Raw genomic sequence first — 72,089 nt, 5'->3', positions numbered from 1 at the left:
TTTTCTTTCTTTCTTCTCCAAAAGAACAGAGCAATGCTCTGTTTCTTTTTTTCTTTCTCTCCCAAGCCGATGGCCTCCCTCCTCCCTGGTTCTTAGCCTCCACCGAGCACACCGCTCTCCTCTTCCTCCTTCTCCTTTTATAGCTGCGGACGGGCGCTTGATTTGGAAGGGAGATGGCAGACGCGGTGAGGACGCGGGTAGGAGTCAATCACGGGATGCTTGCAGTCGGACGCGGGCGTTGCTGGCATGTGGTGGAGACGCGGTGGCGACACGGTGCAGACGCGGTGCGGGATCGCCGGATGAACGCGGATGGGTGCTTGAATTACGGAGGGGGCGCGGACGGTGTTGCTGGCTTCACGGGCTGAGGCGTTGAAGACGGGAGGAGGCATTCACGGGATCACGGGCGGCTGGGACGCGGAAGAGGCGGACTTGGACGGGCGCGAGCTTCGTGGGATGCGGAGGAGACGGATGCGGCTGCTCGCTGGCACGGTGGCTGGCACGACGCGGATGGAAGGTGGGATTTGCTGATGGGCGTTATCCGTGGACGATGGGATTCCGGGAGGTGGGGACGCGCGGGATGATGCCGTTGAAGATGCGGATGCGCTGCTGGCACGCGGTGCTGAGGATCCGACGGAGGAGGTGCTGGCGTTGAAGATGCGCCGTGGAAGATGGATACGGACGGGAGATGGGATGCTAAAAATGGACGCCAGGGGACTCTTGGGCTGCTGGGATTTGGATCACGGGTCACCTGTTCTGACTGGAGGTCAATTGCAAGTTTCAAGTCATGGGTCACCCGACCTCATAGTTATGATATGACCGAATTAGATTTGCCCAAAAATTCTTTTCCAAAAGCACAAATAAAATGGACCCGATTCGGACCCGAACCTGACTCGGACCCGACTCGATCTTCAACCGGGTCGAATCTGGGAAGGGATCCTTCTTTAGTCAAATTTGAACTCAATGTGCATTTTATTTCTAATTTATGAAAATATGTGCGAAACCCAAATATAATATTAATCCAGTGAATTTATCATTATCGGTTAGCAATAATACTAATTTAGGTGACATGTGGGTCGCACTTTTGTGCTCTCATCACACCCCCCAACTAGCTTATTGCTAGTCTCTAGCAATTCAGTGCGAAAATGATAAAATGAGAGAGCAAAAGTGTTATTTATTATATAAATATCCTAAGATAAATACTCACTTTCGTAGAGCATTACGATTGCACTTAGCATGTGCAACAAGCCGTTAAACCCCTAGGTTACCCTAGTGGACGAGTGTTGTCTCGTGAGGGTTTGCAGTGAAGTTACCCACAAACTTCATCAGTTAGGGAATTCCAAATTTTAACTCGAAATTTGAACAAGTATTACTGTATGAAACTAGAATTGCAAGGACAATAGAGACTTGTTGTTATTATATTTAAACAGACTCTAACTCAAGTTTCATTACACCCCATCTATCTGCTAACAAGTCAAGACTGTAGTGAGGTGCAAGATAGTATCATATAAATGAGTGGCTTTCACTTACTTCCAACATGATCACTCCAATTTTCAAGACTTTCTAGAGTTAAATGGTAATGAACACCCCGGATTTATTTATTCATTTTTTCAGACTGAGTGCTAAGAAGAATGACTTGTGCAATATCTAGCCTTATTAAGCTTTCTAGCTAACCCATGTAGCGAGTGTTAGGCCAATGACTCCCGATCCAGATGGCTCAGGGCACTAGGTGTAGAGACACCCTAACAGGCTTAATAACTCAGGTTAACTAGGCTTCAAGGCCAAATTAGTCACTCAGAGTTTAATCTCAATCATCCTCACCTTTTTACGCGAACACTCGCTGCTTGCCAGGCAAGAGGCCCGGTTACTCAGTGAGAAGACTTAAATTAAACTCATTATTTTATTTTATTTTATCTCTTTTTTTTTTTTTTTTGGTTAGGCTAGGGTGTTCATCACACATATAACTCTAAATTATTCCAAAAATTAAAAGTATTCATATTAGTCGTAAGTTTACATACCCCACTATTCATGTGCTTACGTGTAGGTGCTAACTCATCTTGTATCATGTTAGCAGAAGATAGGTGGGATGAAAACTTAAGCTAGAACTGCTATCATATTTCTTAACTCAAAGCTATTGTCAGAGCAATTCCTAGTTTGTACAGCCAAAAAGATTAGAGTTTGAGTTAAAAATTTGAAATCCCCCTTTTTTTTATTATTTTTTTTTTGAAATTTTAATATTTTTTTTCTTTTTTAATAAATTTTTTTTTAAAAAAAAAATCAAAAATATTCTCTCCCTTTTTTTTTTAGAAAAATCAAAAATATTCTCACCCCCATACCTAAATCTAACATTGTCCTCAATGTTAAAGAAAATTTAAAGCAGTAAGAGGACAGAGGAGAAGGTACCTGATATGGGCGGGTAAATTGGGGTAAAATACCCCCAAACCTGCATTTTTTTTTTTTTTTTGAGAATATTTACATGTTGGGTTGCCTCCCAAGAGCGCTAAGTTTTATGTCTTCAGCCAGACAATTCTAATTCATTCATGATAAACAGGGTCGGTCAGAAGTGTCTCCTCAACTTCTGGACTCAGATACTCAAGGTATGGTTTTAAACGATGTCCATTGACTTGAAAGGACCTACCATCCTTGGTATTGCATATTACTACTGCACCATGCGGGTGCACTTTCTCTACTGTGTATGGGCCAGTCCAGCGAGATTTAAGTTTTTCAGGAAATAGATGTAATCGAGAATCATATAGAAGGACTTTTTGTCCTTGGTGAAATTCCTTACGAATGATCATTTTGTCATGCATGATCTTCATGCGATCTTTGTACTTCTTGGCACACTCGTAAGCATCGTTTCTAATTTCTTCAAGCTCATCGAGTTGAAGCTTCCTATGTTCTCCTGCTTTGTCAAGATCGAAATTTAAATGTTTAATAGCCCAATAGGCCTTGTGCTCTAACTCAACAGGTAAATGGCAGGCCTTGCCATAGACAGTTCTATATGGAGACATTCCAATTGGTGTTTTGTAAGCCGTCCGATATGCCCACAGTGCATCTGTTAGCCTAAGAGACCAATCCTTTCGAGATGTATGAACAGTTTTTTCAAGGATGGTCTTGATCTCCCGATTGGAAATTTCGACTTGTCCACTTGTTTGTGGATGATATGGTGTACTGACCTTATGATTAATGTTGTACTTTCTCATAAGGGCTTTAAAGATTTTATTACAAAAATGTTTCCCCCCATCACTAATGATAGCACGAGGGGTGCCAAAACGAGCAAAGATAGATTCTTTAAGGAACTTGATCACCACTTTGTGATCATTGGTCTTACACGCGATAGCCTCAATCCAATTTGATACATAGTCAACTGCCACAAGAATGTACTGATGCCCAAACGACATAGGAAAAGGACCCATAAAATCAATACCCCAAACATCGAAAATTTCTATAATTAAGATAGGGTTCAGGGGCATCTCATTCTTTCTCGAAAGTTTTCCTAATCGTTGACATCGATCGCAAGATTTACAATAGTCATGCGCATCTCGAAAAAGTGTGGGCCAATAAAATCCGCACTGCAAAACTTTTGCAGCAGTTTTCTTCCCACTAAAATGACCACCACAAGCATGGTCATGACAAAAGAAAAGGACATTCCTTTGATCATGTTCAGGGATGCATCGTCTAATGATTTGATCAGGACAGTATTTGAACAAGTATGGTTCATTCCAAAAATACCACTTCACACGAGCTAGGAAGCGAAATTGTTCCTGTTTGGTCCAAGAGCTGGGCATTTGTTCAGTAACAAGGTAGTTGACTATGTCAGCATACCATGGAACATTGGTGTGGGAAATCATCATTAGTTGTTCATCCAGAAAAGTTTCGGATACAGGTAAGGATTCCGCAGATGACTCAACAATCAGTCTGGACAAGTGGTCAGCTACTATATTTTCAGATCCCTTTTTATCTCGAATTTCGAGATCAAATTCCTGGAGCAATAGGATCCAACGAATGAGCCTCGCCTTAGCATCCTTCTTTGTGAGAAGGTACTTAAGGGCGGCATGATCAGAATAAATAAGGACCTTGGATCCTATTAGATAGGGACGAAATTTGTCTAGAGCAAAGACAACAGCCAACAATTCTTTTTCAGTGGTAGAATAGTTAAGTTGGGCATCATTCAGAGTTTTGCTCGCATAGTGAATCACATGGGGAAGCTTCCCCACTCGCTGACCTAGGACGGCACCTATTGCATAATCGGATGCGTCACACATGATTTCAAATGGCAGACTCCAATCAGGGGACCTTATGATGGGTGCTGAGGTTAGTTCAGACTTTAGTCTTTCAAAAGCAGTTATACAAATTGGCGAAAATTAAAAGTAGCGTCTTTCGCCAACAAATCGCATAAGGGTTTCGACAATTTACTGAAATCCTTGATAAAGCGGCGGTAAAAACCCGCATGCCCTAAAAAGGATCTGACTTCCCTAACAGTCTTAGGAGGTGGCAATTTAGCAATTAATTCTACTTTGGCCTTATCCACCTCAATTCCTCTTTGTGACACAATGTGTCCCAAAACAATACCTGATTGGACCATAAAATGACATTTTTCCCAGTTAAGAACTAAATTTTTCTCTTTACATCGTTCTACAACAAGGGTCAAGTGATGCAAACATTCATTAAAGTTAGATCCGAATACAGAAAAGTCATCCATAAAAACTTCTAAAAATTTCTCCACCATGTCGGAGAAAATACTCATCATACACCGCTGGAATGTAGCCGGTGCATTACATAACCCAAAAGGCATGCGACGATAGGCAAAAGTACCATAAGGACGGGTGAATGTGGTTTTCTCTTGATCCTCACGTGCAATTGGTACTTGGTTATATCCAGAATAACCATCAAGAAAACAGTAATGAGAGTGGCCAGCTAGACGTTCTAACATTTGATCAATGAAGGGTAGTGGGAAGTGGTCTTTCCTAGTCATGGCGTTAAGCTTCCTATAGTCGATGCATACTCGCCATCCCATTTGGACTCGAGTAGGGACTAACTCATTGTGATCATTTTTCACCACAGTGATGCCAGACTTTTTAGGTACGACTTGAACTGGGCTTACCCACTGACTATCAGAAATAGGATATATAATCCCTGCATCTAACAGCTTGATGACCTCGGCTCGAACTACGTCCTTCATGATTGGATTAAGTCGCCTTTGTGGTTCTCTAGAAATTTTTGCATCTTCTTCTAGATGGATTTTATGTTGGACCACAGAAGGACTAATCCCCTTAATATCAGCTATAGACCAACCGATAGCTTCCTGATTCTTCCGAAGGATACTTAATAACTTCTCTTCCTGTTCTTTAGTTAGATTCGATGCAACTATAACAGGTAAGGTCTTGTTTTCCCCAAGAAATGCATACTTCAAGTTTTCGGGAAGGTCTTTGAGTTCTAGTTGTGGAGGTTTGACATTGGATGACACTAGCTGAGATTCCGAAATAGGCAATGATTCAAACTTGGTGGCCCATCTGCTAGTATCCATCACAGGAATGGAATCTAACAATGCATTAACCTCTTGACTTGACTCACAATCTTGACCAAAATTAGCCAAACATCTTTCTAATGGGTCAGAATAACTCGACTCTTCAAAAGAACTGCTAATTATATTCTCAATCATGTGAATTTCTTCCAAATCGTCCATCTCAGTTGACTGACTACTACTATGAAAAACATTGAGCTGGACAGTCATGTTCCCAAAGGCTAGAGTCATTATTCCATTTCGGCAACTAATCACAGCATTTGAAGTGGCCAAAAATGGTCTACCTAGGATCACCGGGATGTGACTTTCTGGATTTTTTACTGGTTCAGTTTCAAGGACTACAAAATCCACAGGGTAGTAGAATTCATTAACTTTTACAATCACATCCTCTACAATTCCTTTGGGATACTTCACAGTCCTATCTGCTAATGACAAGGTAATATTTGTGGACTTTAATTCCCCCAAACCTAGTTCGGTGTAGACAGAATAGGGTAATAGGTTCACACTTGCTCCTAAGTCTAATAGGGCTCTCCGAATGATGGTTTCTCCTATTTTAATTTCAACAGTGGGGCAACCAGGGTCCTTGTATTTTGGGGCAATCTGTTGTTGAATAAGAGATGAGGCTTGTGCCGCCATCACAGCTTGCCTAGGAATACTGGTTTTCCTTTTCACCGTGGTTAAGTCTTTTAAGAATTTTGTATAGGAGGGAATCTGTCTGATGGCATCTAGGAAGGGTAAATTTATTTGAACATTTTTAAAGACTTCCATGATTTCATCGTACTGAGATTTTTTCTTTGAGTCTTGTAGTCTACTAGGAAAGGGAGCCTTAGGTGTGTAAGTTTCTATTGGTTTCTCCTCTATTCCTTGTGTTCCCTGTTCTTGTGCCTTTTTCTGGGTGGGATTTGGTTCATGCTTTTCTTCTTTTTCTTGCACAGGGAGTTGGACTTTGTTGTCCACTTGCTTGCCAGACCGTAAAGTGGTAATTGCCTGGACTTCATGGGTAGGGTTTCCATTAGAATCAATCTGAAACTGGCCTCTCGGCCCTTGATTCTGTTGTCTACTAGGGTTAGGTACTGGCTGACTGGGCAATTCACCTCTCTTCCTATTCCCTAGAGAGTTAGCTATTTGGCTCAGACTAACCTCAAGTTTTGCAATCGCTTGCGCATGGAATTGATTAGTCTGGGTTTGAGCTATGTTGGTCTGTTGTTGCTGTTGGATGAAGTCTTGTTGCTGCTTCATCATGTTAGCCATCATGGCTTCTAATGATGTAGTTTGCTGAGGGATAGGGGCACTATAAGTAGGAATAGGTGGAGCCAATGATTGGTTTATTTGTGATGGACCTATCCTAGGAAAATTCTTCTGAAAACCTGGTGGACCACCTTGATGCTGAATAGGTTCATTTTGCTTGTATGAAAAATTTGGGTGGAACCTATTATCAGGGTGGTAGACTGGGCTGAATGAATTGGGAGTGGGCTTCTTGAAGGCACTATATGAGTTAAGAGCATTTGCCTGCTCAGCCTTAATGTTGGGTAAACTAGGACAACACTCCACTAGATGCTCAGAACTATTACACAAGATACATAAACTATGTGACTCGTGATCCACTTTCATGATTGGATTTAACTCTTTATATGAACTCGGACTAGTGGAAACAGTGAAAGCATCAAACTTTTTGCTTAAGTTGTTCATTCCAGTCACCAGATTGGACATGACATTTTTGAGTTCTGGGTCTGCTTTCATTTCATAATTACCCGATTTTCTAGACCCGGACTCATCTCTATTTACTTCCTCACCATAGCTACTCCAATTTTGGGCGTTCTCGGCTAAGTCAACAAGAAATTCATAGGCTTGATCCGGGGTTTGGTTCATGAACCTACCCTTGTGCATGGACTCAATCATGTTTCTATGTGCTGGAGGTAGTCCTTTATAAAAGAAATGGACCAGATCAGCCTTATCAAGCCCATGGTGTGGGCATTTGACCAACAAGTCATGGAATCTTTCCCAAAGTTGGGAAAATTCCTCCTCAGATTTTTCTCTAAAAGTTCTGATTGCATCCTTAATTTTTTCAGTTTTTACCATGGGATAGAACTTAGCCATGAACTTCCTAGATAGTTGTTCCCATGATGTGATGGAATTCGAAGCTAGGGAATACAACCATGCAGCAGCACGATCCTCTAAAGTCATGGGAAACAGCCTTAATTTAATACCCTCTTCATCTAAGTTTTGATTTCTAAACGTTTGACAGATTGTCAAAAATTTGTTTAGATGAATGTAGGGTTGTTCACTCTCGAACCCATGAAACTTGGGTAACATGTTTATTGTTGCAGCCCGAATCTCGAATTGGGCTGCATTATTAATTGGTAATACTATGCAAGTAGGGGGACTAGCGGATGCGGGTGCAAACAATTCATTTAGGGTTCTAATGTGTTCACCCATTGTAGAGATCGACGGTTGGTTTACAGTTCGCAGGTTGTGATAAAAAGTTCTTTCAATCTCAGGATCAAATGGGATTAACTTATCCCTTAATGACCTTCTACCATGCATACATTTTCCACAACTTAATTAGATTCGACTTCTACAATGAACGAAATCCTAAAAGAAGAGAAGGGCTAGACACAGATGACCACAACCAACACCACACAACAATTTGACCCTATTAGTCTTAAAACTAAGTGAGGTTTAGTAGCTTCTTAAATCTAGTTGCACAGAGATGTATCAGGTTAAAAAGTTCCTGAAATTCTCTCCTAGATTAGACAGCTCCTAATCTCCCTTTCTGATTAAGCTTGAGCTTACCAGTTAAGCAATCCAGTAATCAGTGACCAGGAAAGTCCCGGGGTGTGTGGTGGTGCCAGAAGGGATACACCGATACCACAATACCCGTAACAGTTCTCACTGTTGTAAAACTTTCCTAGACATCACCAATTACTAAATTCTCACTGGAGTGGCTTTCAGCCGCTTCTTTCCAAGAGCCTAATTGAGCTCGAAAACCCTAAGGCCAACGTCTAATTTGATTTTAATTTGATTTGGCTTAGGATAAGTATGCAATATGGTGATTTTTGGGCTAAGGACAGGTAATGACTTCCTGACCTTATCTTTTTAGTGGGTTTTGCCCTTAAATTATTTTATGCAATGCTTGATGCAACAAATAATCAATAATTTTTTTTTTTAAAGTTTATGCAATGTCATTAGGTTGTGTTGATTAAATGAGCAATCAATAAATTTTTTTCTTTTTATTTATTTTTTTTTAATTTTTTTTTATATTATTTTTTTTTGTTTTAATTAAATTGTTTTCTTTTTAAACTTCAAATTTCGAATCTCAGAATTCAAATTTTGAATTTAGAAAATTTTTGAATTTTTTGAAAATTTTTTTTTATTAAAATTTTTTTTTAAATTTTTTTTTAAATTTTTTTTTAAATTTTTTTTAAATTTTGAATTTCAAATTTCAGAATTTAATAACTACGAAATTATTAACTAGAAATTATCAAAATAAAAAAAAAATAATAAAAATAAAAACTAAAAACTTACTACCGGAGTGCGTTCACTCCGGGCATCCAAAATCCAATTTGATCTTCGTGACCGTTCTTGCTTCTCGATTTGCCTCCCCGGCAACGGCGCCAAAATTCTGTTCGTCCTTTCCTGTTTAACTAAAAATACGCTAAACAGATCGTTGTTAGAACCGACGAACAAAAGTTAAATTTAATTCTTTACTCTTACCTTTCCTACTCGAAGAATAGCGGTTGTAAGAGGTCGATCCACAGGGAGGCGATTGGAGTTGCATAAAAATGAGAACGTTCACTCGGATTTGAACTCGATTTTTGAATGATAAAAGGAAAACATTATTTTGAGGATGTTGAATGTTCTCTAATTGAAATTAACTAAAAGACAAGTACTTAGATTCGAAAAGCATTTATTTAATTAATCAAAATAAAGAGCTTTGGCATAAATTAAAATAGACGACACTAAGAAGATTGAAGCCTGAAACATAAATTTCATAAAAGAAAATTAAATATATTGCATCAAAGAAAAATTAAAAGATTTCATAAAAAAATAGAAATTAATTTGAATCTAGAACAGGGATTGCATGAAAGAAAATTGATGGATTTCATAAAAATAAATTGATTACAAAGGTAGAAATGAAGATTGGTGCTTGGTGCTGCCTTTCTTCTGCAAATAAAATAAAGAAAAGAAATAACAAAAAAAATCAAAAAGAACACTTCTCCCTTTCTCTCCCACGGTAGAACAACATAAAATATTATTTTTTTCTTTCTTTCTTCTCCAAAAGAACAGAGCAATGCTCTGTTTCTTTTTTTCTTTCTCTCCCAAGCCGATGGCCTCCCTCCTCCCTGGTTCTTAGCCTCCACCGAGCACACCGCTCTCCTCTTCCTCCTTCTCCTTTTATAGCTGCGGACGGGCGCTTGATGCGGAAGGGAGATGGCAGACGCGGTGAGGACGCGGGTAGGAGTCAATCACGGGATGCTTGCAGTCGGACGCGGGCGTTGCTGGCATGTGGTGGAGACGCGGTGGCGACACGGTGCAGACGCGGTGCGGGATCGCCGGATGAACGCGGATGGGTGCTTGAATTACGGAGGGGGCGCGGACGGTGTTGCTGGCTTCACGGGCTGAGGCGTTGAAGACGGGAGGAGGCATTCACGGGATCACGGGCGGCTGGGACGCGGAAGAGGCGGACTTGGACGGGCGCGAGCTTCGTGGGATGCGGAGGAGACGGATGCGGCTGCTCGCTGGCACGGTGGCTGGCACGACGCGGATGGAAGGTGGGATTTGCTGATGGGCGTTATCCGTGGACGATGGGATTCCGGGAGGTGGGGACGCGCGGGATGATGCCGTTGAAGATGCGGATGCGCTGCTGGCACGCGGTGCTGAGGATCCGACGGAGGAGGTGCTGGCGTTGAAGATGCGCCGTGGAAGATGGATACGGACGGGAGATGGGATGCTAAAAATGGACGCCAGGGGACTCTTGGGCTGCTGGGATTTGGATCACGGGTCACCTGTTCTGACTGGAGGTCAATTGCAAGTTTCAAGTCATGGGTCACCCGACCTCATAGTTATGATATGACCGAATTAGATTTGCCCAAAAATTCTTTTCCAAAAGCACAAATAAAATGGACACGATTCGGACCCGAACCTGACTCGGACCCGACTCGATCTTCAACCGGGTCGAATCTGGGAAGGGATCCTTCTTTAGTCAAATTTGAACTCAATGTGCATTTTATTTCTAATTTATGAAAATATGTGCGAAACCCAAATATAATATTAATCCAGTGAATTTATCATTATCGGTTAGCAATAATACTAATTTAGGTGACATGTGGGTCGCACTTTTGTGCTCTCATCACTGCATCTACATCTGCACCTGCTGCTGCATCTGCATCTGCACCTGCTGCTGCATCTGCATCTGCTGTTGCATCTGCTGCTGCATCTGTTGCTGCATTTGCTGCTGCATCTGAAGGAGCTGAGTCATCACCTGACTTGCTCCTGCAAAATTGGCCTGGGTGGCAGCTGGGTTAGGAGTTTGCTCGGCTGGCTGCCTGGCAACTCCTCTCCCTCTTGCTCCTCTCCTTCGAGCTGCAATATTTGCCAAGACTTCATTCTCTCTATTCCTCATTTTCACCTATAAAAAAAAATATTAGCATAATTCAATTAACTAGTTTTCTTTATTTTGAATATGCCGAATTTAATTTAACGGGACTTAACTACCCATTTTCCTTACTAAAACTTTTTTTTTTACCCTTTATTAAACCTATTGCTCTGATACCACTAAATGTCACGCCCCAAATTCGGATCATGACACGGCCGTGCTATTGCAATCTTATGCACACAATAACACGAAGCCACTTAAAATTTCGTAATAAAAATAAATAATTTCATTTACTAATGTCATAACATTGTTCATGAAGTTGGAACAGTATAGAGCTTCTAAAATTTAATTATTACATAATATTTTCAATTACCCCAACCCTGAATAACACCAAGCTCTCTGCTCCTAGTAGTCTTATTCATCTGTAGAAAAAAAAATAGATGAAAAGATATGAGCTACACAGCTCAGTAAGTAATCAGGTACTATCTTATTGGATCAAGTACAATTATACCAATGCAGTGATTAAAAAGCCAACGGTTGTAGTAAAATAAAACATTTTATTGATGATATACACAAATCAGGTCATAAAGCAATGCATGTTCTATCCATAAAAGTTCATAATCATGATAATGCAAGTCATATAAAAATATTGCCATTTATCCATACTTTAGAAAACATACTCTCAGACGGATGTGCTGCTATGGTCACTATAATCCCATGACAGGGCCTGTTAATCTTAGTCGACTAATTCTGTTATTCATTACCAACTTTAACCCGTTGGCAGAGGGCCTATTATTCTTTGGATGCTAGCTCCAGGGTGTCGACTGGCCTCTATTTCTAGAGGTGGTCATTAGTGTTGGGCAACGGGCCGTGCCGGGCCGGCCCGGCCCAGGCCCACCGGGCCAAAGGACTAAACGGGCCGTGCCAGGCACGGCCCGTCCAGCACGGAACGCCAGCCCGGCCCGGCCCCAGGCCCGTCTATTGGCGGGCCGGGCCGGGCACGGCACGCCACGGGCCGTGCCAGGCACGGCCCGTAACGGGCGCAAACGGGCCGTGCCAGGCACGGCCCGCAACGGCTTCAAACGGGCCGTGCCTGGCACGGCCCGCAACGGCTCCAGATGGGCCGTGCCGGCACGGCCCGTCTGGAGAGGGGGAGGAAAATAGCCGTTTCCAACGGCTATTTTCGGGAAAAAGTCCATTTTACCCCTCCCAACAGTCCAATAACGGCTGAATTGAGGGGTATTTTGGGGAAAAAAAATTTGGGCTTCTATAAATAGCCCATTCCTCCCTCATTCTCACCACACCAAACCTCTCATTCTCTCCTTCTTTACTGCTATTATTTCTCTCTTCTAAAGTGCTCTTCTAACAATTTAATTTTTAGTTTGTTCAAGTGCTACACAAGAGGAGGTTCCTGTTGAGAAGAGAAGGTCGCTTCTGTTGAGAGCACAAGAGGAAGCTCGGAATCTCGGCTCTGCCTCTGCCCTCCGACCCTCTACTCAATTCCTCCTTACGGTTAGTTTTTATTTTTTGAATTAATCATAGATATGTCATCTTTTGAGGAAAGTCAGTTTGGCATTCCTGTTTCTGAGGGAGAAGAAACTAATCCCCAACCCCATGTTCCTAGTTCCTCTAGAACTGGTGAACCGAGTGAAGATCAAACCTCTTCTCGTAAGAGGACTAGTGCTGTATGGAATGAATTTGATAGAGTTATGGTTGATGGAGTCTGGAAAGCTAGATGTAAAAAATGTGCCAAACTTTATAGTTGTAGTAGTAGTGGGGGAACAGGGCATTTAAAAAGACATCAAGAGAGTCATAGGATGCATGATTCTCATGCTCAAACTCAAAGTACCCTTAATATACAAGAGGGATTACTTGTAGGTAATTTTGCATATAATCATGAAAATCAAAGAAAAGCACTTGTAAAATGGATAGTTAAGGATGAATTACCTTTTAGTTTATGTGAATCTTTTAATTTTGAAGAATATGTTCAATTAAACCTACAACCTGCTTACAAAAGAACTAGTAGGCGTACATTTAGAAGAGTAGCTATGACCAACTTTTTAGCAATGAAACAAAATTTAATTGAAACACTTTCTACTTTAAATGTAAAAATTTCATTAACTTCTGATATTTGGTCAGCATCTGTAGGTAGTAATTGTTTTATTGCCATTACTGCTCATTATATTGATAATGATTGGCAATTAAATAAACGTATTCTTGCTTTTCGTGCTTTTGATTTTCCACATTCTGGGCAATAAATTTCAAATATTATTTATCAAACTGCATGTTCATATAATATTAATGATAAAATTATGTCTATTACTTTTGATAATGCATCTAATAATAATTCTGCTGTTGCATTATTAAAAGACTCATTGCATCCCATATTAGATGGAAATTTACTGCATATTAGATGTGCATGTCATATCTTAAATCTTTCTGTTCAAGCTGGCATGGGCATGATTCAAGATGTGATTTCAAAAATTAGAAATGCAGTTTCTTTTATTCATGCTTCAAGATCAAGACTTCAAGAATTTAAGGAATTATGCATAAATCATGGTAAACGTTTTAAAAAATTTAAACTTGATGTAATTACTCGTTGGAACTCCACATATAGCATGATACATGATGCATACCCATATAAAAACTTATTAAGTGCATATATTAATGATCGTGGATTAGGCTTTACATTGTCTGAAACTGATTGGAATAAAGAAAAAATTTTGGAAGATTTTTTGCTTAGTTTTTATAATGCTACCAATATTCTTTCTGGTATTTATTACCCTACTTCATGTTCATTTTTACAACAAGCATATATAATTAGTCAAAAATTTGCAGAACATAGATATGATGATGTTTTAATGCCTATTATTGACCTAATGGAATCTAAATGGAATGAGTATTGGGACAAGATATGTCCTATGCATAACTTAGCTGCTGTGTTTGATCCTAGAGTTAAATTAAATGGCGTGCTAATTTTACTTGATGCATATTCTGAAAATATGAATCAAGATTCTGAATCTGCTAAAGATGAGGTAAAACAACTTCTTTATGATATTTATGCTATATATGATGAAAAAATTCGTGGATCTAGAACACAAATACAAACCTCTATTTCTTCTTCTAGTAGTTCTCGTTCGTCATCTATTTTTTCATTCATTGCACAGAGAAGACACACACATGCTTCAAGTTCCTCTTCATTTTCTTCATCTTTAAGTAGTGAACTAGAATTTTATTTACGAAATGATCTTCAGTCTGCATATGATGAAAATCAAATAGAGAATCTAGATGTATTATCTTGGTGGAAGAGTGTTAGAAATCAATATCCTGTTATGTCTGCAATTGCACGCGATATTTTAGCTGTGCCGATGTCCACGGTAGCATCGGAATCCGCTTTTAGTGCAGGTCGGCGTGTTCTTGACGAAAAGAGAAGTAGGATGACGGGCGAAACGGTGGAGATGCTTCTCTGCTTCAAGGATTGGTTGGATGCTGAGGCAAGACTTCAAGATAAAGGTGGACATAATACAACATCCTCTGATGATGATGATACAAACACTACTGAAGACTGAAGACTGAAGACTGAACACTGAAGACTGAAGAGTGAATACTGATTCACTGAATCACTGATGATTAGTAAGATTTCTTAATTTTTTATAATTGTACATTTTTATTGTATTCTGGAGGTCAGACCAAGGTCCAAACCTCGGCCCTTTCTTAGTTTCTTATTGTATTCTAGAGGTCAGACCAAGGTCCAAACCTCCCTTCATGTACCATTTTGATTTAAATTAATAAACTGGTAGGGGTCTATGCCAAACCCCCCACCATTAAGGTGGCTTTATATTCATAAATCCTTAGTTTTCAATATTTATTAATTTTTTTAGAAAATTTATGAAGCATTAATTTTTATCGGGCCGGGCCGGGCCCAGGCCCTTATGGGCCGTGCCGGGCTGGCCCGCGGGCCGTGCCATGCTTGGCCCGCGGGCCTAGACCGGGCCGTGCCGGGCTCGGCCCGCGGGCCAGTACCCTGTGACCCAGCACGGCCCTCTCAAATGGGCCGTGCCAGGCACGGCCCGGCACTGTAGCAAGCGGGCCGTGCCAGGCACAGCCCGCTTCGTGCCGGGCCGTGGGCGGCCCGGCCCAGTGCCCAACTCTAGTGGTCATAGCTATCTGAGAGTTCATAAATCATATTCTTTTTCTTTCATAAATCATAATCATCATAAATAGGTTTGAAAATGATAAATGGCATTATATAATTTAAAATGCATAAACATGCCTCAAATATCATTTTTCATGCAGTCTAACATAATCATAATTTCATAACTCATACATCATCAAATATTCATGAAGGATGCTCTTTAATCAAATTCATGTATCACATGCAATCATATACTTGATCCTAATTTTGAGGAAAATATATCGTAAGCAATACATTTTCATAATGATGAATAAATAGTAATTTAAAAACTTTAAGATCAGTGCCAAGGTTACTTACAGCAATATTGTTTCCAATTTCTTACGTCCGGGTGACAAATCCTTGATCACCTAAATAAATCACATAGGGGTCACATTATTCTCTATTTATTTCATAATTTTCTAATTTATCATAACATGAATTTACTTGCTTGGATCTCAAGTCCAATTTATTTAATTTAGAGCCCTTGGCCTCGATTTAGAACCAGATTGGGTTCACGTAGGTCAATTGGATCTTTAATTAAAGAATTGGGCTCGGTTCCTGATTGGGTCTAGCCCTATCGGGTCAATTTGGTCTTCTAATTATTTTATTGGGCTCAATTTCAAGTCCAATGAGGTTTAATTTTGGTCCAGGGTCAATGTGGCTCATCTAGGCTTGAGTCAGGGTCAGCCCAAGTCAATTCGGTCTCAATTTAGTTAAACTGGTTTTGAATTGGGCTTGATTCATATTCAATTTGGGTCTGCTGAGACTAACCCAGCTTAATTAGGTTCAGACCCAACTCAATTGGACTTAATTTGGTTCGGATTTAACCCAATTTATAGTTTGGGTTCGTCCGGACTTAGCCTAATCTGACTGGCTCGGTTTTAGTCAAATTTGGCTAAACTCATTTTTCTTTTATTTTATTTGGGCCTAACAGGTTCGGACCCGTACTTGGATCAGACCCGTTAGGTCGGACCCGTTAAGGATCTCTCTCTTTTTTTTTCTTTCCTTTTCTTTTCTTTTTCTTTTCTTTTTATTCTTTTCTTCTTTTCTTTTCTTCCTTCTTCCTTCCCGAACCTTCTTCTCCTTTTTTTTTTTTCTTTCTTTTTCTTCTCCTCTTCTTCTCTTCTCCCGATTTCTCCTTCCCCCTTTCTTCCCATTTCTTCTCCCGTGGAGGGAGGAGGGCGAGCTCGGGAGGCTTGGGAGGAACGGGCTGCGGCCGATGGCGCCCGGCGGCCGGCCTGCGGCGCCCACGGCCACACCTGCGGCCGTGCCCGTGGTCGCGCTCGGGGGCACATCGGCGGCCCGCGGCCGCGTCTGCATCCTGCTGCCGGCGACCCGCGTCCCACGGCCGGCGCCCGCGGTTGCGGCTGCGGATCAACCACCGGTATGTGTTTTTTTTTCCTCCCGCGGATGGAAGATCTGGCTCGGGGAGGGCCCGAGCCGGAGCCGGCAGCGCTCCTCGGCCTGTCAGCGGCACCGGCCGCCCCTTGAGACCGCCGCGGCTTGCGGCTTCCTTTGCCGCCCCGGCTTGCGGCCGACGCAGCTCACGGCCACCGCAGCCGGCGCCCGCTACCCTTTTCCTTTCTTTTTTTTTTTTAACTAGATCTACAAAATAAATTATGAAGAAGGGCTTCACCTGCTCTGAAGGGGATCGTTAGTCTCCTATTCCGACGACGTAGCCCTCTGCTCCAGCGGCGTGGATCTAACACCAGGTCCTGCCAATCGGAGAGGATTGTGTGAGAGAGAGACAGTGGAGGAGGAGGGAAGAGGATGATGAAATTCTCCACCGATCGGGGCTTCATGTAGCCTCCGATTGCTGGGGAAGGCGGACGGTTGTAACCGCCCACTATCAGGCGTTACGAAGGCCTGCACGACTGTGTAATCGCCCCCCCTCCATTTCTCTTGGGAGTGAGGCGGTTATCACATTCTCCCCTCCTTATTAAAATTTCGTCCTCGAAATTTACATACCTGCATTGTCAAAGAGTTGCGGATGTCTCGCTCGCATATCCTCCTCAAGTTCCCATGTGGCCTCTCTCTCCGAATGATTGCTCCACTGAACTTTCACATAATGAATGATACGTCGCCTCAGGACCTGCTCCTTATGATCAATGATGCGTAAAGGATACTCTTCATAAGCCAGGTCTCTATCAATCTGCAGGGGCTCGTGCTGTACTATATGGCTGGGATCAGGAATGTATCTCCGTAGAAGAGAAACGTGAAAGACATTATGCACACTAGATAACTCTAGTGGCAAAGCCAGTCTGTAAGCAACCTCCCCTACTCTAGAAAGAATCTCAAAGGGTCCAATGTAGCGAGGATTCAATTTACTATGTCTTCCAAATCTTGTAACACCTTTCGAGGGTGAAACTTTTAAGAATATAAAGTCCCCCTCCTGAAATTTTACTTCTCTTCTTTTCTTATCTGCCCAGCTTTTCTGTCTATCTTGAGCTGCCTTAAGCCTTTTCCTGATCAGTAGAATCTTCTTCCTAGCACTCTGAACTAATTCAGGGCCCAACAACTTCTTCTCTCCAACATCATCCCAATGTAAAGGAGACCGACATTTTCTTCCATCCAAGGCTTCATAAGGTGCCATCTGGATGCTAAAATGATAACTATTATTGTAAGCAAACTCCACTAGTAATATATGATCATCCCAGCAACCTTCCAGATCAACAGTACTAGTCCGCAGCATATCCTCCAGGGTCTGGATCGTCCTCTCTGACTGACCATCAGTCTGAGGGTGATAAGCAGTGCTGAGTCTCAGATTAGTGCCCATAGCAGTCTGGAAGCTTCTCCAAAATCCAGATACAAAGCGAGGGTCCCGATCAGATACATTGCTTACTGGTACCCCATGTAAGCGCACAATATCATCAATATACCTCTGAGCCAGCCTGTCAAGTGAAGTGCCAACCCTAAAGGGTAAAAAGTGAGCTGACTTCGTGAGGCGATCAACAATCACCCACACTGCATCATTCCTCCTTACTGTCCTTGGAAGCCCAGTAACAAAGTCCATAGTAATGTGCTCCCATTTCCACTCTGGAATCTCTAGTGGTTCTAGCAAACTAGCCGGCCTCTGATGCTCAGCTTTTACTTGCTGACATACCAAGCACCGAGCTACAAATCCTGCTATCTCTCTCTTCATGCCGTTCCACCAGAAATGTTTCCGTAAATCTCTATACATTTTAGTGCTGCCGGGATGAATAGAGAAACGAGACTGATGAGCTTCCTCCAGAATCTCTCTTTTTAGATCAGCATCCTTAGGCACACATAATCTACTGCCAAAACGCAGAGTACCATCCGGGTGGATTTGGAGTTCGGGTCGTAACCCTCTCTCCACATCATTTCTAAGCTGACATAAATGTGCATCTGTCTGTTGAGCAGCTTTTATTCTTTCTATCAAGGTAGGTTGCACCAACAAACTAGCCAACATACTTCCAGCACCTTTGGTAATCACCTCGATCTGCATCATATCAAAATCTTTTAAAATCTGCTTCTGAGTGGTAAGCAAAGATATAGAGCCCACTGCTGACTTCCTACTGAGAGCATCTGCCACAACATTAGCCTTTTCCGGATGATATTTGATGCTTAGATCATAATCTTTTAGTAGCTCAAGCCATCTTATTTGCCTCATGTTTAATTCCTTCTGAGTAAATATATACTTTAGGCTTTTATGATCAGTAAAAACCTCACAAGGCTCACCATATAGATAATGTCGCCAAATCTTCAGAGCAAAAACCACTGCTGCCAACTCCAAATCATGTGTCGGATAGTTCTGCTCATATGGCTTCAGCTGTCTAGAGGCATAGGCTACTACTTTATCATTCTGCATTAGTACACAGCCCAATCCTTTCTTGGAGGCATCACTATAGATGATGAAACCCCCAGTACTGGTTGGCAAGGTAAGAATAGGAGCAGATACCAGCCTTTGCTTTAGCTCTTGAAAACTTTGCTCACAATCTTCACTACATACAAACTTTGCTCGTTTCTGGGTCAGACGAGTCAAAGGAGTAGCGATCCGAGAGAATCTTTCCACAAATCTTCTATAATAACCAGCCAAACCCAAGAAGCTTCTGATTTCAGTGACATTTGTAGGACGAGGCCAATCCACCACTGCTTCTATTTTCTTTGGGTCCACTGACATCCCATCTTTTGAGATTACATGACCAAGAAATGCAATACTATCCAGCCAGAAATCACATTTGCTTAGTTTGGCATATAATCTATTCTCCTGAAGAATCTGTAATACCATTTTCAAGTGATCTTCATGTTCTTCTTTGCTCTTAGAATAGATCAGTATATCATCAATGAAAACAATAACAAACTGATCCAAATACTGCTTAAAGATCCTGTTCATCAGATCCATAAAAGCAGCTGGCGCATTGGTTAGTCCAAATGGCATAACTAAAAATTCATAGTGCCCATACCTGGTTCGAAATGCAGTTTTCGGCACATCATCTGCTAGGATTTTCAATTGATGATACCTAGATCGCAGATCTATCTTGGAGAAGACTTGGGCACCTTGTAGCTGATCAAATAAATCATCAATCCGGGGCAGAGGATATTTGTTTTTCACTATCACCTTGTTCAACTCTCGATAATCAATACACAGCCGCATACTTCCATCCTTCTTCTTGACAAATAGTACAGGAGCTCCCTATGGTGAAACACTCGAACGGATGAATTTCTTCTCTAGAAGTTCCTGTAGCTGAACCTTCAACTCTCTCAGCTCTGCCGGGGCCATCCGATAAGGAGCCTTCGAGATAGGCCCAACACCCGGTAAGAGATCGATCCGAAAATCAATCTCCCGATCAGGAGGTAATCCAGGTAGATCATCAGGAAATACTTCTGGATACTCTCTCACAATAGGGATATCCTCTAGCCTTGTTTCTTTTGTAGTGTCTACCACACAAGCTAGGTAGGCCTGACACCCCTTTCTGAGGGCCTTCCTTGCACTCATTGCAGAGATAATGTGCAAAGAGGGATTCTTAGTGGGTGCATCACCCTGATAGAAGATTTCCTCTGCGAGGCACGTGAGGCACCTAGTGCCCACGTGGGGGCCACATGAGGGGGGAACATGGGGCTCCCCTGCCAGATATTGTCCGGTTCTGGAGTTTCACGCAAGCGTCCTTCACCCCTCTCCGGTTTTGTTTTCCACCCAAAACGCGTCTGCAGGTTTTGGAGACACCCGCCTCATATGCCCAGGCTCTGGAACGAGTCTTTCCGATGTGGGATTATTGGGCCTCACAGGTCGTAGTAACGGAGAGGTCCGGCCGAGGCCAACCGAGCCTTCGGCGGAGTCTGAGATTGGGTCAGTTCTGACTCAGTTCTGAGCATGGTTGTGGTCCTACCCGGTCGGTGTTGATAATCCTTTGTCCTGAGTTGGACGACCCACTTTGCCCCCCATCAGTGATATTAGGGGAAATATACTCAAATGTAACATGGGCGCGAAAATTATCAAGGGACTAGCTTCACCCATTGCTATTGCCTCTCTATGTTACGTATCTTCCTAACCAGATGCATATATAGGTTATTTCTCATCAACAGTAGGCCGTTTAAGTTCAAAAAATTGGCCTTAAGCACAATTGCTCTTGTTTTTTGTTAATGCTATCATGGGACTATATTTTGTACTCAATGGCCTATTGCACATGTAATGATAAATCATCAATGCTATCCACTTTTTGAACATGCCACTCAACAATGCCAGATTCAACAACTTGCTATGGATTCATGGCATTTGTCTAGCCAAATTGTTTGCCCGTGATGGAAGGCAAATGTCTTCCTGTCTCCAATTGACACTTGTATAGACACAATGACACATGCATGTTACCTATTAAGAACATGCACGCACTTGTTCGCAAATTTTTTTTTCCAATCCAATCGTCACTTTTCCCTATCCAGATAATAAGTAAACAAGCAATTCTTGATTAAAACGTTTCATGCCAGATGCAAAGATAAATAAGCATGGAATTGATTCGAGAGGAGGTCATGTATCAAGAGCTTGGGAAGCATTCCGTGATCAAAGGCCAGGGATCATGCTTCAAAGCCAAGCCATGAGTTGTTAACAAAGTGATTCGGTGTCGGTGAAATAAAGAGGCCTCTCTTTTGACTAGCTAATGGTAGACAGCCGGTATTATTCCGTGCTCAATGGCGAAGCCCGCGTGCGCAGTAATTTGAATTCGTGGACGTGGTGGATCCCAACGGTCGAACTGGGGCGTGCGATCCCAATCATTTCAAACCTCTAGACCGCGTCGTCGACTCCCTCGCGTTCCCCATCAGATACGCCCCATCGTATCTCGGTCCCACCGTGCTTCATCAGACGGTCAAATTTAAATTACACGTAGCAGTCCTACACCGGATCGCTCCCCGCTCACCCTTTCCTGTTATATTATCCGGTCTTGGATACCGTGTCCTCAAAGACATCAGAACAGAATCTATTTCCACCTACATGGCGCTTAATAATTGCTTGGTTTTGAAAAGGTCGGCCATGCGGGGACACGGGATCAGGTCAAATGGGGTACTTAACGACGTTATCAGAAGGAGCAATGCCACGAGGCCCAAAAAAATTGACACCAAATAGGTTCTCCTCATCTACGAGATCTAATTGGGTTGCTGTGATTCATACTTTCGTTGCATCTTAGATCGGCTGCAAAGGGAGAACCAAGCTGCTTCACGGTATGTCACAAGGTCAAATATTTTTGGGCCCCTTAACTCGCTCCCTTCACGGTATTTCAACCGACTGGACGGAGAAACACCGTTAACGTCTTACTTTTGAATCTCTTGGGTTTTTAAATGGCTTTGTCAGCACGACGGTAGCTGCTGGTAAACAAACAAAAGCTGCAGCAGCAGGCCCACGTGTATTCAAAAAATTTTAAGAACAAAATCGCCACGCACGTGCACGTTTCGTCTTGACATTCGCAAGAACAAGTGTTTGCTATTCCATTCCAGGTAGCAGACGCTGGAAAAATTTCAACCATCACTGAACTCCCACTTCGCATTTAATAAACCGACCGATTTGGTTTTCGAATGCCCTCCCTCGCACACTCCACGAGAACCCTGCCTCTCTTTCATCACCTTTCTCCGCTCCTCTGTTCTTAGTTTTGGATCCGTGGGGAGAGCGAGCTCAAGTGGACGACAACCGAGACTATTTCCGGAGGCCTAGATCTCTCCGGCAAAACTCCGGGAAACGCGTTGGAATTGGATCCTCGAGATCACTTCGTTTCCGGTGGTGGGGACTGCCATGGCGTCTTCTGGCAGGAGCTTTGGTTTGCGAGGCGGCGGAATGGGGTTGAAGGCCTTTAAGCTCACTGCGGAGGAGAGCATCAGCGATGAGATGGCTCTTAGAAAGGCGGAAGAAGCTGGTATGGATTTATCCATCTTGGAAACGGCGGGGTTCCATCTTTACCCTGCCTCCTCTTCCGCTTAATTAAATAAGCGAAGATCTTTATTGTTTCTAATTTTAGCTTCAAGGAGGTTCGAAGCGGCACGATGGCTGAGGCAAATGGATCGGGGTGCCTCGGAAAGCCTGCCGACAGAGCCGTCGGAGGAGGAGTTCTGCCTCGCATTGCGCAATGGCCTGATCCTCTGTAACGTCCTCAACAGAGTCAATGCTGGCGCCGTTCCAAAGGTATATACCGTAAACTTTTAGAGTTTAGTTCGTTGTTTCCGCTTCTTGTCTTTTGCTTTTTCATTTCTTTTTTTGATCCTCCAGGACAAAGATTCTTGAATACTTTGACTTCTTGATGTTTAGCTCGATTGGGCCGATGCCCTCTTCTTGGTTATTCACTTGCCTTGTGATGGAGTGGTGATTAGATTTATCAATCAACTTAGTCATTTCTTATTTGTCATGGTGGAAGTTCGACGTTATTTTCATGTGTTGGACTTGTTTAAGTAATAATTTAATATTTCACATGAAAAATTGCAGTGGTGTCGGGTGAAACTTGTTGGCGGGTGTTTATGCCGTTCTAATTTGTAATATGTATGATTTTGTTTCTCGTCTATGGCATGAGGCTAATGTGTTAGCAAACTGCTATCCCCAACAAAAGCTTAAAACAGACAAATATAACAGGGTAGATATTGAATTATTTTGTTTGACAGCACCTATTTAGTTTAGATTGGATGTTTGTCTTTGTGAACAGTCCTATCCTTTAGGTGCAGCTTAGAATTCTTGGTGAAATAATTGATTGGAGGGATTGCTAAGTAAAGTACTATGCTTGAAGGTTTTTCTCTTTAGAGAGAATTGGGTATGGCAGACACAAGCATCCTTTCTAAAAGGCATCATAAATTCATGTGATTGGCTTCTATTGATATAGAATTATGATTAGTTCAGGTAAGATGAGAAAGAAGTCATAGAGTTAGTGCATGTTTGGTGTTGTTTTTGTCTGTGTTAAGATTCTCTTTTGGAAGATCTTTCATGTAGTTTTTTGAATAGAAGCATTTCGTTGAAGGTTTGGTGTTTGGTAACCATGATTGCAGTAGTACTTCTTTGGTCGCATCATTGATAATGTTGATGCAAGCGTGTTGGAGACTTCGATATCGATAGGGTTTGGTGCTGAGAAATATTCAATGATTCAGGCTTGATTTAGGCTGACCTGCCCCAATCTGGTGTAATCCAGGTGGTTTGAACCAGTTACCAAAATCAGCATGTAATGAGCCTCGCTGTACTGGTTCTTGACTAGTATGCAGTTGGTATGCCAATTATTCGAATGGTGGTTTTAAAATTATAGGATCATAAGACACAACTTGGAGCAATTTTGAGTGAGAATAGGATGGTTTCATGGCCTTCTGTTTCCCATGTATTAGGCCAAAACACAATGTAGTCAATCTTTTGGGATTAACAATGAGGGTTTAGATTAGGTCCAAATATTGGGGGTTTGGATGAGGTGTAGATATGGTTGTGTCTAAGTAAAATTTTGGTCCATAAATCCCTACCAAAATGAGAAAGAAACAAGAAATCACCATGAAGTTGTTGAACTTGTTATGTTGAATATATTGGAGTAGTAGTTTTATAACCAGAAGAGAGGGGCTTGCTTCACATCATTGCTAATTTCCATTTTTCGGTTTTTGTTTTTGAAAATATGGAAACTGAGGCAAAACACTCATTTGGTCATCCCGTTTCATATCTGATTTTTCTGAAAACTCTTTTCTAGTTTCTGAAAAAGTGAAAGCTCTTGGGACTTGCTTTCACCTTATTGTTTTTTTAAATGGGAACCACACATAACCACAACCACTGTCTTTGTAGCCACTTCCACCACCATCTGTCTTGAACCCTTCCACCGCTCATATTTGCCATCGCTGCTTGCCAGCCTTAATTGTAGGTCCTGGCACCACCACTAGTGTAGCCGTCACAAGCAGCTGCCACAATCACTGCCATCGCCACGACTCAAGTGACTACCAAATAAGTTTTGGGTTTTGATTTTCAAAAAAAATGGTTTTGGTTTTCAAAATTGGAAATTGGAGGTGATGCCAAAATGTAACCTATTTTTTTAGCTTCCTGTTGGAGCTACTTTATATTTAATTTTGATATTTTTTCCATAATTAACTTTACCAAGCCTTGTTTTAAAATCAATGCACCTTTTATCTTTAAAAGTCTTAAAATAACATTTCCTAATCAATATTAAAACAACTCAAAACAGGGATTAAGTTTTGTGAGCCAGTGATATGTCGGTTTGACATTGGAACAGTACATATTGTGTTGTGTTATCCCACACTAGTTGGCATGCATTAGCATGCACTCAGCATCATTATAGAGCTCCTTATCCATAAGACACTGACATGATGTGTGCTGCTCTATGCTGAACTGCATCGGACAATAGTCGATAGCTTGAAAATTCTTTTGTAGCTGGACCACTTGGACTAGAGATGAGATTGTGCAAGTAAACACACCAAAGGTAATAGGCGTGGCATACTACAGGGCAGTTGTAATTGCAATGAAGCAAAATTTAATTAAAGGTGGTCAGAGGAAAATATCTAAAATATGGTCACATTTTTGTTCTTATTGACAATGGAAATGGCCATTCTAGTGGAGCACATTTTAAAGCAGGCAATGGCAATATTACTTGGAGCTTATCAAGAAATTCAGAGGGCCAATACAAGTCAATAGAAACTCCTTCTAGAGGGGCAAGTACATCATGTTAGCAAACGACCAAGTAAAGATGGCATTATTTTAGATGAAGTTGTAATATGATTAACAATTTGAGATCAAACTTGATAATTAAAATATTTTTATTTTGGTTGGCTTCCAAGCATACTAAGTCATGGAAAATCCAAAAATAGACTTCATTGCAGAAAAGGTACCATATGATGAAATCATAGATTTTGGAATAAATATGAAATATCAAGTACCGACATCTCTGTGAGAACATCATGCAGGACTAAGCTTGAAGAAACTTAGATCCGTTTGAGCATCTCTAAGTCAAGACAGAGTGGGAGTGCTAAAATGTAATTCTACATTGATGTCTCACTAGCTTTTGCTATTTTAGCCTGTCATGTGTAATCGATGCAGAAAATCCTTACATCCATGTATTGATACAGTGAATATCTTACAATGTATATTACTCTAGTTTTTTGGTTCTCCTCAGGTTGATAAGCAGGTATTGGGTGCTCAATACAATATTCAAGTGTATAATAGCATGTACAAACTTGCGCTCCATAAGGGACAATAACAAGGGAAAGTGCTTCCTGTGATTAGCTATTTATCAATCCCATGGTTAGCTACGTCTGTATGTACCTGCAGGCATTTGTTGTATGCTTGTACATTCTATCTCTTGTCAGAATGTCAGATCTTTTCCACTGTTGATGTTATGCTGCATGTTAGTATAGAAGTCTAACACCATGATGGGTTTGTTTGCTATTTTGTAACAACATCTCATTGCTGATAGATTTGATTCAATAGGTTGTAGAGAATCCTGTTATCACTGTTGAATCTACTGATGGAGCAGCTCAATCAGCAATTCAGTATTTTGAGAACATGAGGAATTTCCTTGTTGCAGTTGGTGAAATGAAGCTTTTGACATTTGAAGCATCGGATCTAGAAAAGGTATGTCTTAACCTAGAACAAATCATCATAGTCAGAAAAAGGGAAAAAAAACTTGGTGATCTTTCTCAAGAACCGACTAATTTATCTAAGACATTGGTTTGATCTGGTCTGAGTGAGAGAATGAACCAATGCTGTCTTAGTAAAAGAACCATTGGGCCAGTAAAAACAATTATTTTAATTGTCTGAACTCTGAAGAATGTGAATGACTTCTTTATTGGGCATGTACATTTAATCAACATAATTGTATTCAGTGTTCATTAATTCATTTCATTTCATTTCAATTCAATTTTTCATCTTGATTTAAATATTGCAATATATTTGCAGGGAGGATCATCAATTAAGGTTGTCGATTGTATCCTTTGTCTCAAAGGGTACCATAAGTGGAAACTAGCTGGTGGAATAGGGGTCTGGAGGTATGGTGGGCTTGTAAAGATTACATCATCAAGCAAGGGTTCTCCTTCCTCTTTGCTCGATGGTACTTCTGCTGAATTATATGATGCTTCAACTTTGCCACAAAACCAACAGCTACTGGAAATACTTGATTTAGTTGCTGAGGTTTCCCTCGAAGAGTCCAATGCAGCTAATTCTCTCAGTCTCCTCTTTGATCAGTTTGGGCTTAGACTTCTACAGGCTTTTCTTTCACAATACACTGAGGCAGAGGACATACCTTTGAATGAAACGGTAGGTAAGATACCATTTCTTTTGTTTCACAGTTTTGCAGTGTTTCTCCATTCTCATCATAAAAGTTTCCCTTGCTATGCTTGAAATTTTATATTGTTAATATGTATGCCAAAGATTTATCTAAGAAACGATTGCTAAAAGGAAATTGTAACTTTGTTTGCTCATCAAGATGGCTTAATGTTAATAAGAATTATGAGTAAAGCATTTATTTTCTGAGAAATATGATGGGATTGCCACTTCCCAATCTGGAACACAGAACCTCTCCTTAGCAAACCAGCAGACCCAATTCTTGTTGTCTTGGATAAAGTAAAACTCAGTCATAGTAATCTTCATCATTAACTTATAATTCATACATCGCAAAGGATCAGATATTCCCTTTATTATTCATTCATCAGAAAGCAAAAGTACTTCCCTATGCAATTGCAATTTTAGAGGAAAAAATATTTTCCAAAATTTGAAAATTGAACTTGCACTGTAAACATACATGACTTTTAAAAAAATTAATATTTGAATTTTGTAAACTTTTACATCATTATGATCTTACAACTTGTACTCCTAGTTAAATCCTTTGCTCCTCGGTAATGGTTGCATGAACATAATGTTCATAACAAACATTTCTTCAGGAAGCTGACATGATTGAATATGATCCATTGTCACCGTCATGAAAAAAAGATAATCATTTTTGGAAAATATAATCCATGAACTAACATGACAAAGTTTCATTATTTTTAAAACGCTGGCATGCAATTGAACTGAAGATGGTATCATCGAAATTGACATAAAATGTGATTTTAGCCATAAAAATTAGCAAAAACTTGATGAAGCAAACTTGCTATAGATTGTTAAAAGGTTGTTATATTCTCTGAATAGAGCATCAAAGATGGTGTATGACCAAATGGACTTCTAAATTCTTGACATCAAGAATGTAATTGTGGGCATGTGGAGGTTGGGATGCAAAGCACATATTGGTCCAGACTGCTACGGTACTTTCTTTACTTCCAATGATCTTTGAAGTTGCTGGTCTAGGCATATTGAGTGGACTTTCCAAAGGTCTTATGGCAAGCATATCACTGGGTCTCTCATAAATCAAAGGGTCTGAGTCAACTAAATACAGCAGCATGAGGTAGCTGGACCATATACAGAAGGTCTAAAGTTCATGGGCCTGAGATGCTTATTTTGTACCCCAACTAAAATTTGAAGAGACCGTTTTCAGGGAGATTGCAATATATACTTACAAAGTCTAGCCAAATAGGACTCAATATACTATGGGTATGATATACCACTAAGGGTTGCTCTATTGAACTGATATATAGCTTTGTTCAATCCGAACATTGCACAAACAAATAGAGAAAAAAAAATACTAATCTAGTAAGATCTGTAGTAGCATAGTGTACATTCACTATAGCAAGTAAAAAGTGCTAGATTACTTTTCCCATAGAGCAGGCTATTCAACAAATTCTGTTTTAGATGTACAGCTCATTTGTCTGAAATTTACAAATGCTATCAGGACAGGCACATGGACATGCATTTAAATAAGTATATTTAGTTGGCCACAGGATGCAAACTTTAATGCAGTATAAAAATAACTGGCTATGTTGGCATGCTTGTAAACTGGTTCATGGCAACTGTAGCTATCAAATTAGGCATGTTGCTCATATTTGATTGTGTAAATTTACATGTCTTATCTGTGCCAGAAATACTGCAGTTTTCTCTCTTATAAATCTAAACGTTTCATGGGCAAGTCTTTGCACTCATGCTTTCCCTTTGTTCCATCAAATAATCTAAACTGTCTAATTTGGCTTTTTATGTTGTAGCTCATTGATTGGGTGCTTGAGCAAGCTGTTAAAGAGTTTTATATGCTGCTTGTGTCTCGAAGAAATCAGGTAACCATATAACAGTCATTTATGCACCTCTATGATTCTGGAAATGTTTGTTTTGGGCAACATAAGAGTGTGTCGTAACAGATTCTGATCAGTTTCTCTTACAGTTATCAGACTAGGGAATAATGATTGAAAGAGGCTAAAACCTGAAGAAGAGAAAACTACAGACAGCACTTCTTTTTGCACCAAGAAAAGGATGTTGATAATGGAATTAATAGTTGATAAATTCTTTAGTTGAAAGTGGTATCATGGTGACCACAATTTCTTCAGTGATCCTTGTATTAATAATATTTGCATCTTTTGTGCTAAATTAATCATTAAACATGCTGGTTTGAAATAAATTCAATTTTCTTTTCCAGTGGTACTGAGTAGCAGTCAAAAATTTGTATTACTTTCTAAAATTGGAAAAAAAATCTGCTATTTGTATGGTTATTTTAGTTGTTACAGATTGTTGAAAATTAGCCATTCTTTAATGCAGTAGCTGATATCCATGGCAGAACATATTAACTGTTTAAGATAATTAGACATCCGATTTATGTTATTATAGTTAAGATCCAGATTGACATGTCAATGGAAGTATGTCATAGAAGCAAGCTGATCTGAACATGGGCCAAGCTGTAGACCTAGGCCTGTGGCTTGATTTTGGATCTGAAACATAGGATCGATTCCTGAATCCAGTCAAATATGTCTAACACAACTATAATCAGTCAAGTAAACTCAGTTATAAAAGGTTTAATATGTCCAAGCTATCTCATAAAAATTTGGATCTGGTTAAACACAACTTCACCGAGTAAGAATGGGTTGATTCTAGGTTCAGATCCTCAACCTGTGAGACTAATTAAGAACTGGACCCAACTTGACTTAACACCCTACTTTTCAATAACAAAGTGTGGTGGAGGACTGCAATGCAAAGGGGATAGAGGGAGTGCAACTTTCTTTTATTGCTGGATGACTACAACAGCATGGTTCAATGTTTTTTTTTAATGTTCTGATTTTTTTTCCAGGGAAAATAAACTGGTTGACATACAGATATTGCAAAACTTCAAAGCATGTGTTCTGTAAATGCTATAGCATGAGTCCATATTACGTGTATGTAGTTATGGCATAAAAATAAAATGATAGATACGTATATATGGAGGAATGTTTAGTTGCATTTTACATGTATCATATAGAAGTATACTTGTCTGTTACATATGGAAGCATGCATTGTCTGCATGGAGATTAACAATTTAATACCTTTTAGATATCACAAAAGATGATTAGTTAGTAGATATAAAAGATTATTAGTAATGAGCTGTTGAGCAAACTTGGTTTCTTAGAAATTGTTATTAGAGGTAATTAGCTTATATGGTTAACTGAGAGTCTGCTAAGCCTCTTCAAGTTCCCTTTGTAGGCTGTTTACGTTTTTGTCTTGTTGCTTTGCGATACATGTCCTGATAAGATTACAGATTTAAATCATTTTTTCTGTCATTACAATCTAGTTTGATTGAGTGGTAATATCTGTTCTTTTTGCATGTTTTTGAGAAATCCATCAGTGTTGGGTGTTGGTTTGTCTTAGGTACTAGCTAAGACCCAAAAAAGGGCAACAAAACAACCAATTATAGAGATCCTAGCCGAGATACAAACCAAAAGAAACACAAAGAAATGATCTAAAAAACATGATACAAACAAGAAGAGCAGCACCTGGTGACTGGTTCTTGTTTTATCTTAATTAGTCAGTCCATTTGAACATGTAGCAGTAATTAGCTGATTAACTGTAAAAGTTTTAGGCATCCAAGCGATGGCATGATAACTGAGTGTTTAGGACCGCTCTACCAGCGCTGGTGGGAGTTGCAATCAAATTCCTTTCAAGAGAGTGGCCAGTTATGATTCATTATATTTATTGTGCTGTAAACTTGTGAGAATGTAACAGCCATACTGGAGTGGCATGAATTTTTTCTTCCAAGAAGCATTTAATTGATCATGCTAATCTGCAATAAGTGCTATCGTTAAATCCTGAAATATTCCATTAATTGCTAGCTATGGTGCAAAATCTAGGTTGTTTCTTTGTCTTTGATCGCTTTTGATACCTTCACCAGCTAGGGTTGCTTTTGAAGAGAACGCTGAAGGACTGCAGCAAAACTATATCAAAGCCAGAGTTAGTTGAGACTGTTCTTAAAGAAAATAGTTGTCTCTTGTCTTCATTCTCAAAGTTTTGTTTCTGTGGTGGTCGTGCAAATGCTGACAAAGAGGAAAGGCTTGCATATCAGCAGAAGGAACTAGAGGTAAAGACATTATCTGTTAAACTAACCAATTCACCAGGATTGTCAGATATATAACATATTATGGATATGCATGATTTCTTTGGGGCCATGTTTATTGACATTTGGTGTGACTCAGTCACATGTTTGGCATTTTGACGATGTCAGATTCCTAGTCTGTGGAAAGCATGCCAAGGTCCAGGAGTAATTTTGAAAATATTACATAAAAAATTCCTTAAAATTTTGTAACAGTTAGTTAATAATTATGCTAGTGAAACAACGGGAAGGATGGGAGGACAACAACAATCAAAATCATCAGCAAGCCAGCAATAGAAGAAACAGCAATAAAAACAACATTAACTGATAATCCATGATTACTTCATGAAGTAGTTGTGAAGGATAAAACAGCTAGGGAACACTGAATTATTATACAATCTGTGAGTGAATTATTTATCTGTTGACATTTGGAAGAACCATATAGGTATTAAGATTTTGATAATAATTAGAAATTGCCTAGAAGAGCCAACAACAACAATCAGTATCAGCGGCCACAGCAGCAGCAACAACAACAATACAAGTTACAACAAACAACTTGGTGCTTGTTTGTTATAATCTGCAATTCTCATTTCTTGGAGCTACAGTAACCATCTTATTTTAAAATTTTCAGAAGTTGAAATTCTCCTTGTATGAAATGAAAGTTAAAGTTGAATGCAGTCGGACAAAATGGGAAGAGGATCTTAAGAAGCTTGGTGAGAAAATGAAATTGTTATGACTTCTTTTTTGTATTTTTTGAAATATATTAATTCATCATTTGACTTCATTTAGTGTCGTTGTTATTATTTTAGAACACCATATACAATGCCTCCAAGTGAACACTTCTTCCTACTATAAATTGCTTGAGGAAAATCGTATGCTTCACAATCAGGTGCAAGATCTTAAAGGTAACTACTGATTTTTCCTGTGTTCAATCTCTTATTAGTTCATATAGATCAAAAGCTTATTTGGTAAAATGGAATTCTACACAGGTAACATTCGGGTATACTGTCGAGTGAGGCCTTTCTTATCAAATCAATGTGATGGAAAATCTACTATTGATCATATTGGAGAAAATGGAAGTATAATGATTGTGAACCCTCAAAAGCAAGGGAAGGATGCAAGGAAGATATTTTCATTCAACAAAGTATTTGGAGCTAATGCCATGCAAAGTATGTTATAACTTTCAGACTTGGGCTTTTGCTTGGTAGTCATGGTTTGATTAGCTAAATATAGTTTATGAAGGATTCATGTTGTAAGGATAAAAACACATTGTTTAGAGTGCACAAATAAAAAATACCATTGGTTGTTTTAATTCTTTGCTGTCATGGAAATACACTCTTCAATGATTCAAAACTAATAAAATGCATGGAAAAAATTCTGGCAAAAGAGAAAACTGCATTGATACAAAGTATGAGACGGGGAGGAATAAGTTGTTCTACAACAGTTCTAATTTTTCTATGAGGTCGGGATGCATTTTAATAATATGCTTTATCTGTAGCATCAAAATCTTCACTTTCTTTATTGATCTCTTTAAAATTAGTATCGGTAAACATGATTTTCGTCTATATTAGGTTGTTCATATTTGATTTTTTTTATAAAAATTAATGATGGTTTGATTTCTGGCAGTTGAAGTGTTTGCTGATACCCAACCTTTGATCAGATCTGTAATGGATGGTTACAACGTCTGTATCTTTGCATATGGACAAACAGGCTCTGGGAAGACATATACAATGGTACGATCATTTAGAATACTCTGCATGCATGCACATTTGCATGTCTGTGTTGGTGCTGTTGGCTGCATGTCTGGATATCGGCTTTGACATTAGGATGTGCACACAGACACGTGTGTGCATGCATGCCTGTGAACAGAAACAGATCAATACACACACAAGGCATGCATCAGACTACTTTTATATGAAACCAGAGCTCTTTAATGCTTGATGCTACCTTGTGATAAAATATTATTTTGGTTCCTCAAATGAATTGATTTTCCCCTTCTTTTTTTTTGTTGTTGTTGTTTGAGGATAAAATTGTGTATCGACATGAGCATACTGCTATGAGCACACATGATAAAATGCTTGATGCTAGAGAGACGTCCTATGAAACAAAGTTATTGATCCTCCTTCTGCTGATTTGATTAGATGTTAATTTTCTTTCGAAAAATGTTTTGAATAGAGAGCGTTTTACCTTCTCCGGCTTGATCTTTATGGTTGTTGCCAATGGGACTTTAGTCTGCTGGTTGGGACCTATCTCCTAAGTGCTTGTGCTGGGAGAGGTCCTGACTTTAAGTCACTAACATGACAATTCCACAATTATTATCGAAAGAGACAAAAGATTTTTGTGATTATTACCTGAGGTTATTACAATTACTTGTAATGGATGGGGTAAATTAATCAGTGTTCATTCTGTGATCCATTCTTTTGATTCTGTTTATGGCAAAGCAATTTTTCTACATATAAGCTCTGCAATGTTTATACACACCAACATAAGATTTTATAAGTTCTGAATTTTTCGGCCTCTTTAATACCACATCCATATTTGTTCAGAGTCCTTGCAGTGTCAACATTTTTCTACAGTTAAACCTTATTAGGCTATTGCTGGCATGGCAATGCATTTAACACAGGAAATTTGTAATTCTTGAAACAAACATTATCTTGAGATCACACTTTAGTAATGCCCAGTTTTGCTTTCTAGAGTGGTCCAGACATGACAACAGAGGAAACGTGGGGTGTGAACTATCGAGCACTTAATGATCTATTCTGCATATCAAGATCAAGGGCTGATATCATCTCATATGATGTGAGTATCCAGATGATTGAGATATACAATGAACAAGTGAGGGATCTTTTGGTGGCTCATGGTTCTAACAGAAGATATCCTTTTCTACTATTTATAGTTTTATAATGATTTTTTTCCCTTGGTTGCAAAAATAACAATTAAGTTGTGAATATTTTTGCCCTTAAAACATTCATACTGTGACATTATGAGGTAGACAACTTGATTTATGTGTGTTGGATTTTGGCACTTTCCTGACCTTTAATACATTAGAGATACGAAACAATTCTCAATTAAATGGACTCAACATACCTGACGCAAGCTTGGTTCCTGTTAAATGTACTCAAGATGTTCTGGAATTAATGAAAATTGGCCAGGGAAATCGTGCAGTTGGCGCTACTGCACTAAATGAACGCAGCAGCCGGTCTCACAGGTACTTCCAAATGATCATTAGTTTTCATTACCTCTCAAAATTGTCAAGGATGATCCTCTAATATTTTGTAAAGCAGTTATCTCCTCGTTCATGTGGTGTAATCTAAAAGCCATGAAAGTGCTGTACTCAATTTAGTTTACAAAAAAACATAAAAGTAGCGTGGCCTATTATCAGATCTTACTCATGCTCTAGCTCATTCTTCAGGGTTGTAAGTATCATGGGAAATGGAAACTATCTGGTTATGATACATTTAGTCTGTTTTTGTTTTCTTTTTATAAACTGACCATCATGAATGCCCCTTATTAATTAGTACAGCATGGGCATCACTTTTAAGTCTGCATTTGTGGGGACGAAGCTATAACAAACAACATCATGCATAACTGACAAAAAGCAATGACTTATATTTTGATTTGACAGTAAAGCATAAATAAGCAACACCGGTTGTTTTGGAACTAATTGCAGTGCTTAGCCTATAGGCTCCACATGGCATGCATGAATATCTAAATATCTATGGACGCTGACATTTTGGTAGTAAAATATCCATGATAATTTTGCAGAAAGAAGAGATACTTTTTCATAATGATGATCTTAAAAACTGATCGCTATCTAACACACAGACAGTTTCAAAAACTGCCCTCATTTGGTTCTGATGAAAAATGTTACTTCAATATCGATATACACTCAAACTTTTTCAACTCTAAATATAAGATCTATAAGTATTAAAGTTATCTAGAAGTTCTAGTGAAGCTAAGAGGAACTATTGGCACCATGGTCTGCTGAACCGACCGGTACTGGTCGGTTCAGCCCGTACCATACCGGTACCGACAGGCACTGGTACGGCACGGCTATTGAAATCGGTTCTAACCCAATCTGGGTCGGAACCGATCGGTTCATGGCCTGTACTGGTGCAAACCGGCTCGGTTCGCACCCGTACATACCCGTACCGGTCGGTTCACACTAGTGCATACCTGTATTGGTGCCAACCAATCGGTTCACACCGGTACGGGGTGTTCTTCACGGGAGACAGTTGTGGCACTTTCGGTATGGTATCGGTTCGGCTCGGTTCGGTACCGGTACCATACCGGTACCGGACTACACCGATACGTCGGCACGGTCGGTACGGCGAACCTTGATTGGCACAGTACATAAAAACTTAGGTGATTAAAAAAAAAACATTTTTGATTAGGCAATCATGATGGCAGAAAGATTACTTGATCATCAATGTTAGTATTATATTTCCTGTTTAACAAACAGATGCATTTATACCTACTTCAATGAATTCTCTCTGCACAGTGCTCATAATTGTCTGATGATTCTCCTCTTTTCTCCAGTGTGTTGACAGTTCATGTTCAAGGCAGAGAATTAGAGACTGATTCTATCCTAAGAGGCTGCCTTCATCTGGTAGATCTTGCAGGAAGTGAAAGGGTGGATAAGTCTGAAGCTACTGGAGAAAGATTAAGGGAAGCTCAGCACATAAATAGATCACTTTCTGCACTAGGAGATGTTATCTCTGCACTTGCGCAGAAAAGTTCCCACATTCCCTATAGAAATAGCAAACTTACGCAAGTACTGCAAGATGCTCTAGGTACTGAAAATTTCTATAACTTCCAATAGACTTTTTGAACATCACTCCTGCTAAAATTCGTGGCAATCACAGGATGCTTTCAAATTTTATCGTCTTTTCAGGTTTCTTCCTATAATTGACCTCAAGCTAACACATACAGGAACAAATTGCTTATATACCAAACTGTTCCAGATTGATGATATAGGGCAACTTATAAATCTGTGAATCCCATTCACAGAAGCTATTTTTTATTTTCTGGGAGCTCAAAATGGTTATTACTTTTTCTATTTTTTCTGATGCCATTATTGCTTTGCATAAAGGTCATGACATTTTAGTTATATGGTGCAAATAAAAATTCTAAAATCAGCCAGCATGATTGTTTGTGCTCTTAATAATAGACTAATTTTTTATTCTGCAGATAGATCTTTTCAAGAGAAAGTCCAGAATTATACTTTTTTGCGAAAATAAGTTTTGCATTCATATATTTTTAGGGTCAGATAATTAGTAGGTAGTCTATCTGGATAAGCGGCATGCCTACAGATATGGTTCTTAGCAATGTAGGCACAATAAAGCCAGGAGGCAAGCTTTGTACCTTTACTATCAGTTTCAACAATTTCTTCCTAAAAAAATTAAATTGGAAGGCATCGGCACATGAAAATCTTGAACAGATTTAAATAGTCCTTTTTGTTCTAAATAAGATGTTCGAAAGATTAGTTTCCCTTGAAAAGTTGTGAAATTCCTGCATATGCCACAGGCGGGTTGGTGAAACTTGTTCCTTTCAGAACAATGGATTTATTTTCTCAGTATGGCACAGGGTACTTTTTCAGTAGACAATTAAACAGAAAAAAGCACCCGCACTGTATGAAGCACCCGCCTAAGCAAAAAAAAAAAAGAAAAAAAAAAGGAAAAAAAGAAGAAGAAGAAAAAGAAGAAAAAAGCTAAGTTTTTTCAGACTGACGAAGCAATGCAGTCTATAGAAAAAAACTAGCAATAAAATTATATCTTCTAAAACTTGTTTTGTAGCTTATCTCAATGTCATTATTCATCAGGTTACTCTCTTCATTGTTCTTATCATGTTTTTGTTTTTTATTTTATGTTTTTATTTTTTTTAATGCAGGTGGGCAGGCTAAGACTTTGATGTTTGTACATGTAAATCCAGAAGTTAATGCTTTTGGAGAAACAATTAGCTCACTTAAGTTTGCAGAGCGTGTTGCCTCTGTAGAGCTTGGGGCAGCTCGTGCTAATAAGGAAGCTGGTGAAGTTAGAGAACTTAAAGAGGAGGTTTGCCCTCTTGTATCTTGAGCCAATTCAGGGTTAAGCATAACTGCTTATTGGTAGAATACTAAATATGATGTTCCTTCTTGCTCAGATCTCTAAACTGAAATCAGCATTAGAAAGTAAAGAATCTGAAATGGCACAACTGAAAGATTACTGCCAGATCGCTTTGGAGGAGCAAAATTCAAAAGTAAGATCACCTTATACTAACAGCAGCAACTCAAAACTTGAAGGCACTCAACAACAAACAGGCAATGTTAGAATGACGGAGGTATCTTGCACATCCTTAAACAACTTTCAGCATAAATTACTATGTAACTCAGTTCTAAGATTAATTGGGTTAGAGGGTTGTGCTTCAAATTAGGTTATCATGCACTGTAGAAATCAATGCAATTTCATTTATTTGAACTTGTATTCCTCTCTCCATCTGGACACCTTCCTCGAATAAAGGTGACTTTGAGGATTCCTGTCTTCACTGCATGAGTTAAAATTGCATGATTAATAAAGTAGGTTTTCATCTTTTTCAATTGTAGAAAAATGTAGGTTGTGTAGATGCCAACAATTTCCTGTAGGGTTCCTTGGCAGGCATCTTTCTTTCTAATAGTTATTTTGGACAGGATTTAATCACCAATTCAGAAGGTTGGTGTCAGATTAAGAGTGGTTGTAATATACCATGACCACCCCTATGGCCAACTTAGCATATATGAGATAAAGCTTGCTGGTTCATCCGATGACATAACCTTCTAGGCATGCTAATTGCATAGCTTAATGAGGAATCAGTCTTCAATTACAAATTAGAAAACTACTTGATATCTTCCGCCTGTTTATTTGTGGTGTTTGATAATTTCCGTAGCAAGTGCATTCATGCATAATGTTATTATTTATGGAGTGCCATATTACTGAACTTTGTATTGGAAATTCATGCTTAAATAAGAGATGGTTTTCACTTGGTGACGATTGAGGCTTGATAGACAGAAAAGAATAGTAATGTTATTAATGTAAAGGGTAACATTTGGTCTTGTGCAATCCTCTCATTATTTGTAAACTTGGTTAAATAGTCTAAACTCCATTCAAATTTTGATTAATCATAAGTAAGAGCCAGGAATCTTGAGATAGTTGCAGTGATAGGTTTTCTTAGTTTTCGCATATATGTAAAAATATTCTTGTTGAAGTCAATGGATATTACTTTTGGAACCTAGGACCATTAGCCAGCCTTTTTTACTGCTGAAAACCCTTGGTAATTCAGAAGGAAAGCACAGCAGGCCTGATATCATTCATGCTTAAGAAATCTTCTAGTGAAGAAAAGAAAGCTGCTATGCAATTAACCAGAAATCGGAGAAAATTTCTAAGAAGTATCACTAAATCTCTATCTCAACCAGTACAGCACAAGGCATATTTATTTGACTTGTAAGGAGGTAGCTATGCAGAAGGTAGCTGTTCCTGCTCTTGCAAGCAAATGTTATTGACTTGTAAACAACTTCGCAAGAAAAAAATTTAAAAGATAACTTGTTTGACAAACAGTGACCTAATTACTGATATAAAGCATGCAAAATAAACAACTATAAATGAGATCAAAGTCTAACAGTTTCAGATAAACTTGCTGCTCAAGTAATTCATCCTGGTTCTACATCACTTCTTGATGTCAATCCTTATAAAATTGGTCCAGATTCTCTGCAAAACCAACTTTAGTTATGGGAGGCTAACTACTGGGTAGGAGATGTACATACTATGTTCATGCAAGTGAAGATAACCCTCCAAGGTGCTTCTAAACTAGTAAAGATTAAGAAGGCAAAGGCATGCTGTCGTGAGCAGTATTCATGATCTGGGCTCACGTTCTAAGATAGAGTCAATTAAACTGTGGGCATGACGAGCAAAGGAACCAAGAAAAAAATAGCGTGTGAGCATTTATGAACAAGTGAATAAAACGAGTTCTAACATATGAACTTTTTCTCTTTTATGCTGCTGTGCAGTTCAGAAGCTGTTCATCAGGAAAGAAGAGAAGGCCCCGTTGTTCCTCTGCATTGTTCAATAAAGAACTTGATGCACAATCACCTTGTAATGCTGAATTGAGCTACCGCAGCTCCGTTATGCTGAGGTCCCCATCTCCTCCACTAAGAAGATCATTATCCACTGACCGTGCTGCCATCATTAAGAGCAAGCCTAAGATTGTAAGCATCGATGATAGGCCCGTATCAAGATTGCAGTTTCCAGATAAATCATCCATTAACAGACCTAGTGCCACAAAATCATCAGCAGCAGCAAATAGGAGTTTGGGCGGATGTTGGAACCCTCAAGAGATTAGCAATTTAAGGACAGCCTTCGCTGAACATGAAGAAAAGCAACTCAAGTCAGCACTTGGTGTCAGACAAGGTGGCATCAGGAAGAATATGGCAGAGAGTAGGATCAAGTCAAAGCATCAGCAACCATTTGGGTCTCAAAGGTTCGACTTTGATAGTAAAGGGAGGGTAGAGTCACATAAGAAGAGCAATTTTTATGAAACAGAAAATGAGTGTAGCCTTATCGAATCTCCTGTACATGGTAGTCCTCGGGCAAAGCAGCTAAAGCATCACACGACAAGAATCTCCCAAAATGTTGAACCTAGGTATTTTTTTCTTCTCAAACACACCAGTTTGCTGCCTCTCCTTTGCACTTGTCATTATTAATGGATGGTGATGTATGTTTACTACGAAAAGGTGGTTGTGTTTGTTTCAGGGCCTTCGTTCAGGCGGTGACGCCGCTGTCAAGCGGAAGGCATGAGAACAAGACTCAAAATGGTGCAGTTCACAATGGAAAGGAAAGCACAGACACTACTGAACCTCACTTCAGACGTAGCAGATCATTGCCTCGTGGAAAATTTACAGAGTCTTGAGATTTCAACCTTCCACCATATTTACATTTAGTGCGTGGGATGGTCAATACTTTTGATGATTAATTATGTATTCAAGTTGTATTAATTGAACAATTGCATTATTCTTTGAATACACTGAAATTAGTATGCTAGCTATAGGCGGTCTGTTTAGTAGTTAACAATAAGCATAAGCCATTTGGGTGCAGGTGTTTGATTCAGTGAGCACTTTGATGATACTTCGGATTTCCTTGGTTCTGGGTCTTGAAGGCAGATGCTAAATCTGTTAATTTTAAGTTGCTAGATAAAATGAGTGTCACGTCCCAAACCTATCATCCGGGTCGGCTATATGACATGGTTGCATACTCTCTGAAAATTTATCACAATCTCAAAATTAGATCTCAATTCATAAAAACCGACAAAACCGATTCAATTATAAAGTTTAATCATTCAATCACTATTAGTGATGCTCTATTTATTTATTTTTTTTATGTGATCTCAACTATAGTCAAGCAACCATAGTCAAGTATTAAGCTACTTGTAATCTGCAACTCTGAAAAAAAGGGGTTATGAATTTTATAGCTCAGTAAAAATTTCGAACTATAATATCATGAGTAATAAGAAAATAATTAATTAGCTATTTTAGATAAAATGAATATCGTATCAATACTTGGAAAGCTCATACAAACAAAGGCGTGCGCATATATATATATATATATATATATATCAATGTATCTAATTGTTCAACAACAATTTTTTATATCATTTCATTTGTTTCTCATTAATTTATTTTTCATATTTCTCATTGATTAACTTTTGATTTTGGACTAACTAAGATCATGATTCAGTCCAAGATTGACAAAATTCCACGTATAAGCCCTTAGAGGCAATCCCCACGTATAAGCCCATGGGCACTATTCCATGCTTAAGCTCGTGGAAGCTATCTCCATGCATTAGCTTATGGGTGCTATACTATGCTTAAGCCCATAGAGGCTATCCCATGCATAAGCTCATGGAGGCTATCCCATGCGTTAGCTTATGAGCGCTATTCCATAATGAGGTTATTTCAAACCATATCTTGTTTGTTTGATTTATATGTTACTCTTGTTAAATCAATTACCACTTATATAATGAATTTCTCTCAAATTCAAAGTATCTTTGTTTACATAATCATGTTCTCAATATCTGATACGTATAATAACCATACGAACATATTTTTACTAGAAATCATATAAAACATATCATCACATGCCAAACCAAATATATCGATATAATTCTCACGATGCAAATCCAGCAGTACAGATCAATAAACACACACACACACACATATATATGGTGACCGAGTACAGGGATTCTTATCTATATCGTAATCTAACATAGCTACAACACTGCCAATCCACACCTAATATGTCCAGTCAATTTAATATCAATATAACACTAACTTATCCCTTATCAATCACTCGCCACATTTATGAATCAATTATTCAGTAATTCCTTAGTTTTAGAGTTCTAATATTTGATATAATCCATTTTTTCTATGCTCCTTTAATTAAAAATTAAAATAAAAGGTCATGGTCTTGCATTGATTTAGAACTAGAGTATAGGATCTCGTTGGGCTCCTTCCAGTTTGGATGACTGTAGCCTCATACAAAATTAGGACTAACTATGAAAATAGATTTGTATAGGAAGATACACGAGGCCAACTAGATGACAATGCCCAATTGTTCGAATTGGTCGGCACAACGTATCCAATTCATCTTATCAAGAAATATATATTCAATTAAGAAAAAGGTAATAGATTAGGGTTTATCAATTATGGATTCAATGGTAGATGACAACAGTCGAGTGCATGATAGATAGGGTCGACTAGATAGTAGCGTCTGATGATTTGGGTCGAACCAAGCAAATCATGAAACAAGAATCAGACTATGGTACAAGTAACACAATAGAAATTTATGATGATAGAGTTTAACGATACTTGTGATGATCTGCTAAGGTTAGCGTGACAGGTGGTTCAAGCAATACTAAACTAGGACCCTCTATTAGGGTCAACTTGGTTCCACAAAGGAAACATCTGGGACCCTCTTGCTGGGTCCATAGAACTATATAAAGAGAGATAAATTAATAAGGTTTGTGCTAGGGTCACTTACGTTTGTTCACCTAAAGATCACTAGGTTTAGTTGGGCAAATTTGCCACACCTATCAAAACCATTTTAAAAAAGAATAAATTACTTGCTATTCACTATTTAAAATCTAAATATAAATTAAAAACCTCTAAGCAACTCGAAATAGACTTGAGCAGACTTCAAGTCCCGACTAGGTAAATCGGACTAGAATCTACAAATCAAGAAGAGAGAGAATAGTTGCACCAAAGATGAAACCTCTCTTTCGATTTTTCTTTTATTTATATATTTTATTTAATTAATTTTTTTCTCTATCTTTTTTCTCTCTTTCTTCTTTTTCCTTCTCTTTTTCTCCTTTCTTCTCTTCTTTTCTCTTCTTTTTCTTTCTTTCTTCTTCATCGCCCTTTCCCCTCTTCTTTAGCGAGAGAGGGGTCTAAACCTGCCCCACCGAGAAACAAGAGAAGGGAGGAAAGGACCTCTAGTCTAGATCTGACCGGAACCGAACCGAAAAGAACCAGACCGGAACCGGAACCGTGTCTCACAGTTCTTAACCGAACCGAAACCTTGAGGAATACGGTTCGGTTAAGGTTCCAAGTTTGATGGAACCGAACCGGAACCGAAATCGGCGGTTCGGTTCCGGTTCAAACCGAAAAAAAAAGAAATGAAATGAAAAGAATGGTGCCATCTCCCTTAAAATTCAAACGGTCACATGACCATTTGAATTTCCAAATGGCCCCTAAATTTTTTTTTTACTTTTTCATCCAAAAGACAATTTTACCCCTCCTAACAACTAAAAACCAGCTAGTTTGAGGGGTATTTTGGAAAATGAAAATTACCCCCAACACTATATATACATCTCCAAATCAATTTTTTCACCACACCACTCAATCTTCCAATCTCTTTCTCTCAATTTTTCACTCTCTCAATTATTCAATCTATTCCAATTCTCTACACATTCCATAACTTAATTGTTTTTCTCTCAAAATTCAAATAAATTTTGAGAAAAAAATAATTACCTTCCACATAATTTTGTCATATAAAATTTCTTCCCATATTTTTATTTTTTCCAATCCAATTATCAAAAATGTCTTCCTTCCGCTCAATAAAGGCAAGAAAAAATATGTTCCAAACCCAAATTCTTGGGATCCAAATTACATTCCTCCATCAATTTCCGAATCAAATCTTTCCTTTAATGTTGAGTGCTATAATATGCCCAATACTTTCGATCCAAATTACCGATCCTCTTCTATTGATGAGTTCGATTTAACTCAATCTTCCGAAGATATTGATCCAAATTATGAGGCAAATCCATAAGAATTGCATCCAAATGCAGCTACTCAAGAAAGTCATTCCACAGTTCCGCCATCAAATCCACAATAAAAAAAAAGGGCTTCAAAATCCGACATATTTGTCAAGCATTTCAAGAAAGTACAACTTTCAGATGGTTCATGGCAAGTAATTTGCAACTACTGTAGCCATACATTCAAATTTAAACTCGGTGGTGGATATGGATCGTTCACCAAGCACCTTAACAGCAAGCATACAGCAGAAGTAGGCATCGATCGCTCACAAACACAAATGACCGGGTACACTGCATCTAGTTCTTCTCCTCAATTATTTCAATATAATGATGCAAAATATAGGGATTCATTAGCAAAAATGGTTTCAGCAATGCATTTGTCATTTTTATTTTCTGAACATCCTGAATATGTTGCTATGACTCAAGAAGCTTTACAACCTGCTGCTAAACAAATTCGTAGGACTACACTCGTACGTGCCATAGTTAAATTATATAAAAAAGGCAAGCATGATTTATCTGAATTTTTTTTATCTTTTAATGGAAATGTTTCTTTGTGTTTTAATATATAGAGTGATCATTAGCAAGTCCATTCATACATGGGTATCACATGTCATTGGATCGATGATGAATGGCAAATGCAAAAAAGACTTATTGCTTTTAGAGGTTTTGATGAAAGACTACTGAAAATATTTGGAAACTAATAAAGTATGTTTTGGACGAGTATAATTTATTTTATATAGTATTTTCAATTTCTTATGATAATGCATCATCAAATACTGCTTCAATTTCTTATCTTGAAAAACTTTGCAAACCCTCATTTGGTGGTAAATATTTTCATATACGATGTGCATGTCACGTTTTAAATTTATGTGTTCAAGATGCTTTAAAATTTCTTAGTCAGTATCTTCAGCCAATTAAAAATGTGTTAGAGTATATATGGTTTCGTCCACAAATTATGAAGGAGTGGTTTTCTTTTTGTCGGCTTCATAATATGAGGCCAAAAAAATTTTCTTAAGATGTTCCAAATCGTTGGAATTCCATGTATGAACTTTTAAATGAAACTTTTCCTTACAAAGAATTATTATGTACTTTTATTGCAAATAATATTTCTTGTGTGGTTTTATTTCGCCAGCAGTGGGATGTTTGCAAAAAAATTATGATTGTTTTAAAAAATTTTAATGATGCCACTAATAATTTATCTGGTATTTATTATCCTACTGCTCATTTACTTATTTTAGAATGTTATAATATTGCTGATGCTATTAAAACTTTTGAGAAAGATAATGATTTGCAAGCTCCTATTTCTGCGATGAAAGTGAAGTGGCTTAATTATTATAAAAATATTCCACCTCTTAATCTTGTTGCATCTATTTTTGATCCACGTAGTAAATTAGATGGTTTGACAGATTATTTGCATGCATATTATAGTTGTTTAGATCTTTTTGAAGAAGATATTGATGTTTTAAATATTATTTTTATTGTTAAAAATAATATTATTAATTTATATAATAAGTACAATGCAAAATATAGTAAGAATGTCACCCCTCAACAATCCAGTAATATTGAAGGCATTGGAGATGTTGCAAATCTTAGTGCTACATAGCAAATGATTTTGCAACGCCAAAAGCGCCCGAGGAGTTCATCAGGTTCCAGTGTGGAACTTGATTATTATCTAACCACTTCTTTTGAGTTTGGTGATAGCATTTCAGATCAGCAATTTCCAATATTAAAGTGGTAGAAGGAGCATTCAAACCAATTTCCAGTCCTCCTAGCAATTGCTAAGGAGATTTTAGCTTGCCCGTGCTCAACCGTTGCTGTTGAGCAAACATTCAGTGCTGGAGGTCAAATCTTAGATGAGCGACGATCTTGTTTAAGGCCGAATAACTTAGAAGCTCAAGCATGTGTTGATGATTGGAGAAAGGCAGAATGTAGATTACAAGATAACACATTTGAGGACAGTGAAGACTTATTTGATATTGGAAATAGCGGATCGTCTACAGCCGGTAGCAATGGTGTGATTGATCATTGGTGTAAGGGGGTTAATTGCTCAACCATGAATGTAAGTGAACTACGAGAGCTTTGACTCCTCTAAACCTCAAGAGGATACGTAGGTAGCTTAATTTTAATTAAGTTCAAGCCCAATTTTTTTCTTTTTTTCATTTATAATAAAATAAATTAGTTCCAAATTTATTTAATGTAACTTATTATTATTTTTATAATGTTATCTAGTTGTATTATTAAAATTTAGTTTGATAAAATAATAAAATAAGGTACAAATTATCATTTTGTATTAATTACACAATCTATTTGTATTTATAATTTTTTTCTAAATTAATTACACAATCCATTTTTTTTCAAAATTTTATAATTTATGTTGAAAAATCGGAATCGAAATCATCTAAAATCGGAACCGGAACCGGAACCGAACCGACTATTTTCGGTTACGGTTAAGGTTCTAGATTTTTGTGGAACCGGAATTGATGGTTCTCGAACCGGAACCGGCGGTTCTAGAACCATCGTTAGGGCTACTCTAGTCTGGCAGCGGCTGTGGCCGAGGGCCGACGACACGGTGGAATGACCACCAGGTAAGTGATCTTCCCCTTTTTCTTCTTTTTTTTCTTATTCCAGCGACTCTTTGCCAGATTCCGGCCATTGCCAGGTTGATCGAGAGGAGGGGGAGATATGGGAGGCCTTACCTTGCTCCGAGGAGGCGTTGTGGCTGCGATTCTGGTGGCACAAAGACAGGGCACAATGAGCCCAAGCAGAAGAAAGAAGAGGAAGAAGAAAGGAAGGGAGGGAGAGGAGAAGGGAGAAAGATGAAGGAGAAAGAAGGGCTTAGTGATCTTGGCAAGCAGGGAGGGGAATAAATAGAGGGAGGAGACAGCGGATTCTGTGATCTCCTCATGCTATCCTGCCAAATCGGAGCTTGCCAGCGAGGAGAATCCATCGAAAAGAAAAGAGGAGGGGCAGGGCTGTGACGATGTCGCAAGGCCCTGCCCTCCCTTGCGGCAAGGATCACTGCTAGATAGGTTGATTTTCACCTAGCTAGCCATGCCAAAATAGTGTGTCAACTAAGTATCTAAATCTGTAAAGAAAATAAAGGATAATGAGCGCAATAGAGCAACAAGTATGAATATCCTAACTAGATAATTTATATAATAGTATAGCATACAATAGTAAAACATAAATTATCACGAATCAGTGTAAAGATATAACTAATTCCGTTTCAAAACTTAAGTCTATTAAAACCTATATTGTTCAAATATTCATATATGTAATCATAAATCCAATTCGAAACAAATCATGTTTAGCTCAACAACCTTTAATTATGGCAGCACTTATACCCTATGGCTAGGCTAGAAACAAAATTGCACTTATACCTTATGGAGTGGGCCGAAATACTACACTTATATCCTGTGGAGTAGACCCGAGTACCACATTTATATCCTATCGCAAAGCCAGAAGCAGAATCAATAAGCTCAATAACAATTAGGGTGCCAATGCATAATCCTTAATTGATAGGGTCTAGTACATATTAGGCTGAAAGTTCAAATCTGATACATATCAAAGATATTTTTACAAAATAACATATATCATTATCCAATTAAAATACAAGACTAGTATCCAATATAATAATACTTTGAAAAATATTATTCTGAATTATATATCTATTTTTTATTCAAAATACTATCTTATAAAATTTATAAAATTTATAAAATTTTTAAATCACAGATAAGTCGATTAATAATTTATTTGATGTAAAGATTATATTATATAAATAAAAAATTTTAAATTCAAACTATAAATTCAAATAATTTTGAAAGTTTTTTTCACTTCAATGAGTGCTCAACTGAAATCTTTCAAACACTGTGAGTTCAAATTATTAGAAGTTAAAGAGGAGGAGGAGAAGGGGCCAACGGTATCCTGGCGGCAAGGTAAGGGCCTCTAAAAAGGCTGGACGCTAGATTTCTTGGTTTATAGAGATTAGAAGAAATCGATCGTCTGCTTCAAATTAAATAGGATTTTTTTTTTTTTAATCTTGTACTCCAACCTCTACATTGGGAATGTAGGCCGGTTTCTCATTAGAGGGTGGGTGTTACGAATACCGTCATCCGTCTCTCTGTCCTACATTCTGTACCTCCTTCCAATCCAAATCGGAGAGAGAAAGAGACATCGACTGCAAAAGGGACGCCTTTTTGTTCCCCTACTCCTCGCCGTGGGGGGATTTGAAGATCCCTCTCCCGTCTTTTCTCCGGTAGCATACAAAGCCTCGCCTCGCCCCCGCTCGACCTGAAGCGGGCGCTCCCAATCTCCCCACGGTCTTGTTATCCTGCCGTAGGTGGGCTTTCTTCGGTGATTATTCTACGATTTCTCATAGAAAAATTTGTTTTTTTCCTTGTTCGCTCCTCAAATTGATCGGTGCAATGCGGTGCTATCTTTTTGGATCAATTATTCGTTTGGGGTTATGGTTTGGATGGGGTTCTTAGAGATTAATTTGCTTTTTTCTTCCCACAGAAGTGAGCTTTTAGAAGCTGGCAACCATGTTTAATAGGCTCTTCGGAAAGCCCAAGGAGCAGGCCAATGCTTTAACCACTCTCGACAAGTTACATGAGGTAAGCTCTGACCGAGTTTTGTTAAGCTTTTCATTTTTTTTTATTTGCTTGTAAAATAATTGACATGGATATTGGAATTGTGACATAACTGGATACATGGTAATCTAATGGAAAATTCTTACTTAAGTGGGTTGGATGTAATTGCCCTCGTAACTCGTGTATTTGGTAATGGGAAAATCCCTTCTTTCATAACTATACTCTTCTATTACCAAAAAGTGCTAGTAATTTTTTTTTATTTCCTTTAGAGATGACCAATAGTACTGGTTATGATTGGAAGGTTTAACAAGATCATAGTTCTAAGAATACTGTTTTTTTTCACTAATATTCCATATGAGCAACATTGTCATACCACTGATATTGACTATGACGAACACATCCTTTATCAGTTGGGGTTTTTAATGCTCTCAATGAAAGTTATTCAGTTATACCTTAGTGATCTAACTTTAGCTAGATAGAACTCATTCTCTAGTGTGTGTGTGTGTGTGTGTGTGTGTATATATATATATATATATATATTGGTTTTAAATTTTGGTATAGTATCAGAAATTAGAACCATTTTTTTTGATTTTCTCAGAATTGATCTGAAACCAAGGTTGGTTTCAAGATATCAACCCCAACAAACCAGCAAGACCATATTTATAGTAAACAAGAAAAGGACCCAGCATTGCATGCAGATAGATTGTAGAGCATAATAGATGAAGGAAAAGCTTTAGTTTGCAATTGAAGTGGTTAGATATGGATCTGGTATGCCTCGATTAGGCAACAGGTGAGAGTCTACCTTTTCTCCACACAGAAGTACAAAACTAAGCAGAATCAAATATGTAGAAGCAAGGATAAATATGGATCATAGAAGTGGGAAAAAAAAGAAATAAGGAAGAGTATAGTGTTGAAGGGATAACTAGAAGGCGTGAACACTTTCTTTCCTGCTTCATATCTTTCGCTTCATAGGGCTTTAGTAGAAGAGTCTTGGCCTTATACTGAAGTCTTCACCCAACACTGTTGAAGTCGCCTAATGTCTCAACACCAAGCTTCTCTAAAAAATAACTGCAGCCTTTTTCCATGGACCTCTCACACGATCTCACACCACATAATGAGATGGAAGAGAAAGCTCGCTTAGATTTTATTAACACAATTATCTGTCTTAAAAGTGAATGCATAAGACTAGTTGCAGTTATGAGGCTCCTTAAGTCCCTAGGACTCCTTTCTAATTCTACAGAGCCCAATTCCAATGAGAAAATAAAAGAAATGATGAAAAATATCTTTTTTATGCCTAATAAGAATTAAAACTTGACCAACAATATTTCCTAATAGAGAGATGAATTCAAAGTGGTCCCAAAAGCTGTCAATTTTCACGTCGGAGTTGAATTGGCTGCAAATGGCAAGTTCATTATTATGTGCAAATTTGTCAACACCTTCCATTATTTGTTTTTCACTATTGTTTCTATATCTCCCTCATCTGGATTCCAATTGATGCGATGTAAGATGGCACTAGAAAGCTTCTTCAAGTGATAGATGTGATGAAAGTGGTTTGACAGCCAAGTGCCCGGCTGTTCTGTCCAAGCTTTCTTTTTGGACTAATGAGCACAACATTAGCTTTCAAAAGGTGATTTGTCCTGAACTTGTCACCAAACTAGAGTACTCTTTTGGTAGTAAGGACTCCAATGAACATGCCTCATCTATCAGATGATTTTACCTCCAATCTGTCAATTTAGGCAAGCATCGGGTTGGTGATGTACTACTGAAACAATCTAATGGTTCTGAATCAATCATTAGAAGCTGAAGGCAGCATCTTTTTTTTTTTCTGTTGAATGATTTTGCATGGGTTTTGGGTGTTTTGTTACTGCATCATGTATTGAACATGAGTCAGACCTGACTATAAACCAAATATTTAAGCCATCAGTTGTGGGTTCAGATCATGATGAGTCTTCCATCATTCCCGTGTAAAGGACATGCTAGTACCTAGGATGACAAAAACTAATGATTGTTCATGATATGGGTTGCCCAACACAACCATGACCATTTGTTCATAAAAACTTCTATTATGAAAATAAAACCCACTTGATTAAATTTGATTTTCATATAAGGAAATTCAGTTTAACCCAATCTGGTTGCGACAGAGTTGACCTCGAATTATTTTGTTTTCTCATGAAACCCTTGCATGTTCTCTGTCCACCAATCCTCATTGCAAATACAATAAGGGGGAATGCTAGTTAGTAATACACAACTGATAGAATTAATTCATCATAACTGTCTTTTCTCTGTTTATATATCCATCTACAGATCCATGCTCCCAATTTTCATCGATAATATCTATAGATATTCTTTTGTAGGTTTCCTGTCATTTCTCTATGTTTTCTTAAACAGGAGCAACCCACTTGTGTTTGTTTTACTTTTTATGATACTTGGAATGTATAAATTTGATAAACTATCAAGCTGCCACCAATAGAGAAACATGTGGAGAGAAAAGGAGAACTTGCATGGAAACTTCTTTTAGGTGCCAGATGCAAGTCTTATCACGTCTCTCCACCCTTTTGTATCCTTTCTTTGTCTTACTGGATATCAAAAGGCACTGAAGTGGAACTATGAGAAAAAAATCAAGAGACAATAAGCTGCTGTGATTAGCTCAAAAGAGAATTTTTGATGAAAAAAGCAAGCTTTTAAAGAAGGGTGCTAGCTACAATTGGAAGGTGGAGGCTTACAAAATTTTAGTAAACTTTTGTCATATGGATAAACTTGTGCATGAATTATAAAGTATGCACTTGCTAATTCTTACATTGTTTAGATACATAGAGATCTGCAGGAGCAACATAGTATTATTTTTCAGCACGTGCTATGCACGTGAGTGCATATATGTTGAAAGCATGTTAGAGAATATATGTTGAACTCTTAAAGGCATGAATACCTATGACCTTATTATCCTGGAAGTTTTGTCCTGTTAATTTAGAAAGTCCAAGAGTCATCATGCAATGTGACCTATCCATTTCACTAAATATATTTTTTCTTACTATTGAAAATCCAGATTGCTCTCCCTTCAGAAAGAAAATCTAGATTTATTAAAATATAAAAAGTCTATTAATATCCAAACCTTTTTGGGATTTGTGTGTGAAGAGTTAGAGAGCTAGACTGGCTTCTTGGAGCGTTCTGGTTTTTAATATAAATTCTTATGAGTAGGGAATGGAAGGTGGAATATCCTCGAGAGTTTGCAAGTTTCCAAAACTTTCTTTGATTTTTTTTAAGAGAGATAAGTCTAAATCGGTTGAGATGCAGAATTTTTTTGAGTCCTCTGAGATTTCTGAGTAGGGAGTTAGAGTCTGAATCCCTGTAAAATCCATGAGAGAAAGCATATTTCTTTCTTTTTCTTTAATATGGTCAGCTGCTTTCCATTTCTGTAGTATTTCTCTGTCTTTTTGAAATCTGATCCTCTCAAGTTTGGGGTTGAACTGGAGAGGTCCAGTTTTAAATCATGGCTGTTCATGCATTGTGGAACGGCCTGTGACTGAGTGGAACCCTTCCATCTGTGTAGCGAAACATGTGGGCCTGCTCAATCATGGACCTTTTTACAATAAGTGAAGACCTGTGAATTAGAATTGGACCTCATGAATACGACCCACATTGGGAAAGATCGTGTCTCTTTTTCTCTTTTTCCCCCTCCCTCACATGAGTTCACGTGAAGACGACCCACATTGGCGAAGATCGTGTCTCTTTTTCTCTTTTTCCCCCTCCCTCACATGAGTTCACGTGAAGGTGTGTTGAATGACTGATGATTGGTCATGGAGTAGTAGTTTCCATCCTATAGTAAGAGATACATGGCAATAAAGACATTCATGGCTATTTCAAAATGTTCTCAAAATCTCAAACCTATACGGGTTTTCTAAGCAGTTCGTTACTAAGAGTATTTCTAAGATACCCACTTCCCCACACCTGTATGCTCATCCACTACTAATTTTGGCAACTAAGCTGTGTATATATGGGGCTCTCATGCCTGTTTACCTGTACATTCATATAGTTCACTTGTACAGTCATATAGCTTGTTTACATATTCTAATTCTATGTGTCATGCAAGTCAAGAAAGTACAAATCATACTCTCAACCAGGTAAAATTATCTAAACTGCTGCTATACTTTATAAATGTTTTAGACACTTGAAATGCTCGAGAAAAAGGAGAAAGTTCTTGAGAAGAAAGTTGCTGCCGAAGTTGAAAAGGCCAAGGAGTTCACAAGAGCAAAGAACAAAAGAGGTATGCTTTTTAGTTCTACATATAGTCAACATACATATGCATAATACATACACATGCATACATACAACACTGAAATATCATGAAGCATAGCTTTTGTCAGCCAATATATTTGCCTGAACTTCACTGTTGTGATCATGTTTTAGATTCTTGTAATGTGCACTCTAGGTCATTGACCGCATGAATGGGAAATTCCAGGAAGAAGGGAAGAAAAGGTCCAGAGCTCGTTAATGGCGACCTTTGCATTTATTTTCAAAGATAGCAATTTATCGGTGTGATGCTTTTTTTTGTGTTATAAAATACATGCCAGTAACTCTTCTTAGAAGAGATTATCTTAAGATACCTAGGTTATTTTTACAATTCCCCAGCTACTTCATGGACTGATAAATTAGTGGGAATTTATCATTCTTCTATATTGGAAGTTTACATCTATGATATATGTATCACTATATGTGTTTCCTCTCTGAAATTTTGCTTTGATTTTTAAATTAGCTGCAATACAATGTCTGAAGAGGAAAAGGCTTTATGAGCAACAAATTGAGCAACTTGGAAATTTCCAATTGAGGATTCATGATCAGGTACCTTTTCTAATTCAAGTAGTTCTTTCCTTGCTTCAGAGAGTGCCTGGTTAATCTATTGAAGGAGTACTACTTATGAAGTCCATGCTTAAATTTTGTTGGATTGTTTACCACTTTAGATGATAATGCTAGAAGGTGCAAAAGCTACAACAGAAACTGTTGAGGCGTTGAGAACTGGGGCAGCAGCAATGAAGGCTATGCAGAAAGCAACGTGAGTAGCTCTATGTTATACACTGTTGACCTTTTGATTATTCATGTTCTTGGTTAACTGTTTTATAGGTTACAGAGCATGTTATTGGAAATTGCATGTGTCAGCAATTTCTCCAGCATCTTTATTTCCTGATCATAATGCACAATAAATATAATATTTTGTTGTCTAATTCTACCTGAAAGTTTTTTTGATGAGAAATTCTACCTGAAAGTTAAATATTGCATGAAGTGGAACATTTAGAATTTCTTCTTAGAGAATGAATTATAATTTTTTTTCTCTTTTCAATTATCTGGTGATGACTTTCCACCTTTAACTTTTTGAATATTTTGTTGCATTTCCCAGTTTCAAATAATTTACTATCATAATGTTAACATTTATGTAAATTGAGGAACTTGACCTGATGCTTATTAATTTTTCAGTAACATTGATGATGTTGACAAGACTATGGATGAAATCAACGAGCAGACAGAGAACATGAAGCAGATCCAGGAAGCACTATCTGCTCCTATTGGAGCAGCAGCTGATTTTGATGAGGTAATCATCTCCCCCTGGCTTCTCCCCCTTGGTATATTTTAGCTGTTCTATTTGTTTTCCTGTCATGATATATCCAATATATATATTGCCATGGCAGGATGAACTGGAAGCAGAACTTGAGGAGTTGGAGGGAGCTGAGTTGGAGGAACAACTTCTTCAACCTGCTACAACTGCTCCTGCTGCACCAGTACAGTATGTTCCAGTAGGAAGACAGCCAACTCGCCCTGCTCCACAGAAAAATACAGCTGAAGAAGATGAACTTGCAGCACTACAAGCTGAAATGGCTCTGTAGTCAGGTATTTTTCTTCCTCACATGTATGCCATAGGCATCAGAGTTCCACACTTTAACGGTTAAATGTTTAGTCTTCAAGTAGCATCGTAAGAAACTATACTTCCGTGATAAAGTGGAATCTCAAAGTCTGTTGTTTGAGCTAGAGAAGAAGGGAGACTAAAGAAGACTTCTTTCCATTATGCACAATCTTTGACAAACAAAAAAGATAAATGAACTGACCAAGAGGCGGCTTCGTCGTTGGAACCACGAGGTAGTTGGCAACATTTTCCGGAGATTGGAGGGGGTAGAGTCTGCTATTGTTGAGTTGCAAAGGAAGACCTAGGAGGTGTGCTCCCGGTGGACGATATGGTCGACCTTCGGGGGCTGCTAGCGACTCACCACTCGCTGCCACAGCAGCATGAGATCTTCTAGCGACAGAAATCTCGTGTGCAGTGGGTAAGTGAGGGTGATCGCAATACTAGGTTCTTTCATCAGACGACGGTTATTCGGAGACAGCGGAGCATGATCCATTCTCTGTGAGATGGGTCTGGCCATCAGGTGGAAGGTGAGCCTGCCGTCCGATAGGTCTTACTTGATTTCTTCCGTGCCAGATGGACGGAGGATGAGATGCTGGTGATGGAGACCACCCTTTGAGGGTGGATGCAGGTATTGATGACGATGAGAATGCACCCCTGATCCGGCCGGTGTCGGCATAGGAGGTGCAGGAGGCAGTCTGGGCCTTGGCAGCGGACAAGGCTCCGGGACCTGATGGTTTTCCCCCTTTCTTCTTTCGGCAGTATTGGGGCATCATTCGGGGAGCTGTGGTGGAGGCTATTCAGTGCTTCTTCACCTAGGCAGCGATGCCTGAGGATTGGAAGGCCACCTTCATCACGCTTATACCAAAGCGTCAGGATGCGGCTGAGCCTTGTCACTTCAGGCCGATTAGTTTGTGCACAACCTTATACAAGGTTGTGGCCAAAATAATGGTGGGTAGGATGAAGCCCCTATTGTCCGGTATCATCAGCCGTGAGCTGGGGGCTTTTGTAGCCGGCAGGAACATTTTCCACAATGTCATGTTAGCCCAGGAGATGATGTGGGATCTTCAGCGAGCACCGAAGCGGCAAAGCTTGATGGCAGTCAAGCTGGATATGGAGAGGGCTTACGACAGGATCAGGTGGAGTTTTCTTCAGCAGGCACTGGAGGCATACAGCTTACACAGGCGGTGGATTGGATGGGTTATGGGGTGTGTCCGGGAGCCAAAGTTTTCTATCTTGGTCAACGGCTCACCATCATCCTTCTTCGAGTCCACCATGGGATTGCGTCAGGGATGTCCCTTATCCCCATACTTATTTATTATCTATGCTGACACTCTGTCTTGTACCTTGCAGAGAGTGTGCACCAGCCGAGAGCTGGAGGCCTATGTTCCAGCACCGGGGGCTGGGCCTATTTTTCACTTAGTATTTGCTGATGATTGTCTTCTTCTGATCAGGGCACGAGTCCTTCGCAGGGTGTTGGCGGGCTATTGCGCGGCGTCCGGCCAGAGAGTGAACTTCTTGAAGTCAGCCATATCTTTCAGCCCCAGCACGGAGACCAGAGTCAGATAGGAGATCCGGGAGATATTGTAGATACTGGAGCAGGAGAGACGCTGACCTACCTGGGAGTCCCTATCACTAGCCAGAGGCTACGGGTGGCAGAGTGCTCGGGCCTGGTGCAGTGGGTCTAGAGTAGGCTGGAGGGATGGGGGGCATCCTTTCTATCCATGATGAGGAGATTGATACTGGTCAGATCGGTGTTGGGGTCCATGTCGGTGTATCTCATGGCCAACACTGTGGTACCAAAGATGGTTCTATTGAGGATCGAGCGTTTTCTTCGGAGCTTCTTGTGGGGGTCACATAGTGGAGGCCACGGGGTGCATCTGGTGGCCTGGGAGCAGGTCTGCCTTTCCACCAGTGAGGGCAGTCTAAAGGTGCAGTCCCTCTTGGAGAGGCGTGAGGCGTTCATTGTTCGGCACGCGGTTTGGTTCATGTTAAAGCCACACGGATTCTGGAGTCAGGTGATGGCAGCCAGATACAGTCGAGGGGGTTCAGAGGTGACACGGAGGGGTCGTCGAGTCTCCTTCATGTGGCACGAGATTGGGAGGCACCTGCCGACAGTGTCGGCAAACACCAGGTGGTTGATAGGCGATGGGCAGAGCGTTGATGTGACCAGCGATCCATGGGTGGACGCCCTTCCTCTGAGGTGCTGGCCGACCATGGTTGATACAGAGGCAGTGGAGGGGCTGCGGGTGTGCAACCTCCTAGCACCAGGAGGGGCAGAGTGGGATGGGGCCAGACTTCGACAGCTGTCGGGGCACACCTAGCTGAGAGGATCCGTTCTATTCCGGTATCAGGATGTGCGGGGCCAGATGTCAGGGTGTAGGGTGCCTCGTGTCGGGCCAGTGTTAGATTGGGAGATCTCTCCCGTGTTATCCAGCTGGAGCATGAGCCAGGGCCGGATTGTACTTGGATCTGGAGGTTCAGGCTCTACTTGAGGGTAGCCCTCTTCTTATGGAAGGGGATTTGGGATCATCTTCCGACAAGAGCAGTGCTGAGCAAGCGTGGCTGGGGGCTCCCCGCAGAGTGTGGGACATGTGGAGCCGAGGAGTCGGTGGACCATGTGTTTTTCCAGTGCATATAGGCGAGGTCGACATGGCAGTGGTCAGGGATCCCGCAGGAGGCTTGGAGTGAGAGGCTACAGTTTTTACAGGTGATAAGACAATGGCTGGCCAGTTCGCGGACCTGTCAGGAGGCTATCAGAGCAACTTGCACGGCATATCAGATCTGGCTGGCAAGGAACGCTCGTATCTTTGGCGAGTGCAGGGTGTCACCGAAGTTTGTTGCGGAGTTTGCTCGGGCACAGGCCACGGAGATCAGGCCCACCCATCCTTCAGATAGACCTTTGATAGCTCAGGACACCTGTGGTTCCCTCTCTGCTCCGACAGCTCCTCAGACGGTTTTTTTCACCTGGGAGCCCTCATCCTCGAGCTTCCTCAAGGTCAACTTCGATGGGTCGGTGCTGGATGGTGGTACGCGGGGCGGTGCAGGTTTTGTGATACGGGACCTGCACTCTAGGGTGGTGGCGGCAGGTGGCTGCCAGCTGTTTGACACGTCGGTTCTAGGGATAGAGTTGCGAGCAGCCTGGGCGGGCCTTTGACATGCGCGGGTGGTACTGCAGGCCAGTTCGATCATTCTGGAGGGCGACTCGGCCACAGTCATTGGATGGATTCGGAGGGGGTCGAGGGGTGAGAGCACAGACCACTTCTTGATCCGGGACATAGGGATGATGATGAGAGACCAAGCATGTATCCTGAGAAGCCAATGGGGCGGCTGACTGGGTGGCTGCCTACGCGGCCTACCACTCAGGGTACACTCTTTAGTTCGGGGAGGCCTTTCAGGCACTCCGCGAGCTGTTGTATTTTGATTTTATTAGGTGTATCCGTACACGTACTGTATGAAGCACCTGTTTTAAGCAAAAAAAATAAAAAAAATAAAAAATCATGGTGCTTGGTTATTTGGGTTTGCTTTATGTTTTCTTTGATATGCTTCATGCTGGAAGTTTATTAAGTATTTTCGGGACTATAATGAACATGCAAATGTGCATGCCTGCTACCTATTTTGGGTAGGAAGAAATTTAGCTAAATTCTAAATTTTAAAAAGATTCAAAATTAAGTAGTGATTAGTTTTGCAAAAAAGGGTTATTGCAAGCAAAAGGTTGTTGGTTGCGAAACCAATAAAACTGAAGACTTTTTAGGTTGAGAGTTTGGGTGAGGTGGACGGAGAGAGATTAGGATCTCTAGGTAGGAAGATTGGCAGGGAATTATAGTGTTCATGGAGTTACGATCAGGACACTGAGATTAAGAGAAGGGACGGCATTTAACAGATAAATCTAATTGAGTGTATTATGGGAATTTACAAGTTGGTATATTCAGACTTGATATAGTGTTAGGATTATACGCTTAAATGATCAATTAGAATTGATGAAGCAGATGATTCAATAACTAGTTATAAATCCTAGTTCTTGTGTATACATATAGATCTTAGTGTTTCAATTTGCCGAGTCTGACTTTAATGAGCTCGAAACTTATCTCTCAAGATTTATCTTTAACCCTAGGAAAATTAGTTAATTGAATTACTTATTATAATTCATCATTGAATACTGTCAAAGTTTCCTTCCAGCACAATTAAATCCTTTTTCATGATTCTGTCCAGACTATTTTCTTCCAAGACATCAAGTACCCTTTTCTCCCACATTGCACCATCTCCATATGTAACTAGATAAATGACGGATGATATTCTGGCATGGGGGTGTCCATGTGCTGAATTCCTGTCTTTTCCTTGATATTTAGGAGGAATTGTTTTCAGTTAGCATCATCGACTTTGCTGGTTTTCTTCTATTTATTTTATTTGGTTTTTTTTTTTTTTGGTAGGTGGTTTTCTTTTATTTTGGCTATGCTTTTGTTGCTTCATGATATATTTTTGTAAAGGAGGAGTAGATGAAGAAATTAACTGCGCTGTCTAAAGAATGGTTGCTAGTATAATATTGCTGGCCTGATAAGTTTTATGGATAACTGGGTAAATGTACCAACAATCTATAGATTAAAGACCCAAACCCCTTACAAATTCTACCAAGTGCCAACAAGTAATAGTTGCTTGGTGTTAGGTGATGACATTTGGAGGTAATCCTTTTACTGAAGAAATGCACTATATGGTGGTTACTAGAGATGTATGTAAAAGTTTTGAAGCCAATATAACCTAGTTAGTCGTTTGCAAAATAAATGACATCCAGCTTGTATGTGTTTACCTCTTTCTTTTAAGGCTGTGTTAAAAGCAATTTATATTGCACTTTTGTTTTACATAAAGTTATGGTAGAAAACATGTATACCAAGGTCACTTAGCAGGGTATTTTAAACCCAAAAAAATATGCTTCATTGGTTACGCTCTCTTTGATCCATATGGGGAACTTGGTAATATAGTGGAGAAAGGAAATGGACTTGCATAGTCTGTACTAGGTGAAAATATAAATGTCATCCTTGAACTCCCCTCCCCCCTTTGGCATATTAATGCAACAGTCAGACATCGGCATGGCTACTACATGTTTTTGATGCTACTGTTTGGAAGAGCAGGCAGTGAGTTGGCAAATTTAGGAAATCTTACCATTTGGAGATCATATGCTCCTAATCTTATGGATATGGTAACCCAATTTAAACAAATTACTGAAATCTTCCATATGGTTGAGTGTGGAAAAATCCTTTACAACTAAAATCTTCCATATGGTTTGAGTGTGGAAAAATCCTTTACAACTAATGACTTAATAGCTTCTTCCATATGGCAATTGTTTTTTGGGTGACTTGTCTGCTGCTGCAAAGCCATCCCTTTTTTACAGCACATTCAGATGTCCCCAGTAAAGGGAGGAAAACAACCTGCATCCCTCTTTTGCTTGGGAAGTTTTGCCTGCTGGTTTGCTTGCTATTACTTGGCGAAATGGAAGGATAGTCAATATTTTTTGTCATATTTGACATTTACAAACAACTAAATTTTCTAATCTTTTTCTTTTCTATTTTCTGCAGGTCTGATTCTTGAGATAGACAATACTGTAAAAAGTGATTGGATTGTACTTTATAATGGAGTTTGTAATGGAGTCTGCTCCATATTGCAACATTACATTTCCAATGTGTATACTTTTTGCAAAATGTTATTGGCGGAGAAAGAAATGATCATTTCCTTAGCTTCTTATTCTATTTATGGTTTCACTGCTCTCTCTTCTAATAACATTTCTTTCAGGAGCATTGGTTTGTCTACATGATCATATATCTTTTCTAGCCTGTTTTAAAATTATCATAACATATGGAGTTGTTCCAAACAGCAACAGGTGTTGTTTGTCAACCCCTCTCCTTGGGTGTGTGTTTGAGCAGCAAGGATGTCCCTAGGTCATCCTTTAACATTTAGAGCAGTGGTCCTTTGGCTGTACTTATCTTTGGTTCTTATTATATGTCCTACTTCTATTTAAACTGCTTAGTCATTGATAACCTACTTCTAAGCGCTTCAATTGGAGGGCCGCTTTGGTTTATTTTTGATAGACGGGGAGCATAGAAACCTTACTGCTCATGTGCATTTAAAATCTTTTGAATGGAATAGTTGCAATCACGACTGTAAGATGCTATTACTGAGGTTTCATATAAATGTTTACAGCTTAAAAAAGAATATCCGGAAGAATTGATCCCATAGAAAATATAGCTATCTTGAAAACTACATTGATATGCTTGAAAATTAAAATGTTAGCGTAGAATTTAGTCCAGATTGTATACTGGCTGTACATTTGATAAAGGGTTTCCTAGATGACAGATCCAGTGAACTTTTCTGAATTGATGTGCGTGGTTTTTAAAGGGAATACCCTTTGATAGCATGTGGAATGTTATCAAGAGTTGGTGCTTATTGAGACCAATACATTAGGCAGGTGATTCACTTGGACAGGAGTTTTATGGTAGTTTTTCTTGGTTTTTTTTTTTTTGGTACAATGGCTGCTCATCCCAATCTGGCATGAGTACAACCAAAGTTTTTCTCGGTTTAGAGTTATATGGTGGTTGAACATTTGATCTATCGTAACCTAGAAATCTAAGTCAGGATAAATCAATGCCTTCCAAATCTCCGTGAAAAAGTTAGGGACAGTGAAAGATATGATTTCTAACATATTGCTATGCTCATTTTCTTTTCATTGTAAAACCTAAAATGTAACTAAATAAGGTGCGGTTTTTCAGATGTTGTACTAAGCGTACAATTGAGTTTTGCTATGAAATTTGAACCTTGATATAATCAATGACAGGAATTTATCACTATATTTCCTATCACATATTCTATTTGACCATAGATTGGTTATCAATAAAAGGAAATATGGAACTTGGATCTTAATATTGTCAATGTGTTATAGGGAACCATATCATTGCATTTCATTTCTCATGTTTCATATTTTTTTTTTAGCACGCCTACTGCTGGCTTGGCATGGTTCAACCGCGCCAGTAGCAAGCCAAGCGCGCCCAAGGGCTGGGCACAGGCCAGGCGAGGTTCGGCTGCAAAAACCTCGCCTGCTACAGTGCAGCGAGGTTTGGCCTGCTGAACCTCGCCCGCTACAGTGACCGCATGCCAGCCAGCTCGCCTGCATGCCCGCTAGCTCGCTCGTGCGCGCCCTCCTGCTACAGAACCTCGCTAGCTACAGTGATCGCGCGCTAGCGCCAGCCTGTGCGCACCCGCCAGCGTGTCAGCCCGTGCACGCCCGCCAGTATGCCCAGCCACGCGCACACGCCCAACTGCGCACGGCATCCAGACGGCCCGCGCGGCGCCCGACTGCACGCGCTGCCCTGGACGGCCCACACGACGCTCGGGCCGCGCAGCCGGCCTACACTTAGATTTGATGATCAAGGCAGCCATCCCTCTATATACTAAGGGTGGCCACGCCTTGGCCCTTTGGAGGCATACATGGGAAGCTATAAATAGGACCTAAGGGGGCATCTTTTGACATCTATCTTATATCTTAGAACCTTGTATCCACTTCTTGTATTTTCGGCCTTGAAGGCTCAAGAGGGACTTAGTCTCTATTGTATTCGGTCTTGAGGTTTGTCCAAGACTTGGGCTAGGAAAAATCCATCATAGTTTTCTCTAGATTTTGCTTGTAAGCTTCATTTTGGAAATAGAATCAATTAAGCGTTCCTCTACAAATATCTTCTTGTGTTTGATTGTCTTCTTCTCAAGTCAAGGGTTGGGTCAAGTTGCAACCTGTAGACCGTCCCCTTGCCTTGGTTCCCACGGCCACTTAAGAGCTTGGCACACCACGGCACAAGCTTGACACACTATGGCGTTACCCATTCGGCCCACTTTCCTACATTTCTAAGGCATTCGCAAAGAGCAAAGGGGCAAGACTTTGTGTGGTGGCTTGGGGCCGATAGCCACCCTCCAATAAGGGCGGGACGGCGATGTGGCGGCCAGAGAGGGGAGGCGGACGGCGGCGGCGACGATGCAGCACGGGCGGAGGCAGAGCCGCACGAGCGGAGGAGTGGCGGTGCCAGGGTGATCGAAGATGAATAGGTAAGGGGTTTTTTTTTTTTGAACTCGGATCCTTTAAGATTCGGGTTATCGGGCATGACCTGCTTCGGTAACCCTTGTTCTTCTGGGAATGGAAGATCAAAAAGGGCAAGGGCATTTTCAGTATTTTTTGAGAAAAAAGAAAGAAGCTAAGGGACCGGGATTTAAAGTTGGTGGAGATACTGAACGAAAGGTTTTAAGACCGGTCAACAGGGATTTTTTTGTTATAGCATGGTCTTTTGAAGGGTGGGGAATTAATTACCCCAATTTAAAAATCTTACATCAATTAAACCTCAAATAATAATCTAATAAAAAAATTATAATAATACTAAATCTAAACTAGATAGATATTGTCGAATATCTCCTCTAGTTTCACTCCCATAGTAGAACCCCTATCCAGAACTAATGTCACGCCCCAGATCTGGAGCATGACATGGTCGTGGTATCGTAGCATATTGCCCACAATAACACGAATCTCACAATGAAAAAAAAAATACAGTATGATAAAATTTGTCTAATTTTATTTGCTAAACAAAAAGAAGTGGGTATAGAGCATCTAAATTCAATATTTGAATATTCTCGACCACATAACTCAAAATTTAACGCAGGTCGCCGCCGACCACTGCCCGTCCCCGCTCGAGCTCCCTCCCGCGGCCGCCGCCGACCCTGGCTCGCCCCCTCCCGAGCCCCCTATCGCGGCCTCGCTCCCTCTCGAGCCCCCTCCCACGTTCCGTCCCCACCTGAGCTCCCTCTCGCGACCGCCGCCAGCCCCGGCTTGCCCCCTCTCGAGCTCCCTCCCACGGCTTTGCCGCCAGGAATGCCCCCACCCCTTCACGAGCCCCCTCCTGCGGCCGTCGCCGGCCGCGGCCCGCCCTCCTCCCGCGTCCGCCGCAACCCAGCCTCTTTCCGGAGCCACCAACCTTGCGGGAGGAGAGGTGTTCTCCGCTGGCCAGCCGCGGCCGCCGCCGACAGCGGCCCCGCCCCCTCCCGCGGCCCCCTCCAACGGCCGCCACGGCTCGGCCCCCTTCCGGCATCGCCGGCTCGCGGGAGGAGAAGAAAGAAGAAGAAGGGAAGAAGAGAAGAAAGAAGAAGGAAAAAAAAAGAAAAGAAAAGAAAAAAAGAAAGAAAAGAAAAAGAAATAAATAAATAAATGCATAAATAAATAAATATAAATTAATGAATGAATAAATAAATAATATATTCTAATGAAATAAAATAATTATAAAAAATAAATAAATAAAGCTGCCACGGTCGGGCCCTCTCCTGCGGCCTCCTTCTGCGGCCGCCACGGCTCGGCCCCCTTCCGGCGCCGCCGACTCGCAGGAGGAGAAAAAAGAAGAAAGAAGAAGAAAGGAAGAAGAGAAGAAGAAAAAAAAAAGAAAAGAAAAAAAGAAGAAAAGGAAAGAAAAAGAAAAGAAAAAAAAAGAAAAGAAGAAAAAAAGAAAGAAAAAAAGAAAAGAAAAAAACAGAAGAAAAGGAAAGAAAAAGAAAATTTAAGTGTGTGCAGATAAGACTTGATTGTGTACAGAGAATACTTAACTGTGTAAGTGTTCTCTGTACATAACTAAGTCTTCTCTGTACACACTTAACTGTGTGATGCATAGAATACTTAACTATATGCAGAAAAGATTTAAGTATGTACAGAGAAGATTTAATTATGTGCAGAAAATATTCAACTTAACTGTGTGATGTATAGAATACTTAACTGTGTGCAGAAAAGATTTAAGTATGTGCAAAGAAGACTTAATTGTGTACAGAGAATACTTAACTGTGTGCAGAGAAGATTTAAGTGTGTGCAGAGAAGACTTAATTATGTACAAAAAATACTTAACTTAACTGTGTGATGCATAAAATACTTAACTGTGTGCATAAAAGATTTAAGTATGTGCAGAGAAGACTTAATTATATACAAAAAATACTTAACTGTATGTAGAGAAGGAAAGAAAAAGAAGCAGGAAAGAAAAAGAAGAAAAAAAGGAAAGGAAAAAGAAAATAAGGAAAGAAAAAGAAGAAAAGGAAAAAAGGAAAGAAAAAGAAAAAAAGGAAAGAAAAAGGAAAGAAAAAGAAGAAGATAAAAGAAAAAGGAAGAAAAGGAAAGAAAAAGAAGAAAAAGGAAAGAAAAAGAAGAAAAGGAAAAAAAAAAGAAAAAAAAAAGAAGAAAAAAGAAAGAAAACGAAGAGAATGAAAGAAATGTGATGCATAGAACACTTAACTGTGTAAAGAGAAGATTTAAGTATGTGCAGAGAAGACTTAATCATGTACAAAGAATACTTAACTTAACTGTGTGATGTATAGAACACTTAACTATGTGCAGAGAAGATTTAAGTATGTGCAGAGAAGTTTGGCACACAGATAATATACCATGGCATATATTTAAGTAAGCTTGGCACACAATTAATCAATATTTGAACACTTAATCTAACCTGACACGTAGTTAAATCTTCTCGGCACACAGTTAAGAAAGATCTAACTGTGTGCTAGACTAGATTAAGTGTTCAAATATTGACTAACCGTGTGCTAAGCTTATTTAAATATATATCATACTATATTACATGTGTACCAAGCTTACTAACCTAACTGTCACTCACTGATTATTTTTCTTTTTCTTCCTTTTTCTTTTCTTTTCTTCTCTTCTTTTTCTTTCCTTTTCTTCTTTTTCTTTCCTTTTCCTTCTTTTTTTTCTTCTTTTTCTTTCCTTTTCTTCTATTTTTTTTCCTTTTCTTTCTTTTTTTTCTTTTCTTTTTTCTTCTATTCTTCTCCTCCCATCTTATTTATTTATTTTTATTTTATTTCATTGAAATATATTTAGTTATTATCTTATTTATTTATTTATTTATTTATTTATTTATTCATTCGTAGATATAATTATTTATGTATTTATTTTATTTTTTTATTTTTTTCTTTTTTTCTTCCTTTTTCTTTCCTTTTTTTTCCTTTTTTTCCTTTTTCTTCTTTTTTTTCTTTTCTTTTTTCTTCTCTTCTTCTCCTCCCTCCTTATTATTTATTTATTTATTATTTTATTTTATTGAAATATATTTAGTTATTATCTTAATTATTTATTTATTTCTTTATTCGTTCATTCATAGATATATTTTTATATGCATTTATTTATTTATTTATTTATTTTTTCTTTCTTTTTTCTTCTTTTCTTTTTCTTCTTTTTTTTCTTTTCTTTTTTCTTCTTTTCTTTCCGAAGCTTCTTCTTCTTTCTTTTTTCTTCTCCTCCCTCCTTTTTTTCTCCTCCCACAAGGCCGACGGTGCCGGAAGAGTGTCGGTCGTTATTTATTTATTTATTATTTTATTTTATTGAAATATATTTATTTATTATCTTATTTATTTATTTATTTATTCGTTCATTCATATATATATATACATTTATTTATTTATTTATTTTTTCTTTTTTTTCTTTTTTCTTTCTTTTTCTTTTCTTTTCTTTTTTTTCTTTTTTTTTCTTTTCTTTTTTCTTCTCTTCTTCCTTATGCCTCTTCTTCTTTCTTCTTTCTTCTTTCTTCTCCTCCCTCCTCCCGCGAGGCTGGCAGCGCCAGAAGAGTGCCGAGGCTGGCGGTGGCTCGGCGACGAGGCCGACGGTGGCTCGGCAACGTGGCCGGTGGAGCGCGGTCGAGACCCTTTCTTCTCCGGATTCTCTCGCGGGTGGCAACGGTGGGGAAGAAGCACGGGTGGAGGTCGAGGGCAAGGAAGGCGGCGGTGGAGAGGGAGTCGCACTTAGCCTGAAGGTTGGAGCCGATGATGCGGAAGCGGAACGGGTACATGCGGACCTTACGGGATGGCTTGGAAGGAATAGGATTCAAAACAGAAAAAAAAAAGAAGGGAAAATGAAGATGGAGGTGAAGGGCATTATGGTCTTTTTATAAAATTTATTATGCATTGGAAATGGGTATGGACCGGTTGTTAAAGTTATGTTCAATAAGGATTAAACATTACAGTCTGGTCAAAAAATGGACCGAACATTAGTTTCCCCTTTTAAATTTTATTTGTCAGGCCCTGAGTTTGCTTCGGTATGGTCAGTGTTTCTCCGGTCGTCGGTTTCAAGAGCTCAACAGTTTTGTGAACTTCATGGTAGACACGGAGCAGGCCATTACAACACCATCATGTCAACCATGATCTGCATCCAAGCCTTGAGAGACGATACTTGACCTTGCAGCCCATCCAGTCCGAGCCGAGAAGGACGATGTGGGGATAGTCGGTTTTACCGGCACGGTCGACGTGGGCATCGATGAAGCGAGGCTCCAACGTTATGGAGCGCCAGAGCTTGCAGACATGTCTGAATCTTATGAAACTGAGCGTCGGAAGCCTCTGTAGTATCTCGAAGAGGAGGTCGGCTGAGACGTCGACTCCTTTCTTGTTTCGTTTTGTTTGCATGGTGTTTTCCTGGTTAGCCATGCATGGCCTCTTTTTAATGTGGAGGTAGGTTGAAGGACTGCAGAGAGCGGGGAGGAGTTTGTTTTAGAATCCATGTGACGAAGGACTCCTTTGGTTCCTTGGGAAGAGGAGAGAGAAAAATATGGCCAAATAAAAACTTATATATTTGGTTGAAGTCTTCAAATAGGAAAAAAATATTACTTTCTCATGAGAACAAAATTCCTATATTTCATCAAAAAAAAATCTATATAGAATATAAAAAAGTCATTTCCTACTAGTTGAAAATTGGATATTTTTATAATACCATTAAATTTTTAAATAGAATAGAATAAAACCTATCCTTTTTAAAGGCATAATAGGTATTTTTTTCAACTTTTTCACGAAAATAGATGCTCAACAAAATATAAATTATTTTAAAATATATCACTTTCTTATATTCAACTGAATATATAAAAATAACTTTTTGAGGCATTAGCTTTTTAGAAAAAATATTCTAGTGAGAAAAATTTTCGAGCCAACCAAACAAGTCCTAGGCCTCCTGCCAGTCAGCAAAAGAAAGGGAAAAAAAAAAGAAGGTTGAACCATAGGCTTGAGCAACGTGGCAAAATAGACTTGTTATTTAGGACTTGCTAGTCTCTCAGAAGTCAAGGAGGTTTAGAATTTTGAGTAAGAGAGAGTTTTCCGAATCCGAGAAAGTAATAGGAAGGAAGCTTGCAGAAAGGTAGATCAGCTGCGGTTAGCCTTCCTCATCAGACTTCCACATCGACATACTGTCGAGAAATCATGAGGTCTTTCGATGGGTGTGCAAGCCCCAGTTTCATCTCAATGTACATCTCAAGCGCACCACCAAAACCGCTCTGCCCATCACTTGCGTCAGAATAAGTACCAAAACATGAGAAGGAAGTACAATGGTAGAGCTTCCTCGGAATTCCTAAGCGATGGAGGAGCTTCCTTTGGCTCAACGATGTAATGGATTTGATTAGAATGCCCCATAAAATCCTTGCAGATGGTAGGTGAACAAGGGACAAAAAAGAGCTAGCCATCTACATGCTCAACATCTTAATAAAGTAATAACAATCAAAGCCATAGATAGATATTCAAATAAAAGGGAGCACTTTGCTATCACAAAAACACCAGCCATAACCATAATAGCTGCATAAAATGAAGCAGACACTAGAGTGGCGACCGAGTATGCAATCCTCTCCATGCATATTTCCAACAGCACCAATACAAAGTAAACCATAAATCAGAGTTATAGCATTCAATCTAATATTACAAAAAATAATATATTTCGATGCATTACATTAGGGAACATTTGGTATAAAGACCATCTGATTGATGGATATTTGAAGGCCTAATCTGATAATATAATGGGCCAGCAGAATTTTATTCAAACCAAGATGAACTTCGAATTTTTCAGACTAAGAAGTCCCCTCTACCTTCAGGTACCTCTGTTTGCAATCGATTAGTTAATGTAGAACTTTGCTAGTACCCCTTTTTTTTTTTTTGAAGGTTTAACCGCAACCAACGTCACTTAACAAAGCAGATTGGTAAAATAAAGCTCGATCCCAGCACAAGAAACGGTGCACATGATACCCAAGACCATGCCCGTAGCCATAAATGGTGGATTCAACATTCTAAGACTTGTGTCGTAATACAGTTCTTATAATTAACTTGATTTTCCTTCCCCAAGGTGGGTTCCAACCCTTTATCTTTACCGCAACTAAAGCTTTCATTAGGAATAGCTAGTTACACAAATAAACATGAGACTTCTAGCATTGTACCCATCCATATCTTAGGTTGAGCATTGCGTCCTCTGCATTGCCGTTGTCCATTTTAGCATTTTCAGATTATTACTTATGTGAATCAATACATAGTTCAGGCAAATTAACCGTCAGCACACTCAAAGGGGCACCAATAAGGCATTTTCCACCATTAAACCTCTGCTGGAAGAAACTTAATGTGTTTAATAGATGAGGATTTAAGTAATCTGAGTCAACTTAATTTTTTCATATAAAAAAAATGTCTTAAATTTTCAGAGGCATCAGATCGTTTAATTTTAAGAAGTCACTGAGTGTCAACAATACAATCAAACTATGATTACAGATCTAAACAATAATTTCTATCTCTCACATAAGTCCAAATAAACAATGATGCTAAAAATTACAATATTTAGTCTTAAACATAGAAGCATCACAATTTTATTAGATGTTTATATTTCAGAGGCTTCTGACTAAACTTAGTACCAGTCTTGGTTTCCGTCTCTGCAAATCAACAGTTGACACATATCTGGTTTTGATAGAACTTGTAAAAGTAACACCGACAAATCATGGTGAATCTACAAATGAAACTGGTTTATTTAGTTTCATTGGCTCCGATTTCATTCATCCAAGGTAAATTCTTACCCAGATCCACCTTCCCAATGTTGTTCTAGGGCCCATCATCTTTACAGCCCTCCTGTGCAGGGGAAAAATATTTTTTTCCCTTCATGTGCTACTCTAGATTGAGAGCTACAAGCAAGAACAGGTGCAACAATAGTCTACAACTGGTAATTTGACCCATTTCATCTTAATCCAAGTTCTTGAAGTTGAACCACGATAAGCGTGAAAAGCTACATAAAACAGAATATGCACAACTCCCAGAAAAGTACCATCTCCAAAACCACCAGACTTAGATTTAAAGAAAAACCTACCATTCTCACTGAAATTCCCATATGTACAAAATTTCCAATTCAAAAGACAAAAATGTCCATTGTCTCCACTGTGCACTTTGATTGCTCGGCTTGACTCCTGCTGATCATCATGTTTCAGCTAAATCCTGTATAGAGTCATAGCTGATGAACAAACGTCATTGAAAAACAAAGAGACTGCAGGACCAGGTGCGAGAGAAGGAAATAGTTGCAAATGGCCCGAAGGGCTGGGGTATCAGAAGGACAAATTCAAGAGCACTTGCACCATGAAAAAAGAAACAAAATCCATTTAACCATACAAGCACCTACCTATACCCTATGATATTCAAAACCTCTTAAAGAAAAAGATATACCTATTGATTTAATAACTTCCAAATGCATGCAATAGATCTCTTCTTTTCCCTTTTTCGCCCCACATTCAGTTCAAAAACTGTATCATATTTATTCAGTTCTTGCAAGCATATTTTATTGCAGATAATTAAATACTGGGCTCGATCATATACCGTGCTACTACGAGATAGGATTTGGACCAGATCCTCATTTGACTAGAAAAGTAAGCTTGAATAGCAAGAAACAACACTGATTAATTTTTAAGTAAAAAAAGCTTACAGTGGATTTGTGCATGCCTTGAAGAGGATTTACTTGGAACTTTTGACCTTCGCAAGACTAGCTAGCACCTCTCTGATTGGTCCTTCATTCTTATGTTTGTTCGCCTATAAAGACATAAAGAAATTTTAAATTTCAGAGATTTAAAGGACTTGACTGCATAAAACAGAAAGAAAATTAAAGAACTACAATTATGACAAAAAACTAAACAGACAGTGTCAGAGCAATGTCAAAAACCAAGTAGCCTCACACACAAAAGGTCACTTTGGTCCACAATCAACCTGTTCACTCAAAGATACATTAATTTTATTGATAATAGTGTAGAAAAAGTCATCACCTTTTATGTATAACCTCTTTCTTATTCTACAAATGCAATACATATCAGAAAAGGCCATCTCAACCAGTACCTATTTAATCTACTACTATGCCATGCTGGATTGTGGCTCCAATAGTACTGATGTCAAAGAAGTCTTCTCTGTTTAGTAGTATGAAAACTATATGCTTTAGTAAATAAAGAAACAAATACACATAATACAGAAAAGCCCAAAATAAACACCTTAAGTATTTTGTCATGTACCATAACTACAAATAGCTAATTTAATATTTTAGATAGTCTGTATTGGCAGCATTATCGGTAAATGTCTACATAATCCAGAGTCAATACTGCAGGAACATAAGCAATGACTCTTGTTCTTCACTGATATGACAAAACAAGCAGTTACAACATGACTCTTACCTTCAAGGATGGTAAAAGAGCATAAACCTCCTCAACAGTCTCTGGACAAATGTTTCCAATCATACATATCTGTATCAAGAGGGAGACACAGTTACAAAAAATACATGCTACTTGCATAGAAGAACATAATAACTGAGATCCAAACCTCGCCATCATTGACCCCATTTATTTTGAGAGTCCTGGAAATTGAGTTAATGGATTAACAGCCAGATTGTTCACTGGAGCAGATGACGGACAACTCATTACTAGATTAAATCAACCGAAAGAGGAAGAAGACAAATGTAGGATACTCTAGGACTTTTCTCGCAGACTGGCTATTAATATAATGGCCACCAAATTTGGTATACTGCAATACTTTGTTAAATGACCTGAAATAAGAATTACCATCATCAATATTCAAATCAGAAAGAAATGACTTAACATATTTGAAAAGTGAGCATGCGAGGAGAAAGGATATTACTCTGGAAATTTAACTTTTGGGTCTTCCGATAAGATGGTCTTGTGCTCCTCAATTTCTTGTAAAATTTCTGCTGCTTCACAGTCCATCAACAATCTGGCATTCTTGGGAAGTTCTACAAGAAATTTTAATAACAAAGGAATGTCAGCAAATTATAAAAGCGATATATATATAATTTTTAATGCTATAATTTTTAATGCCAGAAAGCACATAGATGATCGGCTGTATATCAAAACTGACAAAACATCAAGCAACAAGGCATACAAAGATAAAGACAGAAAAGAGGGGAGCGTGTGTCACTTCATCAATCTTGTGATTGATCTTCAACCCAATGTCTACTCCAAATCAACAAATTGGACACCTTTTAGGGTCAAGACCAGGGGCCTCATACTGAAGCCATGCTTGGAATTTTTCAAGCCAAGTCCATATCCTTTAAGCAGGAACGGAGAAATAATCTACTAATACACAAATATGGGCCTCTATTACAACATGGTTTTCACGTTCAGCCTTATGAAACCAATGGAACCATATTCAACAAGACAAAGATTGAGACAAAAGAGCACATTGAGTTATAAGAAAAATACAACCTAGTTCAAGTTTCAGTTCGATTTCTGTTAGGCGAGGCTTTACGGCTGTTGCTTGTGGTAAGCTGCCCTTTCCCCCGGCCTTGCCTGCATTAAAATCCTTTCCTCCTTTGCCCCAATCCCCTGAAAATTTTAAAAAGATGCAAGAAAGTAGATTGTCACCAACTGCAAACTGTTTATCTAAAGCATTATACAGAATGTGAAAAAGCGCATGCATCTGAGACACCAAAATAACAGGAAATTCATACCTTTAGCAGCTGGGGTCTCGAATGAAGTCTTCCTTCCTGTTTTCAGGCTTTCGAATGAGACCTTCTTTTTGCCAGATTTCAGGTCAGATGATGCCTTTCCACTTGCCTTTGCTGAAGCTGGACTTCTTTCATCAACAAAACCTAAGAAAGATAAAATAAATGCATGCAATATTAGAGCATATTCAGCAACTTAACTGCTCAGATGATGGACTCTTGCTTGAAGCCTTTTCAGGCAATAAATTTTTAGGAAGAGAGCATTAAACATGATGCAACTAAGTTGGCATGTCCAGATGCATGTGACGAAAGAATAATGAGGAAAAAGTATCTGATGCATTTCTATGATCTCAAAAAAGGGAAAA

General features: G+C 39.2%; 3 protein-coding genes across 11 annotated transcripts in view; 2 read left to right on the top strand and 1 right to left on the bottom strand.

Annotated features, from left to right (window-relative positions):
• The first annotated feature begins 22,379 nt into the window (after positions 1–22,379).
• KP1 (kinesin-like protein 1) lies at positions 22,380–40,276 on the top strand. Its single transcript, XM_089928828.1, has 17 exons — positions 22,380–22,649; positions 22,752–22,915; positions 26,183–26,326; positions 26,651–27,007; positions 28,822–28,890; positions 30,966–31,151; positions 31,795–31,876; positions 31,973–32,068; positions 32,153–32,332; positions 32,790–32,896; positions 33,858–34,038; positions 34,209–34,371; positions 35,703–35,956; positions 37,053–37,216; positions 37,305–37,481; positions 39,181–39,812; positions 39,923–40,276. The coding sequence occupies exons 1-17, from the start codon at positions 22,529–22,531 to the stop codon at positions 40,077–40,079; spliced, it is 3,234 nt and encodes a 1,077-aa protein (XP_089784954.1). The 5' UTR covers positions 22,380–22,528; the 3' UTR covers positions 40,080–40,276.
• A 7,064-nt stretch (positions 40,277–47,340) lies between these two features.
• On the top strand, positions 47,341–59,682 carry LOC103716804 (vacuolar protein sorting-associated protein 32 homolog 2). Of its 2 annotated transcripts, XM_008804972.6 has the most exons (9): positions 47,341–47,413; positions 47,549–47,817; positions 47,994–48,091; positions 52,229–52,328; positions 52,818–52,903; positions 53,023–53,114; positions 53,534–53,648; positions 53,746–53,944; positions 59,525–59,682. In XM_008804972.6, exons 3-8 carry the CDS (start codon positions 48,020–48,022, stop codon positions 53,938–53,940), a joined length of 660 nt encoding a protein of 219 aa, XP_008803194.3. In that variant the 5' UTR covers positions 47,341–47,413; positions 47,549–47,817; positions 47,994–48,019; the 3' UTR covers positions 53,941–53,944; positions 59,525–59,682. The 2 variants fall into 2 exon arrangements, with proteins under 2 accessions (XP_008803194.3, XP_008803195.3); XM_008804973.6 differs by lacking the exon at positions 47,341–47,413 and having other exon boundaries at positions 47,520–47,831.
• Positions 59,683–68,945: 9,263 nt separating this feature from the next.
• LOC103716802 (DNA-directed RNA polymerases IV and V subunit 4) overlaps positions 68,946–72,089 on the bottom strand; it is a 10,805-nt gene continuing 7,661 nt past the window's right edge. For 3 of the 8 annotated variants that reach the window (XM_008804967.5, XM_088715635.2, XM_088715632.2), the window contains 8 exons: positions 71,731–71,871; positions 71,486–71,605; positions 70,902–71,013; positions 70,732–70,809; positions 70,587–70,620; positions 70,442–70,510; positions 69,709–69,812; positions 68,946–69,227 (listed from right to left, as the gene is read on the bottom strand). In XM_008804967.5, the coding sequence (XP_008803189.1) occupies positions 69,738–69,812; positions 70,442–70,510; positions 70,587–70,620; positions 70,732–70,809; positions 70,902–71,013; positions 71,486–71,605; positions 71,731–71,871 (629 nt within the window). In that variant the 3' untranslated portion in view covers positions 68,946–69,227; positions 69,709–69,737. Of the gene's footprint in view, positions 69,530–69,708; positions 69,813–70,441; positions 70,511–70,586; positions 70,621–70,731; positions 70,810–70,901; positions 71,014–71,485; positions 71,606–71,730; positions 71,872–72,089 lie in introns of all 8 variants that reach the window. The other 5 variants (XM_008804969.5, XM_088715633.2, XM_026808364.4 and 2 more) reach the window with 4 other exon arrangements.

Source organism: Phoenix dactylifera, chromosome 2 (assembly GCF_051530095.1).
Source record: "Phoenix dactylifera cultivar Ajwa chromosome 2, Ajwa_hap1_PhDact_Kaust_v1.1, whole genome shotgun sequence".
Taxonomy (NCBI): Eukaryota; Viridiplantae; Streptophyta; class Magnoliopsida; order Arecales; family Arecaceae; genus Phoenix; species Phoenix dactylifera.
Note: the sequence above shows the minus strand (reverse complement) of the source record. Positions and strands in the feature narration are given on the sequence as shown.

Coding starts and splice junctions, on each gene's coding strand:
- KP1 (XM_089928828.1), top strand. CDS start 22,529: ATGGCGTCTTCTGGCAGGAGCTTTGGTTTGCGAGGCGGCGGAATGGGG. Junction 35,957..37,052: donor AGTACTGCAAGATGCTCTAG/GTACTGAAAATT, acceptor TTTTTAATGCAG/GTGGGCAGGCTAAGACTTTG. Junction 39,813..39,922: donor TCCCAAAATGTTGAACCTAG/GTATTTTTTTCT, acceptor TGTTTGTTTCAG/GGCCTTCGTTCAGGCGGTGA.
- LOC103716804 (XM_008804972.6), top strand. CDS start 48,020: ATGTTTAATAGGCTCTTCGGAAAGCCCAAGGAGCAGGCCAATGCTTTA. Junction 48,092..52,228: donor CTCTCGACAAGTTACATGAG/GTAAGCTCTGAC, acceptor TAAATGTTTTAG/ACACTTGAAATGCTCGAGAA. Junction 53,115..53,533: donor AAGGCTATGCAGAAAGCAAC/GTGAGTAGCTCT, acceptor TTAATTTTTCAG/TAACATTGATGATGTTGACA.